Genomic DNA, 72089 nt, shown 5'->3' with positions numbered 1-72089 from the left:
AGAACCGAACACAGACGTAGCCTAAGACCCAAACTGAGACTGGAAATCGGGCTCGAACACGGTCGTGTACCCAGACCGGAACTGTGACCCGGACCTGGACCTAAATCTGGGACCCGATCCCAAACACAAACTTGGACCTAGATAGGGATCCGGATACGAACCTGGACTCGGACAAAGACCCAAACTTGGACCCGCACTCGGGCCCCGAACTTGGACCTGGACTCGAACCTAGACCCACATAGGGGTCCAGACCTGGACACACACCCAAACACAGACTCGGACCCGAACTCAAACACCCACACCTAGAATCAGACCCAAAGCTAGACCCAGACCCGGACCCAAAATCGAACCCAGACCAAGATAAAAACCAAGGACTTTGACACAGAACTGAATCCAGACTCAGATCGGGATTGGAACTTGGGACTCAGACACAACCTAGACAAAGATCTAGGAGGCGAACCCACAGCCGGAGCTTGATATGTACCTAGACTGAAATTCAGACCCGAACCCAAACTAAGACCAGGACTCGAACTCCGACCCGAACTCAACCCCAAACTCGAACTCAGAATCGCAAATGAAACTAGAACCAAACAAAGACTAGGACCAGGACCAGGACATAAACCCAAACACCCAGATCAAAAATCAAACAGAGACCTAATCCAGAACTGAGACTAGGACTCGAACCCGAACCTAGACCGGGACCCAAACCCACACAATAACCGGTACCTGGACCAAGAATCAGGATAGGGACCTTGGAAACAGAACTAGGACCGGGACCTACCCGACCCAGACCCGAACTTGAACATAGAATCCAGCTCGTGACTCGGCACCAGAAATGGAACCAGGCTGGGACCCGAGATTGGGATCCGGATCTGGACCCAGGGATTAGAAAAAACCCGTTGTCGGTGTTTGGGTTTGGGACGCAGCCCTGGACCCGAACCCTGACAAGCACTCGAACCCACACCCGGACTTGAACCCAGTCCAAAACCCAAAAGTGGACCTGAACCCGTAGCCTATGACCCGAAATTGGAACCAAAACTGGAAGTTGACCGGGACAGGAGCTAGGACTTGGATATTGAATCATAACTGAAATTGGACCTAGATCCAGATCCGTAACAAAACCAGGTTCCGGACTCCAAATCTCACCTAGACCCGAATGGGGAGCCGGACCCGAATCCCAACCCAATATTGGACTCGGGACCAAACCCGAACCTGAATTCAAACCCAAACACAGAATCAGACTAGCGACGCAAAACCAGGGTCGGGACAAAGAACCGCACTGCAGTCTCGATCCCGAACCCAAACTCAAACATGGGACCTGGGACCTGAACTAGAACCAGACCGAGACTCGTGACAGTGATCCAGATCTTGACTAGGGATTCGGGTGACGGGGCCGGGAACAAACCTGTAGTAGGTGTCTAGATCTTGGACTCAGACTTGGACCATAACCCAGACGAAGAACCAAACCCGAACCCAGACCAAGACCTGGGACCCAAAATTAGAAACTAAAAAAGAATCGCTGAACCAGGACCCTAGGACAAGACAAGGACCGTGACCAAGACCCGAACCCAGACCTAGAACCGAGCACAGACCTAGCCTCGGCCCAAACTGAGACTAGAACTCTGGCCCAGACACGGTCGTGTACCCAGACCGGAACTGAGACGTGGACCTGGACCTAAATCTGGGAACCGATCCCAAACACAGACTTGGACCTCGATAGGGATCCGGATACGAACCTGTACTCGGGCCAAGACCCAAACTGGGATCGAAATGCTGGACCTAGATCTGGACGTAGATCCTAACCCAGACCCAAACTTGGACCAGCAGTCGTGACTCGAAATTGGACTTGCACCCGAACCTAGACCTCGATCGGGGTGCAGACCTGTACACAAACCCATACACAGACTCGGACCTGAACTCAAACATACACCTAAAATCATCATACCCAAAGCTAGACCCGGACCTAGACGCAAACTCGAACCCAGACAAGGATCAGAAATAAGGACTAAGACCCAGAACTGCATCTAGACACAGATCTGTATTGGAACTTGGGACTCGGACCCAACCTAGACCAAGACCCAGGAGGCGAACCCCCACTCGGTGCCTGTTCTGACCCTAGAGTGAAATCCGGACCCGAACCCAAACTCAGACCAGGACTCGAACTCCGACCCGAACTCAACCCCAAACTAGAACTCAGAATTGCAAATGGAACTAGAACAGAACTAGGACTAGGGCCAGGACAAGGACCTAAACCACAAAACCGAACCCAGACAGAGACCTAAACCACAAAACCGAACCCAGACAGAGACCTAAACCCCAACCGAGACTAGGACTCGAACCCAAACCTAGACCGGAACCCAAACACACACAATAATTAAGACCTGGACCCAGAATCAGGATAGGGACCTGGGAAACAGAACTAGGATCGGGACCTAGTAACCGACCCAAACACGAACTTGACAAAACCCGTAGTCGGTGTCTGGATTTGGGACCCAGCTCAGGACTCGAACCCTTACAACGACCCGAACCCACACCCGGACATGAACCCGTACCCTGTGACCCAAAATTGAAACCAAAACCAGAAGTTAATCTGGACTGGAACTCGGACTTGGACTTGGAATCATAATTGAAATTGGACGTAGATCTAGAATCGTAACCGGACAAGGACCCGGACTCAAAATCCGACCTAGACCGGAATTGGGAGCCCAACCCGGATCCCACCCAAAACCTTGACTCGGGAGCCGACCGAACCTTAGTTCAGACCCAAACATGGAACTAGACTAGGAACACAGAACCAGGGTCGGGACCTAGAATCGTACCCCAGTCTCGATCCCGAACCCAAACTCAGAAATGGGACCTGGGACATGAACAAGAACCAGACAGAGAACCGTGACAGTGATCTAGATCCTAACTCGGGATTCAGGTAACGGGGCCTGGAACAGACCAGTAGTCGGTGTCTAGATCTGGGACTCAGACTAGGACAAGAACCAAGACGAAGAACCAAACACGAACCGAGACCAAGACCTGGGACCCAAAATTAGAACTTGAACAAGAATCGCAGAACCAGGACCCTAGAACAAGACTACGACCATCACCAGGACAAGGACCCAGACCTAGAAGCGAAGATAGAACTAGCTTCAAACCCAAACTGAAACTGGAACTCGGGTCCGGACACGGTCGTGTACCCATTCCGGAACTGAGACCCGGACCTGGACCTAAATCTGGGACCCGATCCCAAACACAGACTTGGAACTAGATAGGGATCGAAATGCTGGACATAGATCTGGACCGAGATCCTGACACAGACCCAAACTTGGACGGGCACTCGGGACCCGAACATGGACCTGGACCCGAATGTTGACCCAGATCGGGGTCCAAACCTGGACACAAACCCGGACATAAACTCGGACCCGAACTCAAACACCCACACCTAGAATCAGACCCAAAGCTAGACCCAGATTCGGACCTAAACTTGAACCTAGACTAAGATCAGAACCAAGGACTTAGACCCAGAACTAAATCCAGACTCAGATCGGGATTGGAACTTGGGACTCTGACACAACCTAGACAAAGATCCAGGAGGCGAACCCACACCCGGAGCTTGATATGGATCTAGACTGAAATCCAGACCCAAACCCAAACTCAGACCAGGACTCGAACTCCAACCGGAACTCAACCCCAAACTCGAATTCAGAATTGCAAATGGAACTAGAACCGAACTAGGACTAGGACAAGGATCAGTACATAAACCCAAACCCGAACCTAGATCAAAACCCAGAAAGAGACCTAAACCCGAACCGAGACTAGGACTCGAACCCGAACAGAGACTAGGACTCGAACCCAAACCTAGACAAGGACCCACACCCACACAATAACTAGGACCTGGACCAAGAATAAGGATAGGGATATGGGAAACAGAACTAGGACCGGGACCTTGTACCCGACCCAGACCCGAACTTGAACCTAGGATCCAGCTCGTGACTCGGCACGAGAAATGGAACTAGACTGGAACCCGAGATTGGGATCCGGATCTCGACCCAGGGCTTGGAAAAAACCCGTTGTCGGTGTCTGGATTTGGGACCCAGCCCTGGACCCGAACCCTGACAAGGACCCGAACCCACACCCGACTACAGGTTTTGTCCAAGCCCTGGGTCTATATTCGTATCCCAATCTCGGGTCCCAGTCTAGTTCCATTTTTGGTGACGGGTCACGAGCTGGGTCCTAGGTTCACGTTCGGGTCTGGGTCGGTTACTAAGTCCCAGTCCTAGTTCTGTTTCCCAGGTTTGTATCCTGATTCGGGGTCCAGGTCCCGGTTATTGTGTGGGTTTGGGTTCGATCTATCTTCAGTTCGAGTACTAGTCTCGGTTCGGGAATAGGTCTCTTCTGGGTTTTTATCTGGGTCCGGGTTTTGGTTTAGGTCCTGGTCTTGGTCATAGTCCTAGTTCGGTTCTAGTTCCATCATTTGCGATTCTGAGTTTGAGTTTGGATTTGAGTTCGGGTCAGAGTTCGAGTCCTGGTCTGAGTTTGGGTTCGGGTCTTGATTTCGCCCAGGTCCGCTTAGGCTCGGTGTGGTTCGCCTCCCGGGCGTTGGTTTAGGTTGGGTCCGAGTCCGTGGTTCCAATCCCGATCCGAGTCCGGATTCGCCCGGGTCTCAGTCCTTGGTTCTGATCTTGGTCTGGGTTCAAGTTTTGGTTTGGGTCTTGGTCTATCTTTGTGTCTGATTCTAGGTGTGCGTGTTTGAGTTCGGGTCCGAGTCTGTGTTCGGGTTTTTGTCCAGGGCCAGGTCTTAGTTCCGACGTACACGACCGTGTCCGGGCCCGAGTTCTAGAATCAGTTTGGGTCTAAGGCTAAGTCTGTGTTCTGTTTTAGGTCTGGGTACAGGTCTTGGTCACGGTCGTCGTCTTGTTCTAGGTCCTGGTTCGACGATTCTTGTTCAGGTTTTAATTTTGGGTCCCAGGTCTAGGTCTGGGTTCGGGTTTGGTTCTTCGTTTGGGTTTTGGTCTTAGTCTGAGTCCCAGATCTAGACATCGACTACTGGTCTGTTCCAGGAACCGTTACTCGAAACCCGAGTTAAGATCAGGATCATTGTCATGGGTCTCGGTCTGGTTCTTGTTCAGGTCCCATGTCCCATTTCTGAGTTTGGGTTCGGGATCGAGACTGGGGTGCGGTTCTAGGTCCGGACCCTAGTTCTGTGTCCCTAGTCTTGTTCCATGTTTGGGCGTGAGTGCAGGTTTGGGTTCGGCTCCCGAGTCCAAGTTTGGGTTGTGATCCGGGTCCAGCTCCCAATGCGGGTCTAGGTCTGATTTTGAGTCCGGGTGCTGGTCCGATTATAGTTTTTGATCTAGGTCCAATTTCAGTTATGATTCTAAGTCCAAGTCCTAGTTCCAGTCCCGGTCAACTTTCGGTTTTGGTTCAAATTTTGGGTCACAGGGTACGAGTTCGGGTCCACTTTTGGGTTTGGGACTAGGTTCATGTCCGGGTGTGGGTTCCGGTCCTTGTCAGACACTGACTACAGGTCCGTAGTCTGGTTCTGGTGTGGGTCGGGTACTAGGTCTCGGTCCTAGTTATGTTTCCCAGGTCCCTATCCTTATTCTGGGTCCCGGTCCCTGTTATTGTATGGGTTTGGGTCCCAGTCTAGGTTTGGGTTCGAGTCCTAGTCTCGGTTTGGGTTTAGGTCTCTGTCTGGGTTTTGATCTGGGTTCGGGTTTCGGTTTAGGTCCTGGTCCTGGTCCTAGTACTAGTTCGGTTCTAGTTCCATTTGCGATTCTGAGTTCGAGTTTGGGTTTGAGTTCGGGTCGGAGTTCAAGTCCTGACTGAGTTTGGGTTCGAGTCCAGATTTCAGTCTAGGTCCAGATCACGCTCCGGGTGTGGGTTCGCCTCCTGTGTCTTCGTCTAGGTTGGGTCCGATTTCCAAGTTTCGATCCCGATTTGAGTCTGGATTCAGCTCTGGGTCTAAGTCCTTGGTTCTGATCCTGGTCTGGGTTCGAGTTTGGGTCCGTGTCTGGGTCTAGCTTTGGGTCTGATTCTAGGTGTGGGTGTTTGAGTTCGGGTCCGAGTCTGTGTTTGGGTTTGTGTCCAGGTTCGGACCCCGATCTGGGTCTAGGTTCAAGTTTGGGTCCCGAGTGTGGGTCCAAGTTTGGGTCTGGGTCAAAATCTCGGTCCAGATCTAGGTCCAGCATTTCGATCCCAGTCTTATTCTTCCTCTGAGTCCAGGTTCGTATCCGGATCCCTATTTAGGTCCAAGTCTGTGTTTGGGATCGGGTCCCAGATTTAGGTCCAGGTACGGGTCTTAGTTCCGGTCTGGGTATACGACCTTGTCCGGGCCCGAGTTCTAGTCTCAGTTTGGGTCTGAGGCTAGGTCTATGTTCGGTTCGATGTCTGGTTCCGGGTCCTAGTCACGGTCCTGGTGTTGTTCTAGGGTCTTGATTCAGCGATTCTTGTTCAGGTTCTAATTTTGGGTCCCAGATCTAGGTCTGGGTTCGGTTTTGGTTCTTCGTCGGGGTTCTGGTCCTAGTTTGAGTCCAGATCTAGACACCGAGTACTGGTTTGTTCTAGGTCAGGATCTCGGTCCAAATCTATCTCCAGCATTTGGATCCCAGTCTGGGTCTTGGTCCGAGTCCAGGTTCGTATCCGGAGCATATCTAGGTCAAAGTCTGTGTTTGGGATCGGGTCCTAGATTTAGGTCCAGGTCCGCGTCTCAGTTCCGGTCTGGGTACACAACCGTGTCGGGGCCCGAGTTGTTGTCTCAGTTTGGGTATGAGGCTAGGTTTGTGTTCGGTTCTAGGTCTGGGTCCGGGTCCGGGTCCTGGTCACGGTCGTAGTCTTGTTCTAGGGTCCTGGTTCGGCGATTCTTGTTCAGGTTAAAATTTTGGGTCCCAGGTCTAGGTCTGGGTTCGGGTTTGGTTCTTCATCTGGGTTCTGGTCCTAGTGTGGGTCCTAGATCTAGACACCGACTACTGGTCTATTCCAGGCGCCGTTACCCGAATCCCGAGTCAAGATCTTGATCACTGTCACGGTTCTCGGTCTGGTTCTAGTTCAGGTCCCTAGTCCCATTTCTGAGTTTTTGTTCAGGATCGAGACTGGGGTGCGGTTCTAGGTCCCGACCCTGGTTCTGTGTCCCTAGTCTGGTTCCATTTTTAGGTCTGAGTACAGGTTCGGGTTCGGGTCCCGAGTCCAGGTTTGGGTTGGAATCCGGGTCCGGTTCCCAATTCGGGTCTAGGTATGATTTGGAGTCAGGGTCCTGGTCCGGTTACGGTTCTTGATCTAGGTCCAATTTCAGTTATGATTCCAAGTCCAAGTCTAGTTCCAGTCTCGGTCAACTTCCGGTTTTGGTTCCAATTTTGGGTCACAGGGTACGGGTTCGGGTACACTTTTGGGTTTGGTACTGGGTTCAGGTTCGGTGTGGGTTCGGGTCCAAGGCTGGGTACCAAATCCAGACACTGACTACGGGTTTTGTCCAAGCCCTGGGTCCAGATCCGGATCCCAATCTCGGGTCCCAGTCTGGATCCATTCCATTCTCAGACAGATGGTCAGTCCGAAAGGACAATTCAGATATTGGAGGACATGTTACGAGCCTGTGTTATGGATTTTGAAGGCTCCTCGAATAAATATCTACCATTGATAGAATTTTCTTACATCAACAGTTATCAGAGTACGATAGGGATGGCTCCCTACGAACTGTTATACTGTAGGAAGTGTAGATCTCCCATCCGCTGGGATGAGACAGGGGAGAGAAAATACTTAGGTCCGGAGTCAGTGCAGCGGACCAATGAGGCAATTGAGAAAATAAAAGCTAGAATGCTTGCCTCACAGAGTAGACAGAAAAGTTATGCAGATCCGAAACGCAGAGATGTTGAGTTCCGAGTAGGGGACCATGTGTTTTTACGGGTATCTCCAATGAAGGGGATCAAACGTTTCGGGAAAAGAGGCAAGTTGTGCTCTAGGTTTACAGGATCTTTCGAGATTCTCGAGAAGATAGGTCAAGTGGCATACCGGTTAGCGTTGCCTCCAGCTTTAGCAGCAGTTCACTACGTATTCCATGTCTCTATGTTAAGAAAATACGTTTCAGATCCCTCTCGTATACTCAGTTATGAGAGCCTTGAATTACAGCCAGATATGTCTTACGAAGAACAGCCAGTGCAGATCCTGGATAGGAAGGATAAAGTCCTTCGGAATAAGACCATAGCTTTGGTCAAGGTACTCTGGAGAAACAGCAAGGTGGAGGAAGTCACCTGGGAGCTAGAAACAGATATGAGAGCTCAATATCCAGAGTTATTCAGGTTAGATTTCGGGGACGAAATCCTTTTAAGAGGGGAATAGTTGTAAAGACCGCTTAGTTTAATTTGGAAATTAGCAGTTAATCATGTTTAATGATGGAAAATTATTTATAGATATTTAAATAATTATTTATGCTGTTATTATTGAATTCTGAAATGCATTTTATGTCATATAGTGATTTTCATAATTTTGCATTTCCGATGCCCGGTAACATGGAACTCGGTGTTTGGCTCAGTAAAATCACAACTTAGTATGTTAGTATATTGGGACGGTTTATTAGACATTGGGAATGTCGGATTTGGCCGGGAATTTAGAATTTCCCAAAAATACCCTTTAGTGCCCTTTGTGTTATTTTAAGTGAGGAGGGGCAAAATGGTCATTTTGCCCCATTTATGTTTTGTCCTTTAGTGGACTTAGTAAGTGGAAAATGGATGTTATATTATGTTTTATTAGCTGATGTGAGTAATTAAAATTCATTATTCTTATTTTTCAAAGTTTCAAGAAAGTTAGAAAAATTGTGAAAAAGCTCTCTCTTTTCCTCTCTATTCGGCCCTCCTTGGGCAGCAAGGAGGTGGATTTTCCTTTGTGATTCAAGTGTTTTCCAGCAAGTTTAAAGTAATTCTAGTAGAGGTAAACCTTGTTCTAGCTTCTTTTCTTTGTTTTCTTGGAATTTTGGAAGAATTTGATGGTTTGCATGCTTAGTTTAGGTTGATTTTGTTGCTGTTTCAGAGGTTTAATCTTGTTATTTTGAGTAGATTAGAGCTAGTTTGATGCATGTTGTTTGCTTTGATTCAAGCTTGGTAGTTTTTAGCTCAAAACTATAGTTTTCGAAGAAAAGTGATGAATTTTATTGCTGTAGTTGTTGCTGCTGTTTAAAGGTGTTTTCTGGAATTTTATTATGTTGAAATAGGTTGAGTTATACTTGTTTTAGTGGCTGTTTGGAGGGTTTGTCAAGTTTTGAGTTTTTGAACTCAATCTTGAACCTCCAATGGTGAAATGAGTTTCTGTGGTTGAAGCTCGATTTTAATGCTTTGGATTTGTTCTTAGGGGTATCTAGAACAGGTCTGGAAGATTTGATATGCTTTGGTTTCGATTTGATTGAGTTATGAATTTTTGAAATTAGTCTGCGAGGAACCGGAATTCCGGATGGGGTTCTGAAATTCCCAGAACCGAAATTTCGGTTGGGCAACGGGTCTGCTGGTTGGGAGATTTTCAAGAACCGTAGATTTTCTCGTTTTTATGTTATTTGGGGTATTGCCATGCTTTTTATCGATAGGGAAACTTTTAGTTTTTTAGTTTAAGTCCCCGGGAAGTGATTTAGCGTATCACTTATCTGTGTTGTGATTGTTATGGTTTAGGAGCCTGTAAACCGTCGTGCAGTTAGTTCCACTCACATTGACCGGCACACATGAATTCGGAATCCAGGTAGTGCAGTTAGTTCCACTCAGGTTGACCGGCACACATGAATTCAAAATCCAGGTAAGATTAGTATAACAGTATGCATATGTATCGTGTGGGACACGGCAGTTAGGGTTATGGTCAGGGGTATGGGCGTCTGATCATATCTCGGAATTTATGTATGATATTTGATTATGCTTTTCTTACTGAGTCTGTCAACTCACAGTGCTATGTTCATGTGTAGGTAAGGGCAAGGCCAAAGCTGTGGAACCGTGAGGACGAGTCTATGAAGATTGTACAAGTCGGGGCGGTTAGGCCTGGAGCGTACGATCCTCGGGACAGCAGCGCTTTTGTAATTAGTCGCTAGGCGACAAGTATTTTATATTAGAGAGTAAACTTTTGCAAAGTGTTTTGTAATCGGGATCCCGAGTATTTTTGTATAAATATTTTATAAGTTTAATTAAAAAGCAAAAATTTTAATTAATCACGATTTCCATAAACCTCGTTGATTAGCAACGAGCTGCACAGCATGTTTAAAAATCACGTAATACGCCTATGCTAGTTAGGGTGTTACACTAGTCCTAGTTCCATTTGCGATTCTCAGTTTGAGTTTGGGTTTGAGTTTGGTTCGGAGTTCGGTACAACACATACATTCATCAAATAACACATAAACCACATGAAGTCATCCAAATCAACACAAACCATCGTTTTAATTCATATTTCATGAAAGTAAATCATTACCATGGCTCTGGTGCCACTTGTTGGAAATATTTTACCAGGATCTAGATTTACTACCGTGTATGTTTCATTAACATCCTAATATGAATTCTAAAACAATGAAATAAACATGTTCCGTTTAGATCTCTAGCCCTTGATTCCTTTCTGTAGCAGAGCATCACCAACATCAGAACCTAGATCTCTTTCTCTCCTTCTTTGATGGTTGGATTCTACACAATCTTCCACACTATGATTGAGATACCACTTGATGTGTGTGGGCACTACTCTATCACTAGGGTATTTCGAAATTGAAGAGATGAAAAGAGAAGAAGAGGGGCGGCTAGGAGGCTTAGGTTTTCTCTGAAAAAGAATAAGATGCGTTGCCTTGTTTCTTGAAGCCATCAAATGCCATCTAGGTTTAGGTTAGAATTGTATGGCATTAAAATAATAAAAAATATAAATGGTAAACCCTATACAGAGTGGCCGACCATATTAGTGGATAATGGGCCTCACTTTGCAATTTTGCCATTTTGTCATTTCTCAATCTCATTTTCTCAAAAATGCCAATTTTCCGACTTAACCATTTAAATGCCAATTCTAATTATTTAATAACTAAAAATTAATTATTAAATAATATTGTCATTTCATATATTTATTAATTAGACATATAAAGTCTCTTAATTAATAAATAAAATCTAGAATCTCTTTTCTTTACGATTTCGTCCTTGCTTAGTGAAAATTCATAAAGTAGACATAGTCTAACTTTAGAATTATAATTGATTAATTAAAATCAATTAACTGAGTCTTACAAGCAGTATGGTCTCAACTAGTATGGGGACCATGGGCCTATATAACCGAGCTTCTAATAAGTCGAACTGAATTTACCAAGTAAATTCCCTAACTTATTAATTCCTTATTGAATCCACACTTAGAACTTGGAATTGCACTCAGTCATATAGAACGCTCTATATGTTCCACAATATATTATCCATTGTTATAATCCTAATTTGATCAATGACCCTCTAATAGTAGATGATCTACATTGAATAGGAACTAAATTACCGTTACACCTTCAATGTATTTTATTCTTAAAACACTTAGCTCCGTATAAATGATATTTTAGCGAAGTGAAATGAGATCTCCACCATTTATCTCTGTTTAGCCAAGCTCAAAGGATATCATCGTTTCCCTTCTAAATTCCTATAGAAGTTATAGACTCTATATTTATGTTAGCGCTCCCACTCAATTATACTGTCATGTTCCCAAATTGTACGTATCACCCTGACCCAAAAGTACGCTTAACTACAAATCAAAGAACATGTATAATACTCTTGAGATAAAACCTAACCATATCAGGATTAAGATCATTTGATCTAGGATCAACAGGTGATATTGAATTAAATAGATATTACTGTAAATTTTAACAAATCTAATCGAAGTTCAATATCGGTCCCTTCCGATGTATACTCCATACATCCGATACTGGTAAACTTTGCTAATGCCCTGGAAAGGACATAACACTTATCCAAGGTGTAAGAATACCAATCGCTGACTATATCATGCCAGTCTAAATCCAGTGAATTGACAAATCCGGGAATAAACTTAGGAAAATATAATTAAGATTATATTCCACTGTGCTAACAACACTATAATCATTAACAAATTCATATGTTCTGGACTTAAATAGAATTCATACATTATATAAATAATCATGAAATAAATCATGTGAACCATGCAACATAAAATGTTATTTCTGATCTTTATTAATAAGTAAATCTGATTATATTGAAATGAGCTTTATTTAGGGCACAAAACCCAACACCAGGTTAAGAACCAAGGACTTAGAACCAGAATTGAATCAAGACTCAGATCGGGATTGGAACTTGGGACTCGGACCAAACCTAGACCAAGACCTAGGACGCGAACCCCCACCCGGAGCCTGATCTGGACGAATACTGAAATCCGAACCCGAACCCAAACTCAGTTCCGGACTCTAACTCCGACCCGAACTCAAACCCAAACTCAAACTCAGAATCGCAAATGGAACTAGAACCGAACTAGAACTAGGACCAGGACAAGGACCTAAACCCAAACGCGAACCCAGATCAAAACCCAGACAGAGACCTAACCCGAACCGAGACTAGGACTCGAACCAGAACCTATATCAGGACCCAAACCCACACAATAACCGGGACCTAAACCCAAAATCAAGATAGGTACCTGGGAAACAGAACTAGGACCGGGACCTAGTACCCGACCCAGACCCGAACTTGAACCTAGGACCCAGCTCGTGACCCGGCCCCAAAAATTGAACCAGACTGGGACCCGATATTGGGATCCAGATCTGGACCCAGTGCTTGGACAAAACCCGTCGTCGGTGTCTATATTTTGGACCCAGCCCTGGAGTGGAACCCTAACAATGACCCGAACCCACACCCGGACCTGAACCCAGTCCCAAACACAAAAGTGGATTCTAACCCGTAACCTGTGACCCAAAATTGGATCCAAAACCGGAAGTTGCTAGGACTGGAACTAGGACTTGGAATAAGAATCATAACTAAAATTTGACCTAGATCCAGAACCGTAACCGGACCAGGACCTGGACTCCAAATTAAACCTAGACCCAAATTGGGAGCCGGACCCGGATCCCAACCCAAACCTGGACTCAGGACCCGAACACGAACCTGAACTCAGACCCAAACATGGAACCAGACTAGGGACACAGAACCAGAGTCGATACCTAGAATTGCACCCCAGTCTCGATCCCGAACCCAAACTTAGAAATGGGACCTTGGACCTGAACTAGAACCAGACAGAGACCCGTGACAGTGATCCAGATCTTGACTCAAGATTCGGGTAACGGGGCCTAGAATAGACAAGTAGTCGGTGTTCAGATCCGGGACCCGCACTAGGACCGCAGCACGGTACGAAGAACCAAACCCGACCTGAGACCTAGACCTCGGACCCAAAATGAGAACCTGAACAAGAATCGGCGAATCAGGACCTTAGAACAAGACTAGGACCGCGACCAGGACCCGGACCGAGACCTAGAACCGAACACAGACCTAGCCACAGACCCAAACTGAGACTGGAACTCAAGCCCTGACACGGTTGTGTACCCACACCGGAACTGAGACCCGTACCTGGACCTAAATCCGGGACCCGATCCCAAACACAGACTTGGACCTAGATAGGGATCAGGATACGAACCTGGACTCGGACCAAGACCCAGACTGGGATCGAAACGCTTGACCTAGGGACCCGAACTTGGACCTGGACCCGAACCTAGACCCAGATCGGGGTCCAGACCTAGACACAAACCCGGACGTAGACTCGGACCCGAACTCAAACCCACACCTAGAATCACACCCAAAGCTAGACCCGGACCCAGACCAAAACTCGAACCAAAACCAGGATCAGAACCAAGGACATAGACATAGAACTGAATCCAAACTCAGATCGGGATTGGAACTTGGGACTCGGGCCCAACCTAGACCAAGACCCAGGACGCGAACCCACACCCGGAGCCTTATTTGGACCTAGACTGAAATACATACTCGAACCCAAACTCAGACCAAGACTCGAACTCCGACCCGAACTCAAACAAAACTCGAACTCAGAATTGCAAATGGAACTAGAACTGAACCAAAACCCGAACCCAGATCAAAACCTAGACATAGACCTAAACCTGAACCGAGAATAGGACTCGAACCCGAACCTAGATCGGGACCCAAACCCACATAATAACTGGGACCTTGACCCAAAATCAGGATAGGGACCTGGGAAATAGAAGTAGGACTTGGACCGTGTACCCGACCAAAACTTGAACTTGAACCTAGGACCCAGCTCGTGACCCGGCACTAGAAATGGAACCAGACTGGGACCCGAGGTTGGGATCCGGATCTGGACCAAGGGCTTGGACTAAACCCATAGTTGGTGTCTAGATTTTGGACCCAACCCTGGTCCCGAACCCTGACAAGGACCCGAACCCACACCCGGACCTGAACCCAATCCCAAACACAAAAGTGGACCCGAACCAGTACCCTTTGACCAAAAATTGGAACCCAAACCGGAAGTTGACCGGGACTGGAACTAGGACTTAGACTTGGAATCATAACTGAAATTGGACCTAGATCCAGAACCGTAACCCGACCAGGACCCGGACTCCAAATCAGACCTAGACCTGAATTGGGAGCCGGAGCCGTATCCCAACCCAAATCTGGACTCGGGACCCGAACCCGAACCTGAACTCAAACCCAAACATGGAACCAGACTATGGACAAAGAACCAGGGTCGGGACCTAGAACCGCACCCCAGTCTCGATCCCGAACCCGAACTCAGAAATGGGACCTGGGACTTGAACCAGAACCAGACTGAGACCCGTGACAGTGATCCAGATCTTGACTCGGGATTCAGGTAACGGGGCCTGGAAGTAATCAGTAGTCGATGTCTAGATCTGGGACTCAGACTAGGACCAGAATCCAAACCCTAACCCAGACCTAGACCTGGAACCCAAAATTAGAACCTGAACAAGAATCGCCGAACCAGGACCCTAGAACAAGAATAGGACCGCGACCAGGACCCGGACCCGGACCTAGAACCGAACACAGACCTAGCCTCAGACCCAAGCTGAGACTTTAACTCGGGCCCGGACACGGTCTTGTACCCAGACCGCAACTGAGACCCGAACCTAGACCTAAATCTGGGACCCGATCCGAAACACAGACTTTGACCTTGATAGGGATCAAGATACGAACCTAGACTCGGACCAAGACCCAGACTGGGATCGAAATGTTGGACCTAGATCTGGACGGAGATCCTGACCTAGACCCAAACTTGGACCCGCACTCGGGACCCGAACTTGGACCTGGACCCGCACCTACCCCCAGATCGGGGGTCCGTACTTGGACACAAACTCGGACGCAGACTCGGACCCGAACTCAAACCCACACATAGAATTAGGCCCAAAGTTATACCCGGACCCGGACCCAAACTCAAACCCTGACAATGATCAGAACTAAGGACTTAGACCCAGAACTAAATCCAAACTCAAATCAGGATTTGAAATTGGCTCTCGGACCCAACCTTGACCAACACCAAGGACGCGAACCCACACCTGGAGCCTGATCAGGACCTAGACTTAAATCCGGACCATAACCCAAACTCAGACTAGGACTCGAACTCCGACTCGAATTCAAACCCAAACTCGAACTCAGAATCGCAAATGGAGCTAGAAACAAACTAGGACTAGGACCAGGACAGGGACCTAAACCCAAACCCTAACCCAGATCCAAACCCAGACAGAGACCTAAACCCGAACTGAGACTAGGACTCGAACCCGAACCCGAACCTAGAGTGGGACCAAAACCCAAACAATAACCGAGACCTGGACCAAGAATCAGGATAGGGACCTTGGAAACAGAACTAGGACTGGGACCTAGAACCCGACCTAGACTCGAACTTGAACCTAGGACCCAACTCCTGACCCGGCTCCAAAAATGGAACCAGAGTGGGACCCAAGATTGGGATCCGAATCCGGACCTAGGGCTTGGACAAAACACGTAGTCGGTGTCTAGATTTTGGACCCAGCCTTGGACCCGAACCCTGACAAGGACCCGAACCCACACCCGGACCTGAACCCAGTCCCAAATGAAAAAGTGGACCCGAACCTGTACCCTATAACCCAAAATTGGAACCAAAACTGGAAGTTGACCGGGACTGGAACTAGGAATTGGAGTTGGAATCATATTTAAAAATTGGACCTAGATCCAGAACCGTAACTGGACCAGGTTCGGGACTCCAAATGAGACCTTGACAAAAATTGGTAGCCGGACTCGGATCCCAAACCAAACTGTGACCCGGACCCGAACCCGAACTCCGAACTCGTACTTAAACATGGACCCATAATAGGGACGCAACTGTGTTCGGGGACCTAGAACCGCACCCAGTCTCGATCCCGAACCGAAACTCAGAAATGGGACCTGGGACATGAACCAGAACCAGACCGAGACCCGTGACAGTGATCCAGATCTTGACTCGGGATTCGGGTAACGGGGCCTAGAACAGACCAGTAGTCGGTGTCTAGATTTGGGACTCAAACTAGGACCAGAACCCAGACGAAGAACCAAAGCCGAACCCAGACCTAGACCTGCGACCCAAAATTAGAACCTGAACAAGAATCGCCGAACCAGGACCCTAGAACAATACTAGGACCGTGACCACGACCCAGACCCAGACCTAGAACCGAACACAGACCTAGCCTTAGACCTAATCTGAGACTGGAACTCGGGCCCGGACACGGTCGTGTACCCAGACCGCAACTGAGACCAAGACTTGGACCTAAATCTGGGACCCGATCCCCAACACAGACTTGGACCTTGATAGGAATTCGGATACGAACCTGGACTCGGACTAAGTCCCAGACTGGGATCGAAATGCTGGACCTAGATTTGGACCGAGATCCTGACCCAGACCCAAACTTGGACTCGCACTCGGGACCCGAACATGGACTTAGACCCGAACCTAGACCAAGATAAGGGTCCGCACCGGACACAAACCCGGACACACACTAGGACTCGAACTCAAACACCCACACCTAGAATAAGACTCAAAGCTAGACCCAGACCCGGACCCAAACTCGAACCCACACCAGGATCAGAACAAAGGACTTAGACCTAGAACTGAATCCAGACTCAGAATGGGATTGGAACTTAGGACTCGGACCCAATCTAGACCAAGACCCAGGACGCGAACCCACTACCGGAGCCTGATCTAGACCTAGACTGAAATTTTGCCCCGAAACTAAACTCAGACCAGGACTCGAACTCCGACCCGAACTAAAACCCAAACTCGAACTCAGAATCGCAAAAGGAACTAGAACCGAACTAGGACTAGGACCAGGACAAGGACCTAAACCCAAACTCGAACCCAAATCAAAGCCCAGAAAGAGACCGGGACCCAAACCCACACAATAATCGGGATCTGAAACAAGAATCAGGATAGGGACACAGGAACCGTAACTGTGACCGGACCTAGTACCCGACCCGCACCCGAACTTGAACCTAAAGTGCGGCTCGTGACCCGCACTTAAATGGAACCAGAATGGGAACTGAGATTGGGATCCAGATCTGGACCCAGGGCTTGGACAAAACTCGTAGTCGGTGTCTGGATTTGGGGCCCAGCCCTGGACCCGAACACTGACAAGGACCCGAACCCACATCCAAACCTGAACCCAGTCCCAAACCCAAATGTGGACCCGAACCCGTAACCTGTGACCAAAAATTGGAACCAAAACTAAAAATTGACCGGGACTGGAACTAGGACATGGAATTGGAATCATAATTGAAATTATACGTAGATCCAGAACCGTAATCGGACAGACCCGACTCCAAATCCGACCTAGACCCGAATTGGGAGCTCGACCCGATCCCAACCCAAACCCGGACTTGGGACCCGAACACAAACTAGAACTCGTACCCGCAGATGGAACCAAACTAGGGACACAGAACTAGGGTCAGGACCTAGAACCACACCCCAATCTCGATCCCGAACCCAAACTCAGAAATGGGACTTGGGACCTGAACCAGATACAGACCGAGACCCGTGAAAGTTATCCAGATTTTGACTTGGGATTTTGGTAACGGGGCCTGGATAAGACCAGTAGTCAGTGTCTAGATCTGGGACTCTGACTAGGACTAGAACCAAGACGAAGAACCAAACCCGAACCCAGACATAGACCATGGACCCAAAATTAGAACCTGAACAACAATCTCCGAACCAGGACCCTAGAACAAGCCTACGACCGTGACCAGACCCGACTCGTACCTAGAACCGAACACGTACCTAGCCTCGGTACCCAAACCGAGACCGGAACTCGGCCCGACACCTGTCGTGTACCCGCACCGAACCGAGACCCGTACCCGGACCTAAATCTGGGACCCGTTCCCAAACACTTACTTGGACATAGATAGGGATCCAGATATGAACCTGGGCTTGGACCAAGACCCAGACTGGAATTGAAATGTTGGACCTAGATGTGGACCGAGATCCTGACCCAGACCCAAACTTGGACCCGCACTCGGGACCCAAACTTGGACCTGCACCCGAACCTAGACACAGATCAGGGTCCAGACCTGGACACAAACCCGGACACAGACTTGGACCCGAACTCAAACACCCACACCTAGAATCAGACTTAAAGCTAGACATGGACCCGGACAAAAACTCGAACCAAGACCAGGATCAGAACCAAGGACTTAGACCCAGAACTAAATCCAGACAGAGATCGGGATTAGAACTTGGGACTCGAACCCAACCTAGACCAAGAGCCAGGACGCGAACCCACACCAGGGGCCTAATGCGGACCTAGACCGAAATCCGACACGAACCCAAACTCGGACCAGACTCGAACACGGACCCGAACTCAAACCCAAACTCGAACTCAAAATCGCAAATGGAACTAGAACCGAAGTAGGACTAGGACCGTGACGTGGACCTAAACCCAAACCCAAACCCAGATCAAAACCCAGACAAAGACCTAAACCCGAACCGAGTCTAGGTATCGAACCTGAACCAAGACCGGGACCCAAACCCACACAATAACCTGGACCTAGACCTAAAATAAGGATAGGGACTTTGGAAATGGAACTAGGAGCGGGACCTAGTACCCGATCCAGACCCGTACTTGAACCAAGGACTAATCACGTGACCCGGCACCAAAAATGGAACTAGACTGGGACCCGAGATCGGGATCAGGATCTGGACCCTGGGCTTGGACAAAACCCGTAGTCAGTGTCTGGATTTGGGAGCAAGCCCTGGACCCGACCCCTGACAAGGACCCGAACCCACACCCGGACCTGAACCCTGTCCCAAACCCAAAAGTGGACCCGAGCCAGTACCCTGTGACCCAAAATCAGAACCAAAACCAGAAGTTGACCGGGACTGGAACTAGGACTTGGACTTGGAATCATAATTGAAATTGGACTTAAATCCAGAACCGTAACCGGATAAGGACCCGGACTCCAAATCGGACCTAGACCGAATTGAGAGCCGAACTCGGATCCCAACCCAAACCTAGACTCGGTACCCGAACCCGAACCTGAACTTAGACCCAAACATGGAACCAGACTAGGGACAAAGAACTAGGGTCGGGACCTAGAACCGCACCCCAATCTCGATCCCGAGCGCAAACTCAGAAATGGGACTTGGGACTTGAACAAGAACCAGATCGAGACTCGTGACAGTGATCCAGATCTTTACTCGGGATTCGGGTAACGGGGCCTGGAATGTACCGCAGGCCGGTGTCAAGATCTGGGACTCAGACTAGGATCAGAACCGAGACAAAAAACCAAACCCGAACCCAGACCTAGACCTGGGACCCAAAATTAGAACCTGAACAAGAATCGCCGAACCAGGACCCTAGAACCAGACTAGGACCGTGACCAGCACCCAGACCCAGACCAAGAACCGAAAACAGACCTAGCCTCAGTCCCAAACTGAGATTGGAACTTGGGCCGGACAGGGTCGTGTACCAAGTTCGGAACTGAGACTCGAACCTAGACCTAAATCTAGGACCCAATCCCAAACACAGACTTCGACCTAGATAGGGATCTAGATACGAACCTGGACTCGGATCAAGACCCAGACTGGGATCAAAATGTTGGACCTAGATCTAGACCGACGATCCTAACCATGATCTGGACCCGCACTCGGGACCCGAACTTGGACCTGGACTCGAACCTAGACACAGATCGGGGTCCAGACATGGACACAGACATTGACACAGACTCAAACCCGAACTCAAACACCCACACCTAGAATCAGACACAAAGCTAGACCCGAACCAGCACCCAAACTCGAACAAAGACTAGGATCAGTACCAAGGTCTTAGACCCAAAACTTAATCCGGACTCAGATCGGGATTGGAACTTGGGACCCAGACCCAACCTAGAGCTAGACATAGGATGCGAACCCACACCCGGAGCCTGATCTGGACCTAGTTAGAAATTTGGAACCGACACCAAACTTAGACCAGGACTCGAACTCTGACCCGAACTGAAACCTAAAATCGAACTCAGAATCGCAAATGGAACTAGAACCGTACTAGCACTAGGACTAGGACCAGGACCTAAACCCAATCCCGAACCCGCATCAAAACCCGACAAAGGACCTAAACCCGAACTGAGACTAGGACTCGAACCCAAACCTAGACCGGGACTCAAACCCACACAATAACCGGACTGGACCCGTAATCAAGATATGGAACTGGGAAACAGAACTAGGACTGGGACCTAGTACCCGACCAAGACCCGAACTTGAACCAAGGCCCCAGCTCATGACGCAAGCACTGTAAATGGAACCAGACGGGGACCCCAGATTGGGATCCAGATCTGGACGCTGGGCTTGGACAAAGCCCGTAGTCAGTGTCTGGATTTTGGACCAAGCCCTGGACCCGAACCCTGACAAGGACCCAAACCACACCAAGACCTGACCCAAGTCCCAAACTCAAAAGTGGACCCGAACCCGTACCCTATGACCCAAAATTGGAACCAAAACCAGAAGTTGACCGGGACTAGAACTAGGACTTGGACTTGGAATCATAACTGAAATTGGACATAGATCAAGAACCGTAACCGGACCAGCACCCGAACTCCAAATCAAACCTACACCCGAATTCGGAGCCGGACCCGGATCCCAACCCAAACCTTGACTCGGGACCCGAACTTGAACCTGAACTCAGACCCAAACATGGAACCGGACTAGGGACACAGAACTGTGGCTCGAACCTAGAACCGCACCCCAATCTCGATCCCGAACCCAAACTAAGAAATGGAACCCGAACTGCAACCGTACCGAGACTCGTGACGGTGATCCGCATTTGACTCGGGTTTCGTGTAACGGGGCTCGGAACGGACCGAGAGTCGGTGTCTAGTTCTGGGACTCAGACTAGGACCAGAACCCAGGCAAAGAACCAAACCCGAACCCAGTCCTAGACCTGGGACCCAAAATTAGAACCTGAACAAGAATCGTCGAACCAGGACAATAGAACAAGACTAGGACCGTGACCAGGGCCCAGACCCAGACCTAGAAACGAACAGAGACCTAGCCTCAAACCAAAACTAAGACTGGAACTCGAGCCCAGACACGGTCGTGTACCCAGACTAGAACTGAGACACGGATCTTGACCTAAATCTAGAACCCGATCCCGAACACAGACTTGGACCTAGATAGGGATCAAGATACGAACTTGGACTCTGACCAAGACCGACACTGGGATGGAAATGCTGGTCCTAGATCTGGACCAAGATCTTGACCCAGACCCAAACTTGGACCCGCACTCGGGACCCAAACTTGGACCTGGACCCGAACCTAGACCCAAATCGGGGTCCTACTACACACAAACCCGGACACAGAGTCGGACTTGAACTCAAACACCCATACCTAAAATCAGACCCAAACCTAGAACCGGACTCGGACCCAAACTCGAACCCGCACTGTGATCAAAGCCAAGGACTTAGACCAAGAACTGAATCCAGACTAAGATTGGGATTGGAACTTGGTACTCGGACCCAACCTAGACCAAGACCCAGGACGCAAACCCACACCCGAAGCCTGATTTGTACCTAGACTCAAATCCGGACCTGAACCCAAACTCAGACCAGGACTCGAACTCCGACCCGAACTTAAACCCAAACTCGAACTCAGGATCGCAAATAGAACTAGAATCGAACTAGGAATAGGACCATGACCAAGACCTAAACCCAAAGCTGAACCCAAATCAAAACCCAAACAGAGACCTCAACCCGAACCGAGACTAGGACTCGAACCCGAACCTAGACCGGGACCCAAACCCACACAATAACCGGACTCGGACCCGTAATCAAGATAGGGACACGGGAAACAGAACTAGGACCGAGACCTAGTACCCGACCCAGACCCAAACTTGAACCAAGGACCCAGCTCGTGACCTGGCACCAGAAATCGAACCCGACTGGTGTTGGAAATTATTTTACCAGGATCTTAGATCTACTCACAAGTATGTTGATTAACACCCTAAATATGAACTTCTAAAACGATTATGAAATAAACATAGATAAAGTATGAGAAACCTTACATTGGGTGCATCAGAATAATATGACTCCTTCCGTTCATATATCTCTAACCCTTGTATCCTTTCTGTCGCAGAGTATTATCAAGATCTGAACATGGATCTCTTTCTCTCCTTCTTTAGTGCTGAAACTCCTTCTTGTTGAAAGTCTTTCTCCACGATCTTCCTCACTATGATTGAGGTATCACTTGCTGTGTGTGGGCACTACTCTAATCACTAAGTGGCTCGAAATCTCAAGGAAGAAGAGAGAGAGAGAAGTGGCGGCTAGGGTTTAGAAAGAGAAGGCTCAGGTTTTTCTCTGAATGAAAAGTAGAAAGTTAAGTATAAATTTCCTGAAGCCTTCACTATCTATTTATAGCATTCCATTAGGGTTAGGTTTGAATTATTTGGCATTAAAATAATGAAAATATCAGATGATAAATGCTATAAAAGTGGCCGGCCCTAGGCAATATGGAATTGGGCCTCACTTTTTGAATTTTGCAGTTTTATCATTTCTGCATCTCATTTTCTCAAAAATGCCAATTTTCAAATTCAACCATTTAAATGCCAATTCTTATTAATTAATAACTATAAATAATTATTAAATAATATTGTCATTTATCATATTTATTAATTGAACCATACAAAGTATCATAATTAACAAATATCCCCCTAAAACTCTTTCTTTACAATTTCGCCCTTACTTTGTGAAAAAATCACAAATAGACATAGTCTAATTTGAGAATTATAATTGATTAATCACAACCAATTATATGAGTCTTACAAGCAATATTATCTCAACTAGTGGGGGGACCATTGGTCTATATAACCGAGCTTCCAATAAGCAGATCAAGAATTTATAACCTAAATTCACTGACTTATTAATTCTTCGTTGAATCCACGCGTAGAACTTAGAATTGCACTCTCAGTATATAGAATGCTCTATATGTTCCACCATATAGACACATCATTAGTTATCCATTGTTATAATCCTAATTTGATCAATGGTCCTCTATATGAATGATCTACACTTTAAAGGGATTAGATTACCGTTACACCCTACAATGTATTTTATCCTTAAAACACTTAGCCCCGTATAAATGATATTTATTTTTGTTTGGTCAAGCTCGAAGGAGATCATCCTTTACTTACTATTCGCCAGATAGAAGCTATAGATTCCATGTTTATGTTAGCGCTCCCACTCAATTGCACTACCGTGTTCCCAAAATGTACGTATCACCCTGACCTAAAAGTAGGCTCAACTAACAAATCAAAGAACACGAATAGCCTCTTGAGATTGAGCCTAATCATAATAGGATTAAGATCATTTGATCTAGGATCAACTAGGCGATATTGACTTGAATAGATATTACGGTAAGTTTAATAAATCTAAGTCAAAGTTCAATATCGGTCCCTTCCGATGCATACTCCATGCACCCAACCTGAGCTTTACTTTAACCAATGCTCTGGAAAGAGCATATCATTTCTCCAAATGCAAGTAAACTCTGTCGTAGATTCTCATATAAGTAAAACGCTATGTCTAATAAATCTAGGAAACTTTATTCACATAGTCATGTTTACTTTCCAAAGTGTTGACAACACAATAAACAGGATCAAGTATCTGAAAAGGGTTTCAGATGAATTTATAAATCAAATAGACAAGCAATTGATAAGGTGAACCAAAACATACACAAATGAATGAAAAATACTTCTGTTTCTTTATTGATGATGAATAAAATGGATTACATTGAAATGGAGTTTTAGTTAGGGCATAAAACCCAACAACTGGGACCCGAGATTGGGATCCGGATTTGGACCCAGGGCTTGGACAAAACCCGTAGTCGGTGTCTGGATTTGGGACCCAACCCTGAACCCGAACCCACACTCGGACCTGAACCTAGTCCCAAACCCAAAAGTTGACCCGAACTAGTACCCTGTGACCAAAAATTGGAACCAAAACCGGAAGTTGACCGGGACTTCAACTAGGACTTGGACTTGGAATCATAACTGAAATTGGACCTCGATCCAGAACCGTAACCAAACCAGGACCCGGACTCTAAGTGAGACCTAGACCCGAATTGGGAGCCGAACCCGGATCCCAACCCAAACCTGGACTCGGGACCCGAACACGAACCTAAACTCAGACCCAGACATGAAGCCAGACTAGGGACACAGAACCAAGGTCGGGACCTAGAACCGCACCCAAGTCTCGATCCTGAACCCAAACTTAAAAATGGGACCTCGGACTTCAACCAGAACCAGACCGAGACCTGTGACAGTGATCCAGATCTTGACTCGGGATTCGGATAACGGGGCCTGGAATAGACCAGTAGTCGGTGTCTAGATCTGGGACTCAAAATTAGAACCTGAACAACAATCGCCGAACCAGGACCCTAGAGTAATACTAAGACCGTGACCAGGACCTGGAACAAGACCTAGAACCGAACACAGACCTAGCCTCAGACCCAAACTGAGACTGGAACTCGGGCCCGGACACGGTCGTGTACCCAATTCGGAACTGAGACCTGGAACTGGACCTAAATTTGGGACCCAATCCCAAACACAGACTTTGATAAATATGTTCGACCTATATCTGGAGCGAGATCCTGACCCAGACCGAAACTTGGTCACGCACTCGAGACCCGAACATGGACATGGACCAGGACCCAAACCTAGACCCAGATAAGGGTCCATACCTTGACACAGACCCGGACACAGACTCGGACCCGAACTCAAACACCCACACCTAGAATTAGACCCTAAGCTAGACCGGGACCCAGACCCATACTCGAACCCAGAATAGGATTAAAACCATGGACTTAGACCCAGAATTGAATCACGACTCAGATCGGGATTGGAACGTGGGACTCGGACCCAACCTAGACCAAGACATAGGACGCGAACCCACACCCGGAGCATGATCTGGACCTAGACTGTAATCCGGACACGAACCCAAAATCAGACCAGGACTCGAACTCCGACCTGAACTCAAACCTAAACTGGAACTCAAAATCGCAAATGGAACGAGAACCATACTAGGACTAGGACTAGGACCAGGACCTAAACCCAAACCTGAACCCAAATCAAAACCCAGACAGAGACCTAAACCCGAACAGAGACTAGGACTCGAACACGAACCTAGAACTAGGACTGGGACCTAGTACCCGACCAAGACCCGAACTTGAACCTAGGCCCCAGCTCGTGATGCGGCACCAGAAATGGAACCAGACTGGGACCCGAGATTGGGATCCGATCTGGACCTGGGCTTGGACAAAACCTGTAGTCGGTGTCTGGATTTGGGACCAAACCCTGGACCCGAACCCTGACAAGGACCCGAAACCACACCCGCATTCGAACCTGGCCCCAAACCCAAAAGTGGACCCGAACCCGTACCCTGTGACCCAAAATTGGAACCAAAACCGAAAGTTGAGCGGGACTGGAACTAGGACTTTGACTTGGAATCATAATTGAAATTGGACATAGATCCAGAACCGTAACCGGACCAGCACCCGAACTCCAAATCAGACATAGACCCAAATTGGGAGCCGGACCCGGATCCCAACCCAAACCTGGACTCGTGACCCGAAGTTGAATCTGAACTCAGACCCAAACATGGAACCAGACTAGGGACACGTAACTGTGGTCGAATCTAGAACCGCACCCCGCCTCGATCCCGAACCAAAACTAAGAAATGGGATTCGGGTAACGGCCCGGAATGTACCGCAGGCTCGGTGTCTAGTTCTAGGACTCAGACTAGGACCAAAACCATGACGAAGAACCAGACTCGAACCCAGACCTAGACCTAGGACCCCAAATTAGAACCTGAACAAGAATCGACAAACCAGGACCGTAGAACAAGACTAGGACCGTGACCAGGACCCAGACCTAGAACAGAACACAGACCTAGCCTCATACCCAAACTGAGACCGGAACTCAGGCCTGGACACTGTCGTGTACCGAGACCAGAACTAAGACCCAGACCTGGACTTAAATCTGGAACCCGATCCCGAAAGCAGACTTGGACATAGATAGGGATCCGGATACGAACCTTGAGTCAGGCAGAGACCCATACTGGGATGGAAATGCTGGACCTAGATCTTGACCGAGATCCTAACCCAGAACCAAACTTGGACCCGCACTGGGGACCCAAACTCGAACCCAGACCAGGATCAGAGCCAAGGACTTAGACCTAGAACTAAATCCAGACTTAGATCTCGATTGGAACTTGGTACTCGGACCAACCTAGACCAAGTCCCAGGATGGAAACCCTCACCCGGAGCCTGATCTGGACCTAGACTCAAATCCGGACCCGAACGCAAACTCAGACTAGGACTCGAACTCCGACCCGAACTCAAACCCATACTCGAACTCAGAATCGCAAATGGAACTAGAACCGAACTTGGAATAGGACTAGGACAAGGACCTAAACCCAAAGCCAAACCCAGATCAAAACCCAAACAGAGACCTAAACCCGAACCGAGACAAGGACTCGAACCCGAACCTAGACCGGGACCCAAACCCACACAATAACCGAGACTTGGACACAGAATCAAGATAGGGACTTGGGAAACAGAACAAGGACCGGGACCTAGTACCCGACCCAGACCCGAAGTCTAACTTAGGACCCAGCTCGTGACCTGGCACCAGAAATGGAACCAGACTGGGACCCGAGATTGGGATCCGGATCTGGACCCAGGACTTGGATAAAACCCGTAGTCGGTGTCTGGATTTGGGACCCAGCCCTGGACCCGAACCGTGACAAGGACCCGAACCCACACTCGGACTTGAACCCAGTCCCAAACCCAAAAGTGGACCCGACAAAGAACAAAACCTGAAACCCTGACCTAGACATGGGACCCAAAATTAGAACCTGAAAAAGAATCGCCGAACTAAGACCCTAGAACAAGACTTGGGCCGTGACGAGGACCCGGACCCAAAACCTAGAATCGAACACAAACCTAGCCTCAGACCCAAACTGAGACTGGAATTCAGGCCCGGACACGGTTGTGTACCCAGACCGAAACTGAGACTCATACTTGGACCTAAATCTGGGAACCGATCCCAAACATAGACTCGGACCTAGATAGGGATCCGGATACGAAATTGGACTCAGACCAAGACCCAGACTGGGAACAAAATTCTGGTCCTAGATCTGGACGGAGATCCTCACCCAGATCCAAACTTGGACCCACACTGGGGACCCGAACTTGGACCTGGAATCGAACCTAGAGCCATATCGAGGTCTAGATCTGGACACAAACCCGAACACAGACTCGGACCCGAACTCAAACACCCAAACCTAGAATCAAACCCAATGATATACTCGGACCCAGACCCAAACTCGAACCCAGACCAAGATCTGAACCAAGGACTTAGACACAGGACTGAATCCAGGCCCAGATCGGGATTGGAAATTGGGACTTGGACCCAACCTAAACCAAGACCCAGGACGCGAACCCATACCCGAAGCCTGATCTGGACCTAGACTGAACTCCGGACCCGAACCCATACACGGAGCCTGATCTGGACCTAGACTGAAATCCGGACACGAACCCAAACTCAGACCAGGACTCGAACTGCGACCCGAACTCAAACCCAAACTCGAACTCAGAATCGCAAATAGAACTAGAATTGAACTGGGACTAGGACAAGGACAAGGACCTAGACCCAAATCAAAACCCAGATCAAAACCCAGACAGAAACCTAACACGAACAGAGACTAGGACTCGAACCCGAACCTAGACCGGGACCCAAACCCACACAATAACTGGGACCTAGACCAAGAATCAGGACAGGGACCTGGGAAACAGAACTAGGACCGGGACCTAGTACCCGACCCAGACCCGAACTTGAACCTAGGACCAAGCTCGTGACGCGACACCAGAAATGGAACCAGACAAGGACCCGAGATTGGGTTCCTGATCTGGACCCATGGCTTGGACAAACCCGTAGTCGGTGTTTGGATTTGGGACCCAGCCGTGGAACCGAACCCTGACAAGGACCCGAACCCACACCGAGACCTGAAACCAGTCCCAAACCCAAAAGTTGACCCAAACCCGTACCCTGTGACTAAAAATTGGAACCAAAACCAAAGTTGAGTGGGACTGGAACTAGGACTTGGACTTGGAATCATAACTGAAATTGGACCTAGATCCAGAACCGTAACCAGAACAGGACCCGGACTCCAAATCAGACCTAGACCCGAATTGTGAGCCGGACCCGGATCCCAACCCAAACATGGACTCGGGACGCGAACCTGAACCTGAACTCAGACACAAACATGGAACTAGACTAGGGACACAGAACAAGGGTCGAGACCTAGAACCGCACCCCAGTCTCGATCCTGAACCCAAACTCAGAAATGGGACATGGGACCTGAACCAGAACCAGACCGATACCCAAGACCGTGATCCAGATCTTGACTCGGGATTCGGGTAACAGGGCCTGGAACAGACCAGTAGTCCGTGTCTAGATCTGGGACTCAGACTACGACCAGAACCCAGACAAAGAACGAAACCCGAACCCAGACCTAGACATGGGACCCAAAATTAGAACCTGAACAAGAATCGTCGAACTAAGACCCTAGAACAAGACTAGGACCGTGACCAGGACCTGGACAAAGACATAGAACTGAACACAGACCTAGCCTCAGACCCAAACTGAGACTAGAACTCGGGCCCGGACACGGTCGTGTACCCAAACCGGAACTTAGATGCGAACCTGGACCCAAATTTGGGACCCGATCCAAAACACAGACTTGGACCTTGATAAGGATCCGGATACGAACCTGGACTCGGACCAAGACCCAGACTGGGATCGAAATGCTGGACCTAGCTCTGGACGGAGACCCTGACCCAGACCAAAACTTGGACCCACACTCGAGACCTAAACTTGGACGTGGACCCGAACCTAAACCTAGACCTGGCTCCAGACCTAACACAAACTTGGACTCAGACTCGGACCTGAACTCAAACCCACACCTAGAATTAGACCCAAAGCTAGACCCGGACCCGAACCCGGCACTGTGATCAGAACGAACTACTTAGACCCAGAACTCAATCCAGACTCAGATCGATATTGGAACTTGGGACTTGGACCGAACCTAGACCAAGACCCAGGAGGCGAACCCACACCCGGAGCTTGATCTGGACCTAGACTAAAATCCGGACCCGAACAAAAAGTAAGACCAGGACTCGAACTCCGACCCGAACTCAAACCCAAACTCGAACTCAGAATCGCAAAGGGAACTAGAACCGAACAAGGACTAGGACAAGGAGCAGGACCTAAACCCAAACCCGAACCTTGATCTCAACCCAGATAGAGACCTAAACCCGAACCGAGACTATGACTCGAACCCAAACCTAGAACGAGACCCAAATCCACACAATAACCGGGACCTGGACCCAGAATCAAGATAGGGACCTGGGAAACAGAATTAGGGCCGGGAACTAGTACCCGACCTAGACCTGAACTTGAACCTAGAACCCTGCTCGTGACTCGGCACCAAAAATGGAACCAAACTAGGACCCGAGATTGGGATCCGGATCTAGACCTAGGGCTTGGACAAAACCCGTAGTCGGTGTCTGGATTTCGGACCCAGCCCTGGACCCGAACCCTGAAAAAAGACCCGAAACCACACCCGGACCTGAACCCAGTCCCAAACCCAAAAGTGGACCCGAACCCGTACCCTGTGACCCAAAATTGGAATCAAAACCTGAAGTTGACTGGGACTGGAACTAGGACTTGAACTTGGAATCATAACTGAAATTGCACCTAGATCCAGAACCTTAATCGGACAAGGACCCGTAGTCCAAATCACACCTAGACCAGAATTGGGAGCCGGGCCCGGATCCCAATCCAAACCTTGACTCAGGACCCGAACCCGACCCTGAACTCAGACCCAAACATGGAATTAGACTATGGACAAAGAACTAGGGTCGGGACCTAGAACTGCACCCCAGTCTCGATCCCGAACCCAAACTCAGAAATGGGACCTGAGACCTTAACCAGAACAAGACCGAGACCCGTGACAGTGATCCAGATCTTGACTCGGGATTCGGGTAACTAGGCCTGGAACAGACCAGTAGTCGGTGTCTAGAAATGGGACTAAATCTAGGACCAGAACCCAGACGAAGAACCAAACCCGAACCCAGACCTAGACCATGGACCCAAAATTAGAACCTGAACAAGAATCGCCGAACCAGGACCGTAGAACAGTACTAGGACCGTGACAAGGACCTGGACCCAGTCCTAGAACCGAACACAGACGTAGCCTCAGACCCAAACGGAGACTGGAAATCGGGCTCGAACACGGTCGTGTACCCAGACCGGAACAGTGACCCGGACCTGGACCTAAATCTGGGACCTGATCCCAAACACAAACTTGGACCTAGATAGGGATCTAGATACGAACCTGGACTCGGACAAAGACCCAAACTTGGACCCGCACTCGGGCCCCGAAGTTGGACCTGGAATCGAACCTAGACCCACATAGGGGTCCAGACCTGGACACACACCCAAACACAGACTCGGACCCGAACTCAAACACCCACACCTAGAATCAGACCCAAAGCTAGACCCGGACCCGGACCCAAAATCGAACCCAGACCAGGATAGAAACCAAGGACTTTGACCCGGGCGAATCCGGACTCGGACGGATTGGAACTTGGGACTCAGACACAACCTAGACCAAGATGTAGGAGGCGAACCCACAGCCGGAGCTTGATATGTACCTAGACTGAAATTCAGACCCGAACCCAAACTAAGACCAGGACTCGAACTCCGACCCGAACTCAACCCCAAACTCGAACTCAGAATCGCCAAAGAAACTAGAACCAAACAAGGACTAGGACCAGGACCAGGACATAAACCCAAACCCAAACCCAGATCAAAAACCAAACAGAGACCTAATCCCGAACTGAGACTAGGACTCGAACCCGAACCTAGACTGGGACCCAAACCCACACAATAATCGGTACCTGGACCAAGAATCAGGATAGGGACCTTGGAAACAGAACTAGGACAGGAACCTACCCGACCCAGACCCGAACTTGAACATAGAACCCAGCTCGTGACTCGGCACCAGAAATGGAACTGTGCCGGGACCCGAGATCGGGATCCGGATCCGGACCCGGGGATTAGAAAACCCGTTGTCGGTGTCTGGGTTAGGGACACAGCCCTGGACCCGAACCCTGACAAGCACTCGAACCCACACCCGGACTTGAACCCAGTCCAAAACCCAAAAGTGGACCTGAACCCGTACCCTGTGACCCGAAATTGGAACCAAAACTGGAAGTTGACCGGGACAGGAACCAGGACTTGGATATTGAATCATAACTCAAATTTGACCTAGATCCAGATCCGTAACAAAACCAGGTTCCGGACTCCAAATCTCACCTAGACCCGAATGGGGAGCTGGACCCGAATCCCAACCCAAACTTGGACTCGGGACCAAACCCGAACCTAAATTCAAACCCAAACATAGAATCAGACTAGGGACGCAAAACCAGGGTCGGGACAAAGAACCGCACCGCGATCTCGATCCCGAACCCAAACTCAAACATGGGACCCGGGACCCGAACCGAGAACTGTACCGAGACTCGTGACAGTGATCCAGATCTTGACTAGGGATTCGGGTGACGGGGCCTGGAACAAGCCAGTAGTAGGTGTCTAGATCTTGGACTCAGACTAGGACCATAACCCAAACGAAGAACCAAACCCGAACCCAGACCAAGACCTGGGACCCAAAATTAGAAACTGAAAAAGAATCGCTGAACCAGGACCCTAGGACAAGAAAAGGACCGTGACCAAGACCCGGACCCAGACCTAGAACCGAGCACAGACCTAGCCTCGGCCCAAACTGAGACTAGAACTCGGGCCTAGACACGGTCGTGTACCCAGACCGGAACTGAGACGTGGAGCTGGACCTAAATCTGGGAACCGATCCCAAACACAGACTTGGACCTCGATAGGGATCCGGATACGAACCTGCACTCGGGCCAAGACCCAAACTGGGATCGAAATGCTGGACCTAGATCTGGACGTAGATCCTAACCAAGACCCAAACTTGGACCAGCACTCGTGACCCGAAATTGGACCTGCACCCGAACCTAGACCTCGATCGGGGTGCAGACCTGTACACAAACCCATACACAGACTCGGACCTGAACTCAAACATACACCTAGAATCATCATACCGAAAGCTAGACCAAGACCTAGACGCAAACTCGAACCCAGACAAGGATCAGAAACAAGGACTAAGACCCAGAACTGCATCTAGACACAGATCGGTATTGGAACTTGGGACTCGGACCCAACCTAGACCAAGACCCAGGAGGCGAACCCACACTCGGTGCCTGTTCTGACCCTAGAGTGAAATCCGGACCCGAACCCAAACTAAGACCAGGACTCGAACTCCGACCCGAACTCAAACCCAAACTCGAACTCAGAATTGCAAATGGAACTAGAACAGAACTAGGACTAGGGTCAGGACCAAGACCTAAACCACAAAACCGAACCCAGATCGAAACCCAGACAGAGTCCTAAACCCCAACCGAGACTAGGACTCGAACCCGAACCTAGACCGGAACCCAAACCCACACAATAATTAGGACCTGGACCCAGAATCAGGATAGGGACCTGGGAAACAGAACTAGGATCAGGACCTAGTAACCGACCCAGACGCGAACTTGACAAAACCCGTTGTTGGTGTCTGGATTTGGGACCCAGCTCAGGACTCGAACCCTTACAACGACCCGAACCCACACCCGGTCATGAACCCGTACCCTGTGACCCAAAATTGAAACCAAAACCAGAAGTTAATCTGGACTGGAACTCGGACTTGGACTTGGAATCATAACTGAAATTGGACGTAGATCTAGAACCGTAACCGGACAAGGACCCGGACTCAAAATCCGACCTAGACCGGAATTGGGAGCCGAACCCAGATCCCACCCAAAACCTTGACTCGGGAGCCGACCGAACCTTAATTCAGACCCAAACATGGAACTAGATTAGGGACACAGAACCTGGGTCGGGACCTAGAATCGTACCCCAGTCTCGATCCCGAACCCAAACTCAGAAATGGGACCTGGGACATGAACTAGAACCATACCGAGAACCGTGACAGTGATCTAGATCCTAACTCGGGATTCAGGTAACGGGGCTGGAACAGACCAGTAGTCGGTGTCTAGATCTGGGACTCAGACTAGGACAAGAACCAAGACGAAGAACCAAAATTAGAACTTGAACAAGAATCGCAGAACCAGGACCCTAGAACAAGACTACGACCATGACCAGGACACGGACCTAGACCTAGAACCGAAGACAGAACTAGCTTCAAACCCAAACTGAAACTGGAACTCGGGTCCGGACACGGTCGTGTACCCATTCCGGAACTGAGACCCGGACCTGGACCTAAATCTGGGACCCGATCCCAAACACAGACTTGGAACTAGATAGGGATCGAAATGCTGGACATAGATCTAGACCGAGATCCTGACACAGACCCAAACTTGGACAGGCACTCGGGACCCGAACATGGACCTGGACCCGAACATTGACCCAGATCGGGGTCCAAACCTGGACACAAACCCGGACATAAACTCGGACCCGAACTCAAACACCCACACCTAGAATCAGACCCAAAGCTAGACCCGGATTCGGACCTAAACTCGAACCTAGACTAAGATCAGAACCAAGGACTTAGACCCAGAACTGAATCCAGACTCAGATCGGGATTGGAACATGGGACTCGGACACAACCTAGACAAAGATCCAGGAGGCGAACCCACACCCGGAGCTTGATATGGATCTAGACTGAAATCCAGACCCGAACCCAAACTCAGACCAGGACTCGAACTCCAACCCGAACTCAACCCCAAACTCGAACTCAGAATTGCAAATGGAACTAGAACCGAACTAGGACTAGGACAAGGATCAGTACATAAACCCAAACCCGAACCTAGATCAAAACCCAGAAAGAGACCTAAACCCGAACCGAGACTAGGACTCGAACCCGAACCGAGACTAGGACTCGAACCCAAACCTAGACAAGGACCCAAACCCACACAATAACTAGGACCTGGACCAAGAATAAGGATAGGGATATGGGAAACAGAACTAGGACCGGGACCTTGTACCCGACCGAGACCCGAACTTGAACCTAGGATCCAGCTCGTGACTCGGCACCAGAAATGGAACTAGACTGGAACCCGAGATTGGGATCCGGATCTCGACCCAGGGCTTGGAAAAAACCCGTTGTCGGTGTCTAGATTTGGGAACCAGCCCTGGACCCGAACCCTGACAAGGAACCGAACCCACACCCGGACCTGAACCAAATCCCAAACCCAAAAGTTGACCCGAACCCGTACCCTGTGACCCAAAATTTGAACCAAAACTGGAATTTGACCAAGACTGGAATTAGGACTTGGACAATGAATCATAACTGAAATTGGACCTAGATCCAGAACCGTAACCGGACCGGGACCCGGACTCCAAGTCTGAACTAGACCCGAATTGGGAGCCGAACCCGGATCCCAACCCAAACCTGGACTCGGGACCCAAACTCGAACCTTAATTCAGACCCAAACATGGAACCAGACTAGGGACACAGAACTAGTGTCGGGACCTAGAATCGCACCCCGCCTCGATCCCGAACCCAAAGTCAGAAATGGGACCTAGGACATGAACCAGAACCAGACCAAGACCCGTGACAGTGATCCAGATCTTGACTCGGGATTCGGGTAACCCAGACGAAGAACAAAACCCAAACCCAGACCAAGACCTGGGACCCAAAATTAGAACCTGAAAAAGAATCGCCGAACAAGGACCCTAAAACGAGACAAGAACCTTGACCAGGACCCGGACCCAGATCTAGAACTGAGCACAGACCTAGCCTCAAACCCAAACCGAGACTGGAACTCTGGCCCGGACACGGTCGTGTACCCAGACAGGAACTGAGACCCAGACCTGGACCTAAAACTGGTACCCGATCGCAAACACAGACTTGGACCTCGATACAGATCCGGATACGAACCTGGACTCGGGCCAAGACCCGAGGCAGGATAGAAATGCTGGACCTAGATCTTGACCGAGATCTTGACCCAGACCCAAACTTGGATCGGCACTTGTGACTGTAACTTGCACCTGGACCCGAACCTAGACCTCGATCGGGGTGCTGACCTGTACACAAACCCGGACATAGACTCGGACACGAACTCAAACATACACCTAGAATCAGAACCAAAGCTAGACCCGGACCCGAACCCAAACTCGAACCCATACCAGGATCAGAACCAAGGACTTTGACCCAGAACTGAATCCAGACTCAGATCGGAATTCGAACTTGGGGCTCGGACCCAACCTAGACCAAGACCCAGGAGGTGAACCCCCACCCGGAGCCTGATCTGACCCTAGACTAAAATCCGGACCCGAACCCAAACTCAGACCAGGACTAGAACTCCTACCCGAACTTAACCCCAAACTTGAACTCAGAATCGCAAATGGAACTAGAACCGAACTAGGACTAGGATCAGGACCAGGACCTAAACCCGAACCCGAATCCAGATAAAACCCAGACAGAGACCTAAACCCGAACCGAGACTAGGACTCGAACACGAACCTAGACCAAGACCCAAAAACACACAATAATTGGGACCTGGACCCAGAATCAGGATAGGGACCTGGGAAACAGAACTAGGATCGGGACCTAGTACCGGACCCAGACGCGAACTTGAACCTAGGACCAACCTCGTGACCCGGCACAAGAAATGGAACCAGATCGGGACCCGAGATTGGGATTCGGATCTGGACCCAGGGCTTGGACAAAACCCGTAGTCGGTGTCTAGATTTGGGACCCAGCCCAGCACCCAAACCCTGACAATGACCCGAACGCACAACCGGACCTTAACCCAGTCCCAAACCCAAAAGTGGACCCGAACCCGTACCCTGTGACCAAAAATTGGAACCAAAATCGGAAGTTGATCAGGAGTGGAACTAGGACTTGGACTTGGAATCATAACTGGACCAGGAACCGGACTCCCAATCATACCTAGACCCGAATTGGGAGACGGACCCGGATCCCAACCCAAACCTAGAATCAGGACCCGAACAAAACCTGAACTCATACCCAACCATGGAACCAGACTAGGGACACAGAACAAGGGTCGGGACCTAGAACCACACCCCAGTCTCCATCCCGAACCCAAACTCACAAATGGGACCTCGCACCTGAACTAGAACCAGACCGAGACCCGTGATAGTGATCCAGATCTTGATTCGGGATTCGGGTAACGGGGCCTAGAACACAACAGTAGTCGGTGTCTAGATTTGGGACTCAGACTAGGACCAGAACCTAGACGAAGAACCAAGCCCGAACCCAGACCTAGACCTGGGACCCCAAATTAGAACGTGAACAAGAATCGCCGAACAAGGACCCTAGAACAAGACTAGGATCATGACCAGGACCCGGACCCAGACCTAGAACTGAACACAGACCTAGCCTCGAACCCAAACTGAGACTGGAACTCGGGCCCAGACACGGTCGTGCACCCGGACCGGAACTGAGACCCGGACTTGGACCTAAATCAGGGACCCGATCCCAAAGACAAACTTGGACCTAGATAGGGATCTTGATACGAACCTGGCCTCCGACCAAGACCTAGACTGGGATCGAAATGCTGGACCTAGATCTGGACCGAGATCCTGACCCAGACCCTAACTTGGACTCGCACTCACGACCCGAACTTCGACCTGGACCAAAATCTAGACCCAGATCGGGGTCCAGACCTAGACACAAACCCGGACAAAGACTCGAACCCGAACTATAACTCCCACACCTAGAATCTGACCAAAAGCTAGACAAGGACCCGGACCCAAACTCGAACCCAGATTGGAACTTGGGACTCGGACCCAACCTAGACCAAGACCCAGGACGCGAACCCACACCCAGAGCCTGATCAAGACCTAGACTGAAATCCGGACCTGATGAGGACATCAAGGACCAAGTATCAAGTCCAATTCCAGTGGGTCCAGTGACTAGGGCACGAGCTAAGAGATTCAAGGAAGAGCTTAACAGCCTAGTACACAAAGTCTTAAATCAAGAAGAGACCGTGGTCAACACGGAAGGAGAACAAAGATTGGTCATACTCATCAAAGTGGACTGAATTTTGAAGCTTCATTATATGTGTCACGTTTTATTTAATTTTATGTGTCACGTTTTTATCATATGGTCATAGTTGTCACATTTATATGTATCAAGTTCTTTTGTGTGGGAGTTACAAGAGTGGAGTTAAAAGGTCTTCATTATGGAGCTTTCATTATGAAGACCAAGAGTCTTATTTAGTATGCTTTTATTGGAAAGACCAAAGGTCTTAGGTGTGTTAATGTTGAAGTCCAAAGGTCTTGTAGGTGTCATTTTCGTCCTATAAAAGGGACTACCTTTCCATTGTAAAAACCAGATTATCATATATGCAAATTGTGAGTTTTATCTTCTAGAGTTCTTGAAGAAACTTGTGAACTTATCAAGGAGGTATCCTTGTGGCGTTCAACTTGACTTATCAAACGGATTTCCATCCCCGTTTGTGGCGTCTTCCTTATACCAAGGTTCGTGCTTCGCTAAGCATTGGGTCGAGGTTCCATTCCAACATCGTTTGTTCTTGGTGGCTGTTCCATATTTGGTGTCGGGTTTCATCACAAGTTGGTGTGGTTCGTATCAGTTGGTATCAGAGCAAAGGTTCATCCGGTTTGGCTTATCCTTTTTATTCTTTTAGTGTCTCAATATTTCAAAAAAAAAAAAAAAACTCTATTCGTGTTCCTTGTTGTTAGTCTTGTTCTTGTTCTCTTTCTTAAAATCCGTAACCATTGTTGTTAATTTCTTTGTCACACTCGTTTCCTTGTTCAATCTTTTCCTTATTCCTTGAAATTCGAATCTGTTTGATATTGCTAAGTCCTAATCTGTCTTCATTTCAACTCATTTGTTTTCCCTTGTTCCCATTGTTTACTCTAGTGTCAAAGAGTTTTGGAAGCATTGTTATTGAAGCATTTTGGTATTAATTCGTACTTGAATTCAGGTTGGCTTTTGGTTTTCAAAAAAAAAAAAAAAAAAAAAAAGAATCACCAAAAAAAAAAAAAAAAAAATCACCACTTTTGCCTAAACCCATATTAATTTTTTTTTTTGTTATATTCTTGTTCCTTACAGTCTAAAGGCCCTTTTACCTAAACCGCACTCTAGTGTTCCAAAATCACCAACAAAAAAAAAAATCACCACTTTTCGCCACTTTTTCATCGGTTTTCGTTTGCTTTATTGGGTAGAATTGACTGCTTGAACCTCCATTTCACTAGTTTTCAAAGAGCTTAAAGAAGATAAAGAGTGGAAAAAGGCAGAGGTGTGAGCTTATTTAAGGGTAAAAGCCATTATTGAGTGAAACACGAGTGACTTTGAGTGACCACTTTTCTTTGAGTGAAACACGTGAGGGAGTGTAGTGAGGTCCTTTCTATACTTGTCTAACTTTATTGTTTTGCAGAATTTTTAATCATGTCACAAAACTCGGGTGATAACAATCCACAACCTACAGTTCCAAATCTACAACTTCAAGCCATTATGGGGGAGATGAGGAGATTGTTGAGGGAGGAGTGTGAGCAAATACATGAGCGGTTGAATAGGGTGGAAGAAGGAGCACAACGGAGACCAAGGGGGAGAAGAGTACACCAAAGGGGGAATGAAAATGAAGGAGATTTCGAAGGAGTAGTTTCTGATGAAGAGGTTGATAGGATGTCGACGGGTACCAATAGGAGGTATGGTGGGAATAGAGAAGATAGGAACCAAGTAGACAATTATTTGGGGAATATAAAGATGAGAATCCCAGCCTTTCAAGGGAAGAGTGATCCTGAAGCATACCTAGAGTGGGAGAAGAAAATGGAGTTAGTCTTTGATTGTCACAACTATTCAGACATGAAGAAGGTAAAACTTGCTGCCATTGAGTTTACTGATTATGCTATTGTTTGGTGGGACTCGGTTGTGCACTACCAGGAGACGGAGTGGAGATCGCCCTATTGAAACATGGGAGGCAATGAAGAGGGTAATGAGGCGACGGTTTGTACCACCTCATTATTATCGTGATCTCTATCTTAAGTTGCAAGGCCTTCGTCAAGGCTACAGAAGTGTTGATGAGTATTACAAGGAGATGGAGATGGCTATGATTAGAGCCAATGTTGAAGAGGATCGGGAGGCAACAATGGCGAGGTTTTTAAATGGATTGAACCGAGAGATTGCTGACCCAATCGAGCTACACCATTATGTGGAGTTAGAAGATTTGGTTCACATGGCAATCAAAGTTGAGAGACAGCTCAAGAAGGGTAGTTCAAGTTCGAGATCAAGGCCGAGCACACACAAGCCAAGTACAACACCTTGGAGATCGAACTATCCAAAGAAGGATGACCAACCCAGTTCATCATCTACACCAAAACCATCCACTACAGCCACGCCACCTCAAGGTAAAACAACTCAAACTAAGTCTCATTCTAGTGAGATAAGGTGTTTCAAATGCCGTGGCGGGGACATATAGCCAGCCAGTGTCCAAACCAAAGAGTTATGGTGATTCGGGAAAGTGGAGAAATAGATTCTGAAGGTGAAGATGATCTTGCTGACATGCCACCATTGGAAGATGCTTCTGACAATGAATATGGCCCAGAATCTGGAGAGATGCTTGCACTAGTTACAAGGCGAGTCCTGAATTTGCAAGCAAAAGAAGAGTGCGTAAGAAGTGCAGCGGGAGAACATCTTTCACACTCGATGTCATGTGAGGGACAAGGTATGTAGTGTCATTATTGATGGAGGTAGTTGTACTAACGTTGCAAGTGCTTCTATGGTTGACAAGCTTGGGCTTACAACGCTTAAGCATCCTTGTCCATACAAGTTGCAATGGTTGAATGATAGTGGTGAAGTGAAGGTTACAAAACAAGTACTTGTTTCATTTCGCATTGGCAAGTATGAAGATGAGGTCTGTGTGACGTCGTTCCAATGCAAGCGGGACACCTCCTTCTAGGAAGGCATTGGCAATTTGATCGACGAGTACAACATGATGGCTTCACCAACAAGTACTCATTTACTTTCCGTCACGGCAATCACTCTAGTGCCTTTGACACCAAAACAAGTGTATGAAGATCAAGCGAGGTTGCAAAAATTGAGTGACAAAAAGAAACTGAGTGAGCAAAAAGAGAGTGGAAAGATGAGTGAGAGGAAACAAAATGAGAGAAAAAGAGAGAAAAGTGTGGAATCAAGTGAGAGAAAACAACACTTTTATGCAAACAAAAGTGAGATTAAGAGAGCATTGTGCACAAAACAGCCCATGATTTTACTAGTGTATAAGGAGGCTCTTTTAAATGCTAACCAACTTGATTCTTCGCTGCCAAGTACCATTGTGTCTCTTTTGCAGGAATTCGATGATGTATTTCCCGAGCAGTACCACATGGGTTACCACCTATTAGAGGAATAGAACATCAAATTGATTTTGTTCCAGTGCTTCCATCCCAAACCGACCAGCCTACGAAGCAATCCCGATGAAACAAAGGAATTGCAAAGGCAAATTGAAGAATTGATGGAGAAAGGACATGTGAGAGAAAGCATGAGTCCTTGCGCTCGTTCCATTGATTCTAGTTCCAAAGAAGGATGGAACATGGAGGATGTGTGTTGACTGTCGAGCCATCAACAATATAACGGTAAAGTATCGACATCCCATTCCTCGTTTAGATGACATGCTAGATGAATTGCATGGTTCTTGTGTGTTTTCAAAAATTGATCTCAAAAGTGGGTATCATCAGATACGTATGAAAGAAGGGGATGAATGGAAAACTGCTTTTAAAACTAAACATGGTTTGTATGAGTGGTTAGTCATGCCTTTTGGATTAACTAATGCACCTAGTACTTTCATGCGCTTAATGAATCATGTATTGCGTGCTTTCATTGGCAAATTTGTGGTTGTGTATTTTGATGATATTCTTATTTACAGTAAGAATTTGCATGACCATGTGTTGCATTTGCAATCTGTTTTGGAAGTCCTTAGGAAACAAAGTTTATACGCTAACCTTAGCAAGTGTACATTCTGCACCGATAAGCTTGTATTCCTAGGTTTTGTTGTAAGTGCTACAGGTATTCAGGTGGATGACGAAAAGATCAAAGCCATCCAAGAGTGGCCGACCCCTACATCGATAGGTAATGTTAGAAGTTTTCATGGACTTGCTAGCTTCTACAGGAGGTTTGTGCAAAATTTTAGCACAATTGCCGCTCCACTTACAGAAGTAATAAAAAGAAATGTGTCATTCAAATGGGGTGAAGCTCAAGAGGAGGCATTTCACTGCTGAAATACAAGCTTACGCATGCTCCTTTACTTGCTTTGCCTAACTTTTCTAACACTTTTGAAATTGAATGTGATGCTTCGGGCTTGGTATTGGCGCCGTTCTTATGCGGTGATGGGAGACCGCTTGCATACTTTAGTGAAAAGCTAAGTGGGGCTGCCCTCAATTACCCCACTTATGACAAAGAATTGTATGCACTAGTGCGTGCCTTAGAAACATGGCAGCACTATTTGTGGCCAAAGGAGTTTGTGATTCGCATGGATCATGAATCCTTGAAACATTTGAAAAGCCAACACAAACTCAACAAGAGACATGCACGATGGGTTGAGTTCATTGAGACCTTTCCTTATGTCATTCGGTATAAACAAGGTAAGGAGAATGTGGTTGCTGATGCCCTTTCTCGCAGGTATGCTCTAATCTCTACTCTTGATGCTAAATTGCTTGGGTTTGAACATATAAAAGAGTTGTATTCTGCTGACCATGATTTTGGGGAAATTTATGCTCTTTGTGAAAAGACTGCAGAAGGAAAGTTTTATAGGCATGAGGATTTTCTATTTAGGGAACATAGATTGTGTGTGCCTAATTGTTCTGTGAGAGATTTGCTTGTTAGAGAGTCCCACGCGGGAGGGTTGATGGGACATTTTGGAGTTGCTAAAACTCTAGCTATGTTGCAAGAGCATTTCTTTTGGCCCCATATGAAACGGGACGTTGAGCGAATTTGTGGTAGGTGTGTCACTTGTAGGCAAGCTAAATCCGCAGTACGGCCAAATGGCCTTTACACACCCCTACCTATCCCTAGTTCACCATGGGTTGACATTTCTATGGATTTTGTGTTAGGTCTACCAAGAAGTAAGCGTGGGAGGGATTCAATCTTTGTGGTAGTAGACCGATTTTCTAAAATGGCTCATTTTATCCCTTGTCATAAAACCGATGATGCATCTAATGTTGCAGATTTGTTCTTTAGGGAAATTGTGAGATTACATGGTATGCCTAGAACAATTGTATCAGATAGGGATGCTAAGTTCCTAAGTTACTTTTGGAAAACATTGTGGGGAAAACTTGGGACAAAATTGTTATTTTCTACTACTTGTCACCCTCAAACAGATGGTCAAACAGAAGTAGTTAATAGGACCCTATCCACCTTGTTAAGGGCAATCATAAGTAAAAACATTAAGACTTGGGAAGATTGTTTGCCACATGTTGAGTTTGCCTATAATCGTGCAATGCATTCTGCTACTAAATTTTCACCATTTGAAATTGTGTATGGTTTTAATCCTCTAACTCCTTTGGATTTATCACCTTTACCTGTTTCTGAGCATTTGAATTTAGATGGCGAGAAGAAGGCAGAATTTGTGAAGAAATTCCATGAGAGGGCCCGACTCAACATAGAAAGGAGGACTGAACAATACCTTAAGCAGGCTAACAAGGGTCGTCACAAGCAGGTTTTTGAACCAGGTGATTGGGTATGGTTACACATGAGGAAAGAGAGATTTCCAACACAAAGGCGTTCTAAATTGCTGCCTCGCGGAGATGGTCCATTTCAAGTACTTGAACGGATCAATGACAATGCCTACAAACTCGATTTGCCAGGTGAATATAATGTTAGTGCTACATTTAATGTTTCTGATTTAAGTCCATTTGATACAGGTGAAGATTTGAGGACAAATCCTTCTAAAGAAGGGGGGAATGATGAGGACATCAAGGACCAAGTATCAAGTCCAATTCCAGTGGGTCCAGTGACTAGGGCACGAGCTAAGAGATTCAAGGAAGAGCTTAACAGCCTAGTACACAAAGTCTTAAATCAAGAAGAGACCGTGGTCAACACGGAAGGAGAAAAAAGATTGGTCATACTCATCAAAGTGGACTGAATTTTGAAGCTTCATTATATGTGTCACGTTTTATTTAATTTTATGTGTCACGTTTTTATCATATGGTCATAGTTGTCACATTTATATGTATCAAGTTCTTTTGTGTGGGAGTTACAAGAGTGGAGTTAAAAGGTCTTCATTATGGAGCTTTCATTATGAAGACCAAGAGTCTTATTTAGTATGCTTTTATTGGAAAGACCAAAGGTCTTAGGTGTGTTAATGTTGAAGTCCAAAGGTCTTGTAGGTGTCATTTTCGTCCTATAAAAGGGACTACCTTTCCATTGTAAAAACCAGATTATCATATATGCAAATTGTGAGTTTTATCTTCTAGAGTTCTTGAAGAAACTTGTGAACTTATCAAGGAGGTATCCTTGTGGCGTTCAACTTGACTTATCAAACGGATTTCCATCCCCGTTTGTGGCGTCTTCCTTATACCAAGGTTCGTGCTTCGCTAAGCATTGGGTCGAGGTTCCATTCCAACATCGTTTGTTCTTGGTGGCTGTTCCATATTTGGTGTCGGGTTTCATCACAAGTTGGTGTGGTTCGTATCAGGACCCGAACCCAAACTCAGACAAGGACGTGAACTCCGACCAGAACTCAAACCCAAACTCAAACTCAGAATCGCTAATGGAACTAGAACCGAACTAGGACTAGGACCAGGACTAGGACCTAAACCCAAACCTGAACCCAGATCAAAACCCAGATAGAGACCTAAACTCGAATCGAGACTAGGACTCGAACCTGAACATAGACCGGGACCCAAACCCAACCCTGACCTGGGAAACAGAACTAGGACCGGGATCTAGATCCAGAATTAGGATATTGACCTGGGAAACAGAACTAGGATCGGGAGCTAGTACCCAGCCCTAACCCGAACTTTAACCTAGGACCCAGCTCGTGATGCGCCACCAGAAATGGAACCAGACTGGGACCCGAGATTGGGATCCAGATCTGGACCCAGGGCTTGGACAAAACCCGTAATCGGTGTTTGGATTTGGGACCCAGCGCTCGACCCAAACCCTGACAAGGACGCGAACCCACACCCAGACCTGAAACAAGTCCCAAACCAAAAAGTGGACCCGAACCCGTACCCTGTGACCCAAAATTGGAAACAAAACCGAAATTGACTAGGATTGGAACTAGGACTTGGACTTGGAATCATAACTGAAATTGGACCTAGATCCAGAACCGTAACCGGACCAGGACCCGGACTCCAAATCAGACCTAGACCCGAATTGGGAGCCGAACCCGGATCCCAACCCAAACCTAGACTAGGGACCCAAACCCGAACCTGAACTCAGGCCCAAACATGGAACCAGACTAGCGACACAAAACCAGCAAGGGGACCTAGAACCGCACCCCAGCCTCGATCCCGAACCCAAACTCATAAATGGGACCTGGGCCTTGAACCAGAACCAGACCGAGACCCGTGACAGTGATCCAGATCTTGACTCGGGATTCGGGTAACTTGGCCTAGAACAGACCAGTAGTCAGTGTCTAGATTTGGGACTCAGACTAAGACAAGAACCCAGACGAAGAACCAAACCCGAACCCAGACCTAGACTTGGAACCCAAAATTAGAAGCTGAACAAGAATCACCGAACCAGGACCCTAGAACAAGACTAGGACCGTGACGAGGACCCGGACCCAGACCTAGCACCGAACACAGACCTAGCCTCAGACCCAAACTGAGACTGTAAATCGGGCCCGAACACGGTCGTGTACCCAGACCGGAACTGAGACCCGGACCTGGACCTAAATCTAAGACCCGATCCCAAACACAAACTTGGACCTAGATAGGGATCCAGATACGAACCTAGACTCGGACAAAGACCCAAACTTGGACCCGTACTCGGGACCCGAACTTGGACGTAGACCCGAATATAGTCCCAGATAGGGGTCCAGACCTTAACACAAAACCAGACACGGAGTCGGACCCGAACTCAAACCCACACCTAGAATCAGACCCAAAGCTAGACCCGAACCCGGACCCAAACTCGAACCCAGACCAGGATCAGAACAAAGGACTTAGACCAAGAACTGAATCCAAACTCCGATCGGGATTGGAACTTGGGACTCGGACCCAACCTAGACCAAGACCCAGGACGCTAACCCACACCCAGAGCCTGATCTGGACATACACTGAAATCCGGACCCGAACCCAAACTCAGACCAGAACTCGAATTCCGACCCGAGCTCAAACCCAAACTCGAACTTAGAATAGCAAATGGAACTAGAACTGAACTAGGACTAGGACCAGGACCAGGACCTAAATCCAAACTCGAACCCAGATCAAAACCCAAACAAAGACCTAAACCCGAACCGAGACTAGGACTCGTACTCGAACTTAGACCGAGACCCAAACCCACACAATAACCAGGACCTGGACCGAGAATCAGGATAGGAACCTGGGAAACAGAACTAGGATCGGGACCTAGTACCCGACCCAAACCCGGCACCAGAAATGGAACCTGACTGGGACCCGAGATTGGGATCCGGATCTTGACCCAGGGCTTGGACAAAACCCATAATCGGTGTCTGTATTTGGGACCCAGCCCTGGACTCGAACCTTGACAAGTACAAGAACCCACACCCAGACGTGAACCATGTCCCAAACCCAAAAGTGGACCTAAATCCATACCCTGTGACCCAAAATTGGAACCAAAACTCGAAGTTGACCGGGACTGGAACTATGACTCGGACTTGGAATCATAACTGAAATTGGACATAGATTACTGTAACCGGACCAGGACCCGGACCCGGATCCCAACCTAATCCTAGACTCGGGACCCTAACCTGAACTTGAACTCAGACAAAAACATGGAACCAAACAAACACAGATCCTAGACCTAGACCTGCGACCCAAAATTAGAACCTGAACAAGAATCGCCAAACCCAAACCCTAGAAAAAGACTAGGACCGAGACCTGGACCCGGACCCAGACCTAAACCGAACACACACCTTGCCTCAAACTCAAACTGAGACTAGAACTCGGTCCAGGACACGGTCGTGTACCCAGACCGGAATTGAGACCCGGACCTGGACCTAAATGTGAGACCCGATCCCAAACACAGACTTGGACCTAGATAGGGATCCGGATACGAACCTGGACTCGGTCCAACTCCCAAACTGGGATCGAAATGCTGGACCTAGATCTGGACCGAGATCTTGACCCAGACCCAAACTTGGACCGGCACTCGTGACCCGAACTTGGACCAGGACCCGCACGTAGACCTCGATCGGGGTGCAGACCTGTACACAAACCCAGACACAGACTCGGACCCGAAGTCAAACATACACCTAGAATCAGACCCAAAGATAGACCCGGACAAAGACCCAAACTCGAACCGAGACCAGGATCAGAACCAAGGACTTAGACCAAGAACTGAATCCAAACTCCGATCGGGATTGGAACTTCGGACTCGGACCCAACCTAGACCAAGACCCAGGACGCTAACCCACACCCAGAGCCTGATCTAGACATACACTGAAATCCGGACCCGAACCCAAACTCAGACCAGGACTCGAACTCCGACCCGAGCTCAAACCCAAACTCGAACTTAGAATAGCAAATGGAACTAGAACTGAACTAGGACTAGGACCAGGACCAGGACCTAAATCCAAACCCGAACCCAGATCAAAACCCAAACAGAGACCTAAACCCGAACCGAGACTAGGACTCGTACTCGAAATTAGACCGAGACCCAAACCCACACAATAACCAGGACCTGGACCGAGAATCACGATAGGAACCTGGGAAACAGAACTAGGATCGGGACCTAGTACCCGACCCAAACCCGGCACCAGAAATGGAACCTGACTGGGACCCGAGATTGGGATCCGGATCTTGACCCAGGGCTTGGACAAAACCCATAATCGGTGTCTGTATTTGGGACCCAGCCCTGGACTCGAACCTTGACAAGTACAAGAACCCACACCCAGACGTGAACCATGTCCCAAACCCAAAAGTGGACCCAAATCCATACCCTGTGACCCAAAATTGGAACCAAAACTCGAAGTTGACCGGGACTGGAACTATGACTCGGACTTGGAATCATAACTGAAATTGGACATAGATTTAAAATCGTAACCGGACCAGGACCCGAACCCGGATCCCAACCCAATCCTAGACTCGGGACCCTAACCTGAACTTGAACTCAGACAAAAACATGGAACCAAACTAACACAGATCCTAGACCTAGACCTGCGACCAAAAATTAGAACCTGAACAAGAATCGCCAAACCCAAACCCTAGAAAAAGACTAGGACAGAGACCTGGACCCGGACCCAGACCTAAACCGAACACACACCTTGCCTCAAACTCAAACTGAGACTAGAACTCGGTCCAGGACACGGTCGTGTACCCAGACCGGAATTGAGACCGGGACCTGGACCTAAATGTGATACCCGATACCAAACACAGACTTGGACCTAGATAGGGATCCGGATACGAACCTTGACTCGGTCCAACTCCCAAACTGGGATCGAAATGCTGGACCTAGATCTGGACCGAGATCTTGACCCAGACCCAAACTTGGACCGGCACTCGTGACCCGAACTTGGACCAGGACCCGCACTTAGACCTCGATCGGGGTGCAGACCTGTACACAAACCCAGACACAGACTCGGACCTGAAGTCCAACATACACCTAGAATCAGACCCAAAGATAGACCCGGACACAGACCCAAACTCAAACCGAGACCAGGATCAGAACCAAGGACTTAGACCCAGAACTGAATCCAGACACAGATCGGTATTGGAACTTGGGACACGGATCCAACCTAGACAAGGACCCAGGAGGCGAACCCACACCCGGAGCCTGATCTGACCCTAGACTGAAATCCAGACCCAAACCCAAACTCAGACAAGGACTCGAACTCCGACCTGGACTCAACACCAAACTCGAACTCATAATCGTAAATGGAACTAGAACCGAACTAGGACTAGGACCAGGACCACGACCTAAACCCAAACTCGAACCCAGAACAAAACCTAGACAGAGACCTAAACCCGAACCCAGACTAGGACTCGAACCCGAACATAGACCGAGACCCAAACCCACACATTAATTGGGACCTGGACCCAGAATAAGGATAGGGACCTGGGAAACAGAACTAGGATCGGGACCTAGTAACCGACCCAGGCGCGAACTTGGACCTAGGACCCAGCTCGTGACCCGGCACCAGAAATGGAACTAGACTGGGACCCGAGATTGGGATCCGGATCTAGATTAAGGGCTGGGACAAAACCCGTAATCGGTGCCTGGATTTGAGACCCAGACAAGGACTCGAACACTAACAACGACCCGAACCCACACCCGAACTTGAACCCAATCCCAAAATTGGAAACAAAACCGGAAGTTAATCGGGACTAGAACAAGGATTTGGACTTGGAATCATAATTGAAATTTGACGTAGATCTAGAACCGTAACCAGACCTGGACCCGTACTCCAAATCTAGCCTAGACCTGAATTAGGAGCCGAACCCGGATCCCAACCCAAACTTGGACTCGGGACCTGACCCGAACCTGAATTCAGACCCAAACATGGAACCAGACTAGGGACATAGAACCAGGGTCGGGACCTAGAACCGCACCCAGTCTCGATCCTGAATCCAAACTCAGAAATGGGACCTGATACATGAACTAGAACTAGACGGAAACCCGTGACAGTGATCCACATCGGGGTCCAGATCTGGACACAAACTTGGAAACAAACTCGGACCCGAACTCAAACAACCACACCTAGAATAAGACCCAAAGCTAGACCCGGACTCGGACCTAAACTCGAACCCAGATTAGGATCAGAACCAAGGACTTAACCCAGAATTGAATCCAGACTCAGATCGGGATTGGAACTGGGGACTCAGACATAGCCTAGACTAAGATCCAGGAGGCGAACCCACACCCGGAGCTTGATATGGACCTAGACTGAAATCCAGACCCGAACCCAAACTCAGACCAGGACTCGAAATCTAACCCGAACTCAACCCCAAACTCGAACTCAGAATTGCAAATGAAACTAGAACCGAACTAGGACTAAGACAGGGATCAGGACATAAACCCAAACCCGAACCCAGATAAAAACCCAGACAGAGACCTAAACCCGAACCGAGACTTGGACTCGAACCCGAACCTAGACCGAGACCCAAACCCACACAATAACCGGGTGCTGGACCAAGAATCAAGATAATGATCTGAGAAACAGAACTAGGACCAAGACCTAGTACCCGACCGTGACCCGAACTTTAACCTAGGACCCAGCTTGTGACTCGGCACCAGAAATGGAACCAGATTGGGACTCGAGATTGGGATCCGGATCTGGACCCAGGGCTTGGAAAACAACCGTTGTCGGTGTCTGCATTTGGGACCCAGCCCTGACCCGAACCCTGACAAGGACCCAAACCCACACCCGGACCTTAACCCAGTCCCAAACCCAAAAGTTGACCCGAACCCGTATCCTGTGACACAAAATTTGAACAAAAACTGGAAGTTGACCGGGACTGGAACTAGGACTTGGACATGGAATCATAACTGAAATTAGACCTAGATCCAGAAGCGTAAGCGAACTAGGACCCGGACTCCAAATCCGACCTAGACCCGAATTGGGAGCCGGACCCAGATCCCAACCCAAACCTGGACTCGGGACTCAAACTCGAAACTAAATTAAGACCCAAATATGGAACCAGACTAGGGACACAGAACTAGGGTCGGGACCTAGAACCGCACCCCACTCTCGATCCGGAACCCAAACTCAGAAATGGGACCTAGGACCTGAACCAGAACAAGACCGAGACCCGTGACAGTGATCCAGAACATGACTCGGGATTCGGGTAACGTGGCCTGGAACAGACCAGTAGTCGGTGTCTAGGTCTGGGACTCAGACTTGGACCATAACCCAGACGAAGAAACAAACCCGAACCCAGGCCAAGACATGGGACCCAAAATTTGAACCTGACAAAGAATCGTCGAACTAGGACCCTAGAACAAGAAAAGGACCTTGACCAGGACCGAAACCTAGACCTAGAACCGAGCACAGACCTAGCCTCAGACCCAAACCGAGACTGGAACTCTGGCCTGTACACGGTCGTGTACCCAGACCAGAACTGAGCCTCGGACCTGGACCTAAATCTGGGACACGATCCCAAACACAAACTTGGACCTCGATAGGGATCTGGATACGAACTTGGACTCGGGCCAAGACCCAAATTCGGATCGAAATGTTGGACCTAGATCTGGACCGTGATCCTGACCCAGACCCAAACTTGGACCGGCACTCGTGACCCGAACTTGGACCTGGACCCAAACCTAGACCCAGATTAGGGTCCAGACCTGGACATAAACCCGGACACAGACTCGGACCTGAACTCAAACATACAGCTAGAATAAGACCCAAAGTTAGACCCAGACCCGGACCCAAAGTTGAACTTAGAACTGAATCCAAACTCAGATCGGTATTGGAACTTGGGACTCGGACACAACCTAGACCAAGACCCAGGAGGCGAACCCACACTCGGAGCCTCATCTGACCCTAGACTGAAATCCAAATCCGAACCAAAACTCAGACCAGGCTCGAACTCCGACCCGAACTCAACTCCAAACTCGAACTTAGAATCGCAAATGGAACTAGAACCGAACAAGGACTAGGACTAGGACCAAGACCTAAACCCAAACCCGAACCCAAATCAAATGCTAGACAGAGACCTAAACCCGAAGCTAGACTAGGACTCGAACCCAAACCTAGACCGGGACCCAAACCCACACAATAACCGATACCTGGACCCAGAATAAGGATAGGCACTTGGGAAACAGAACTAGGAACGAGACGTAGTTCTCGATCCAGACTCGAACTTTAACGTAGGACCCAGCTCGTGACCCGACACCAGACAAGTAACCAGATTAAGACCCGAGATTGGTATCCGAATCTTGACCCAGGGCTTGGACAAAACCCATAGTCGGTTTCTGGATTTAGGACCCAGCCCAGCACCCAAGCCTTGCAAACGACCCGAACCCACACCCGGACCTTAACCAAGTCTCAAACCCAAAAGTGGACCACAACCCGTACCCTGTGACCAAAAATTGGAACCAAACCGGAAGTTGATCGGGACTGGAACTAGGACTTGGACTTGGAATCATAATTGAAATTGGACCTATATTCAATACGGTAACCGGACCAGGACCCGGACTCCTAATTAGACTTAGACCGGAATTGGGAGCCGGACCCGGAATACAACCCAAACCTAGACTCAGGACCCGAACCAAACCTGAACTCATAACCAATCATGGAACCAGACTAGGGACACAGAACCAGTGTCAGGACCTAGAACCGCAGCCCAGTCTCGATCCCGAACTCGAACTCAGAAATAGGACTTGGGATACCGAGACCCGTGAGAGTGATCCAGATCTTCACTCAGGATTCGGGTAAAGGGCCCTCGAACAGCCCAGTAGTCGGTTCCTAGATTTGGGACTCAGACTAGGACAAGAACCAAGACGAAGAACCAAACCCGAACCCAGACCTAGACCTGGGACCCAAAATTAGAACCTAACAAAAATCACCGAATTAGGACCCTAGAACAAGACTACGACCGTGACCAGGACCCGGACCCAAACCTAGAACGGAACACAGACCTAGCCTCAGACCCAAACTAAGACTAGAACTCAGGCCCAGACACGGTCGTGTACCCAGACCGGAACTGAGACCCGGACCTTGACCTAAATTTGGGACCCGTTCTCAAACACAGAATTGGACCTAGATAGCGATCCGGATATGAACCTAGAGTCGGACCAAGACCAAGACTGGGATCGAAATGCTGGACCTAGATCTGGACCGAGATGCTGACCCAAACCCAAACTTGGACCCGCACTCGGGACCCGAACTTGGACCTAGACCCGAACCTAGACACAGATTGGGGTCCAGACCAGGACACAAACCCGGACACAGACTCGGACCCGAACTCAAACCCACACCTAGAATCAGAGCCAAAGCTAGACCCGGACACGGACCCAAACTCGAACCCAGACAAAAATCAGAACAAAGGACTTAGACCGAGAACAGAATCCAGACTCAGATCGGTATTGGAACTTGGGACTCGGACCCACCCTAGTACAAGACCCAGAAGGCGAACCCACACCCGGAGCCTAATCTGGACCTAGACTGAAATCCGGACCCGAACCCAAAACTTAGACCAGGACTTGAACTCCGACCCGAACTCAAACCCAAACTCGAACTCAGAATAGCAAATGGAACTAGAACCGAAGTAGGACGAGGACCAAAACCAAAACCCGAACCCAAATAAAAACCCAAACAGAGACCTAAACCCGAACCGAGACAAGGACACGAACCAAAACCTAAACCGGGACCCAAACCCACACAATAACCTAGACCTGGACCAAGAATCAAGATAGGGACCTGGGAAAAAGAACTAGGAACGGGACATAGTACCCGACCCATACCCGAACTTGAACCTAGGAACCAGCTCGTTACCCTGCACCAGAAATTGAACCAGACTGGGACCCGAGATTTGGATCCGAATCGGGACCTAGGGCTTGGACGAAACCCATAGTCGGTGTCTGGATTTGGGACCCAGCCCTGGACTCGAACCCTAACAAGCACCAGAACCCACACCCGAACTTGAACCCAGTCCCAAACAAAAAAGTGGACCCGAACCCGTACCCTGGGATCCAAAATTGGAACCAAAACCAGAAGTTGATTGGGATTGGAACTAAGACTTTGACTTGGAATCATAACTGAAATTGTACCTAGATCCAGAACCGTAACCGGACCAGGACCCGGACTCCAAATCAGACCTAGACCCAAATTGGGAGCCGTACACGGATCCCAACCCAAACCTGGACCGGGGACCCGAACCCGAACCTGAACTCAGACCAAAACATGGAAACAGACTAGGGACACAGAACAAGGGTCGAGACCTAGAACCACACCCCGTCTCCATCCCGAACCCAAACTCACAAATCGGACCTCGGACCTGAAATAGAACCAGACCGAGACCCGTGATAGTGATACAGATCGGGGCCTGGAACAGACCAGTAGTCGGTGTCTAGATTTGGGACTCAGACTAGGACCAGAACCCAGACGAAGAACCAAACCCGAACCCAGACCTAGACCTGGGACCCAAAATGTTTGGGTTGGGATACTGTCCGGCTCCCAATTCGGGTCTACGTCTGATTTGGAGTCCGGGTCCTTGACAAGGTGACAAGGTGAGCTTTGTTCCTATCTAGTTCCTCGAAGAGCCTAGCATCACTGGCATGGAAGAAATCGAAATGATTGGTACATCCCCAAACTGGATGATACCAATAGCAGCCTACCTCGAGTTTGGGAAACACCCATATAATCGAAATGAAGCTTGAAAATGAGAAGGAAAGTTGCACGGTATATCATAGTAGAGGGAATTATGTACAGAAGAGGATTCTGAATGCCATTGCTCAGATGTGTTACTCAAGAAGAAGCGGCACGACCCCTATCTGAGGTGCACGACGGATTCTGTGGAAATCATGCCGCCGGGCAAAGCTTATCTAAGAAAATTCTAAGGCAAGGTTACTTCTGGCCAACGCTGATTGAAGATTCAAAAGCCTATGTTAAGAAGTGTGACAAATGCCAGGGATTTTCAAAGATACCTCGAGCTCCACCTAATGAGTTAACTCAAATGTAGAGTACGTGGACCTTTGCCATTTGGGGAATTGACTTGATCGGACAATTACCCAAAGGTAAAGGAGGAGTGCAATATGCAGTGGTAGCAGTTGATTACACTACTAAGTGGATGGAAGCCAAAACACTCGCAACCATTACATCAAAGAAAGTTCAAGACTTTATTGTGAAGAACATAATCTACCGGTTCGGAATGCCGTACAAAATAGTTTCAGATAATGGCAAGCAGTTTGACAGCCAATCCTTCACTGACTTTTGTGCGAACCATCGTATCATCAAAAGTTTCCTTGCAGTGTCGCATCCTCAAGCCAATGGTCAAGTTGAAGCAGTCAACAAGAGCTTGAAGGATACACTAAAGAAAAAACTCAAAGATGCCAAAGGAAATTGGCCAAAAGAGCTTCCTGAAGCAGTCAACTAAGAAAACAGCAACCGGACAGACACCATTCGCTATGGCGTACGGATATGAAGCTATGCTACCTGTAGAACTCGAGCCACCTTCCCACAGAAGATTGATGTACAATCAAGATACCAATAACGTACTCCTGGCAGAATCACTTGATGAAATCGAAGAAAGACGAGCCATTCCAAACTTGAAGTTGATGGCCCATCAACAAAAGTTAGCTCGATATTTCATGTTTGGGTATGAGTTTAGGTTCGGGTTCGGGTCCCGAGTCCAGGTTTGGGTTGGGATCCGGGTCCGGCTCCCAATTGGGGTCTAGGTCTGATTTGGAGTCTGGGTCTTGGTCCGGTTACGATTCTGGATCTAGGTCCAATTTCTGTTCTGATTCCAAGTCCAAGTCCTAGTTCCAGGCCCCAAAGAACTTCAAATTTGGGTTCCAATTTTGGGTCACAGGGTAAGAGTTTGGGTCCACTTTTGGGTTTGGGACTGGGTTCAGGTCCGGGTGTGGGTTCGGGTCCTTGTCAGGGTTCGGGTCCAAGGCTGGGTCCCAAATCCAGAAACCGACTACGGGTTTTGTCCAAGCCCTGGGTCCAGATCCGGATTCCAATCTCGGGTCCCAATCTAGTTCCATTTCTGCTGCCTGGTCAAAAGCTGGGTCCTAGGTTCAATTTCGGGTCTGGGTCGAGTACTAGGTCCCGGTCCTAGTTCTGGGATTCAGTCTAGGTCCAGATCAGGCTCCAGTGTGGGTTCGCGTCTTGGGTCTAGGTCTAGGTTGGGTCCGAGTTCCAAGTTCCAATCCCGATCTGAGTCTCGATTCAGTTCTGGGTCTAAGTCCTTGGTTCTGATCCTGGTCTGGGTTCGAGTTTGGGTCCGGGTTCGGGTCTAGCTTTGGGTCTGATTCTAGGTGTGGGTGTTTGAGTTCGGGTCCGAGTCTGTGTCAGGGTTTGTGTCCAGGATTGGACCCCGATCTGGGTCTAGGTTCGGGTCCAAGTCCAAGTTCGGGTCCCTAGTGCCGGTCCAAGTTTGGGTCTGGGTCAGGATCTCCGTCAAGATCTAAGTCCAGCATTTCGATCCCAGTCTGGGTTCGCGTTTGGTTCTTCGTCTAAGTTCTGGTCCTAGTCTGAGTCCCAGATCTAGACACCGACTACTGGTCTGTTCCAAACACCGTTACCCGAAACCCGAGTCAAGATCAGGATCATTGTCACGGGTCTCGGTCTGGTTCTTGTTCAGGTCCAAGGTCCCATTTCTGAGTTTGGGTTCCGGATCGAGACTGGGGTGCAGTTCTAGGTCCTGACCCTAGTTCTGTGTCCCTATTCTGGTTACATTTTTGGGTCTAGGTTCAGGTTTCGGTTCGGGTCAGAAGTCCAAGTTTGGGTTGGGATTCGGGTCCGACTCCCAATTCGGGTCTAGGTCTGATTTGGAGTCCGGGTCCTAGTCCGGTTACGGTTCTGGATCTAGCTAGGTCCAATTTCAGTTATGATTCCAAGTCCAAGTCCTTGTTCCAGTCCCGGTCAATTTTCGGTTTTGGTTCCAATTTTGGTTCACAGGGTACGGGTTCGGATCCACTTTTGAGATTGGGACTTGTGGGTTCAGGTCCAGGTGTGGGTTCGGGTCTTTGTCAGGGTTCGGGTCTAGGGGCGGAGTCCCACATCTAGACATTGACTACGGGTTTTGTCAAAGCCCTTGGTCTAGATCCGGATCTCGCTTTCGGTTCCAAGTCTTGTTCCATTTCTGGTGCCGGGTCACGAGCTGGGTTCTATGTTCAAGTTCGAGTATGGGCGGGTACTAGTTCCCGGTCCTAGTTCTGTTTCCCAGGTCCCTATCCTGATTCTGGGTCCAGGTCCTGGTTATTGTGTGGGTTTGGGTCCCGGTCTAGGTTCGGGTTCGAGTCCTAGCCCCGGTTCCAGTTTAGGTCTTTGTCTGGGTTTTGATTTGGGATTGGGTTTGGGTTTAGGTCCTGTTCCTGGTCGTAGATCTAGTTCGGTTCTAGTTCCATTTGCGATTATGAGTTCGGGTTGGAGTTCAAGTCCTGGTCTAAGTTTGGGTTCGGGTCCAGATTTCAGTCTAGGTCTAGATCAGGTTCCGGCTGTGGGTTCGCGTCCTGAGTCTTGGTCTAGGTTGCCTCTGAGTCCCATGTTCCAATCCCGATCTGAGTCTGGATTCAGTTCTGGGTCTAAGTCCTTGGTTCTAATCCTGGTCTGGGTTCTAGTATGGGTCCGGGTCAAGTCTAGCTTTGGGTCTGATTCTAGGTGTGGGTTTTTGAGTTCGGGTCCCGAGTGCGGTTCCAAGTTTGGGTCTGGGTCAGGATCTCGGTCCAGATCTAGGTCCAACATTTCGATCCCAGTCTTGGTCTTCGTCCGAGTCCAGGTTCGTATCTGGATCCCTATCTAGGTCCAAGTCTGTCTTTGGGATCGGATCCCAGATTTAGGTCTAGGTCCGGGCCTCAGTTCCGGTATCGGTACACGACCGTGTCCGGGCCCGAGTTCTAGTCTCAGTTTGGGTCTGAGGCTAGGTCTGTGTTCGGTTCTAGGTCTGGGTCCAGGTTTGGTCACAGTCCTAGTCTTGTTCTAGGGTCCTGGTTCGGCGATTCTTGTTCAGGTTCTAATTTTTTGTCCCAGAGTCCTAGTCTCGGTTCGGGTTTAGGTCTTTATCTGTGTTTTGATCTGGGTTCGGGTTTGGGTTTAGGTCCTGGTCCTGGTCCTAGTCCTAGTTCGGTTCTAGTTCCATTTGCGATTATGAGTTTGGGTTTGTCTTTGGGGTTGAGTTTGAGTCCTGGTCTGAGTTTGGGTTCGGGTCCGACTTTCTGTCTTGGTCCAAATTAGCCTCCGGGTGTGGGTTCGCGTCCTGGGTCTAGGTCTGGGTTTGGTCCGAGTCCCAAGTTCTAGTCCCGATCTGAGTCTGGATGCAATTCTGCGTCTAAGTCCTTTGTTTTGATCCTGGTCTGGGTTCGAGTTTTGGTCCGGGTCCTGGTCTAGCTTTGGGTCTTATTCTAGGTGTGGGTGTTTGAGTTCGGGTCCGAGTCTGTGTCCGGGTTAGTGTCCATGTCTGGACCCCATTCTGGGTCTAGGTTCGGGTCCAGGTCCAAGTTCGGGTCTCGAGTGCGCGTCCAAGTTTGGGTCTGGGTCAGGATCTCGGTCCACATCTAAGTCCAGCATTTCGATTCCAGTCAGGGTATTGGTCCGAGTCCAAGTTCGACTCCGGATCCCTATCTAGGTCCAAGTCTGTGTTTGGGAACGGGTCCCAAATTTAGGTCCAGGTCCGGGTCTCATTTCTGGTCTGGGTACACGACCGTGTCCGGGCCCGAGTTCCAGTCTTAGTTTGGGTCTGAGGCTAGGTCTGTGTTCGGTTCTAGGTCTAGGGCCGGGTCCTGGTCCTGGTCCTAGTCTTTTTCTAGGGTCTTGGTTCGGCGATTCTTTATGAGGTTCTAATTTTGGGTTCTAGGTCTAGGTCTGGGTTCGGGTTTGGTTCCTCGTCTTGGTTCTGGTCCTAGTTTTTGTCCCACATCAAGACGCCGACTAGTGGTCTGTTCCAGGCCCCGTTACCCGAATCCCGAGTCAAGATCTGGATCACAGCCACTGGTCTCGGTCTTATTCTGGTTCAGGTTCCAGGTCCCATTTCTGAGTTTGGGTTCGGGATCGAGATTGAGGTGCGGTTCTAGGTCCTGACCCTGGTTCTTTGTCCCTAGTCTGGTTCTATGTTTAGGTCTGAGTTCAGGTTCCGGTTGGGGTCCCGAGTCCAGGTTTGGGTTGGGATCCGGGTCCGGCTCCCAATTCGGGTCTAGGTCCGATTTGGATTTCGGGTCCTGGTCCGGTTACGGTTTTGGATCTAGGTCCAATTTCAGTTATGATTCCAAGTCCAAGTCCTAGTTCCAGTCCCGGTCAACTTCCAGTTTTGGTTCAAATTTTAAGTCACAGGGGACGGGTTCGGGTCCACTTTTGGGTTTGGCACAGTGTCAACTGCGGGTGTGGGTTCGCGTCCTTGTTAGGGTTCGGGTCCAGGGCTAGGTCCCAAATCAACACACCAACTACAGGTTTCATCCAAGCCCTGGGTCCAAATCTGGATCCCAATCTCTCGTCCCAGTCTGGTTCCCTTTCTAGTGCAGAGTCACGAGCTGGGTCCTAGGTTCAAGTTCGGGTCTGGGTCGGGTACTAGGTCCCAGTCCTAGTTCTGTTTCCCAGGTCCGTATGCTGATTCTAGGTCCATGTCCCGGTTATTGTGCGGGTTTGGGTCCGAATCTATGTTCAGGTTTGAGTCCTAGTCTCGGTTCGGGAATAGGTCTCTGTCTGGGTTTTGATTTGGGTTCGGGTGTGGGTTTAGGTCCTTGTCCTAGTCCTAGTTCGGTTCTAGTTCCATTTGCGATTCTGAGTTCGAGTTTCGATTTGAGTTCGGGTCAGAGTTTGAGTCTTGGTCTGAGTTTGGGTTTGGGTCCGGATTTTAGTCTAGGTCTAGATTAGGCTATGGGTGTGGTTCGCCTCCTGGGTCTTGGTTTAGGTTAGGTCCGAGTCCAGGGTTCCAATCTTGATCTGAGTCTGGATTCAGTTCTGGGTCTAAGTCCTTGGTTCTGATCCTGGTCTGGGTTCGAGTTTGGGTTTGGGTCTTGGTCTATCTTTGGGTCTGAATCTAGGTGTGGGTGTTTGAGTTCGGGTCCGAGTGTCTATCCGGGTTTGTGTCCAGGTCTGACCCCGATCTCGGTCTAGGTTCGGGTCCATGTCCAAGTTTGGGTCTGGGTCTTGGTCCGAGTCCAGGTTCGTATCAGGATCCCTATCTAGGTCCAAGTGTTTGTTTGTGATCGGGTTCCAGATTTAGGTCCAGGTTCGGGTCTTAGTTCCGGTGAACGTGCACGACCGTGTCCGGGCCCTAGTTCCAGTATCAGTTTGGGTCTAAGGCTAGGTCTATGTTCAGTTTTAGGTCTGGGTCCGGGACCTGGTCACGGTCCTAGTCTTGTTCTAGGGTCCTGGTTCGGCAATTCTTGTTCAGGTTCTAATTTTGGGTCCCTCGTCTAGGTTTGGGTTCGGGTTTGGTTCTTCGTCTGGGTTTTGGTCCTGGTCTAAGTCCTAGATCTAGACATCGACTACTGGTTCCAGGCACCGTTACCCGAAACCCGAGTCAGGATTCTGATCATTGTCATGGGTCTTTGTCTGGTTCTTGTTCAGGTTCCAGGTCCCATTTCTGAGTTTGGGTTCGGGATCGAGACTGGGGTGCAGTTCTAGGTCCCAACCCTGGTTCTGTGTCCCTAGTCTGGTTCCATGTTTAGGTCTGAGTTAAGGTTTGGGTTCGGGTCCCGAGTCTAAGTTTGGGTTGGGATTCGGGTCCGGCTACCAATTTGGGTCTGTGTCTGATTTTGAGTCCGGGTCTTGGTCCAATTACGGTTCTGGATCTAGGTCCAATTTCTGTTATGATTCCAAGTCCAAGTCCTAGTTCCAATCCCGGTCAACTTTCGGTTTTGGTTCTACTTTTGGGTCACAGGGTACGGGTTGGGGTCCACTTTTGGGTTTGGGACTTGGTTCAGGTCCGGGTGTGGGTTCGGGTCCTTGTTAGGGTTTGGGTCCAAGGCTGGGTCCAAAATCTAGACACTGACTACGGGTTTTGTCCAAGCCCTGGGTTTGGATCCGGATCCCACTTTCGGGTCCGTAGTCTGGTTCCATTTTTGGTGCCGGGTCACGAGTTGGGTCCTATGTTCAAGTTTAAGTTCGAGTCCCGCGTGCGGGTATAAGTTTGGGAGTGGGTCAGGATCTCGGTCCAGATCTAGGTCTAGCATTTCGAACCCAGTCTGGGTCTTTGTCTGAGTCCAGGTTCGTATCGGGATCCCTATCTAGGTCCAAGTCTGTGTTTGGGATCGGGTCCAAGATTTAGGTCCAGGTCCGCATCTCAGTTCCGGTCTGTGTACACGACCGTGTCCAATCCCGAGTTCCAGTCTCAGTTTGGGTCTGAGGCTACGTCTGTGTTCGGTTCTAAGTCTGGGTCCGGGTCCTTGTCACGGTCCTAGTCTTGTTCTAGGGTTCTAGTTTGGCGATTCTTATTCAGGTTCAAATTTTTGCTCCCAAGTCTAGGTCTGGTTTCGGGTTTGGTTCTTTGTCTGGGTTCTAGTCCTAGTCTGAGTCCCAGATCTAGACACCGACTATTGGTCTTTTCCAGGCCCCGTTACCCGAATCCTGAGTCAAGATATGGATCACTGTCACGGGTCTCGTTCTGGTTCTGGTTCAGGTCCCAGGTCCAATTTCTTAGTTTGGGTTCGAGATCGAGACTGGGGTGCGCTTCTAGGTCCCGACCCTGGTTCTGTGTCCATAGTCTTGTGCCGTGTTTGGGTCTGAGTTCAGGTTCGGGTCCCGATTCCAGGTTTGGGTGGGGATGCGGGTCCGGCTACAAATACGGGTCCAGGTCGGATTTGGAGTCCGGGTCCTAGTCGGTTACGGTTCTGAATCTACGTCCAATTTCAGTTATGATTCCAAGTCCAAGTCCTAGTTCCAGTCCCGGTCAATTTCTTATTTTGGTTCAAATTTCTGGTCACCGGGTACGGGTTCGGGTCCAGTTTTGGGTTTGGGACTGGGTTCAGGTCCGGGTGTGTGTTCGTGTCCTTGTTAGGGTTCGGGTCCAATGGTGGGTCCCAAATCCAGACACCGACAACAGGTTTTGTCCAAGCCCTGGGTCCAGATCCGGATCCCAATCTCGAGTCCCAGTCTGGTTCCATTTTTGGTGCCGGGTCACGAGCTGGGTCCTAGGTTCCAGTTCAGGTCTAGGTCGGGTACTAGGTCCCGGTCCAAGTTCTGTTTCCCAGGTCCCTATCCTGATTCTGGGTCCAGGTCCCGGTTATTGTGTGGGTTTGGGACGTGGTCTATGTTCGGATTCGAGTCCTAGTCTCGGTTCGGGTTTAGGCCTCTGTCTGGGTTTTGATCTGGGTTCGGGCTTGGCTTTAGTTCCTTGTCCTGGTCCTAGTCCTAGTTCGGTTCTAGTTCCTTTTGGGATTCTGACTTCGAGTATGGGTTTGAGTTCGGGTCGGAGTTCGAGTCCTGGTCTGAGTTTTGGTTCGGGTCCGGATTTCAGTCTAGGTCCAGATCAGGCTCTGGGTGTGGGTTTGCGTCCTAGTTCTTGGTCTAGGTTGGGTTCGAGTCCCAAGTTCCAAACCCAATCTGAGTCTGGATTCAGGTCTTGGTCTAAGTCCTTGGTTCTGGTCGTTGTATGGGTTCGAGTTTGGGTCCGGGTCCGAGTCTTGCTTTTGGTCTGATTCTAGGTAGTGTGGGTGTTTGAGTTCGGGTCCGAGTTTGTGTCCAGATTTGTGTATAGGTCTAGACCCCGATCTGGGTCTAGGTTCGGGTTCCGCGTGCGGTTCCAAGTTTGGGTGTGGGTCAGGATCTCGGTCCAGATCTAGGTCCAGCATTTCGATCCCAGTCTGGGTCTTTGTTCGAGTCCAGGTTCGTATCCGGATCCCTATCTAGGTCAAAGTCTGTGTTTGGGATCAGGTCAAAGATTAAGGTCCAGGTCCGCATCTCAGTTCCGGTCTGGGTACACGACCGTGTCTGGCCTGAGTTCCAGTCTTAGTTTGTGTCAGAGGCTAGGTCTGTGTTCGGTTCTAGGTTTGGGTCCTGGTCCTGGTCACGGTCCTAGTCTTGTTCTAGGGTCCTGGTTCGGCGATTCTTATTCAGGTTCCAATTTTGGCTCCCAGGTCTAGGTCTAGGTTCGGGTTTGGTTCTTCGTCTGGGTTCTGGTCCTAGTCTCAGTCCCAGATCTAGACGCCGACTACTGGTCTGTTCCAGGCCCCATTACCCGAATCCCGAGTCAAGATCTGGATCACTATCACGGGTCTCAGTCTGGTTCTAGTTCAGGTCCCAGGTCCAATTTCTGAGTTTGGGTTCGAGATCGAGACTGGGGTGCGGTTCTAGGTCCCGACCCTGGTTTTGTGTCCCAAGTCTGGTTCTGTGTTTGGGTCTGACTTCAGGTTCGGGTTCGGGTGCCGAGTCCAGGTTTTGGTTGGGATCCGGGTCTGGTTCCCAATTCGGGTCTAGGTCTGATTTGGAGTCCGGGTCCTTGTCCTGTTACGGTTCTGGATCTACGTCCAATTTCAGTTATGATTCTAAGTCCAAGTCCTAGTTCCAGTCCAGGTCAACTTCCGGTTTTGGTTCCAATTTTGGGTCACAGGGTACGAGTTTGGGTCCACTTTTGGGTTTGGGACTAGGTTCAGGTCCGGGTGTGGGTGTTTGTGTTCGGGTCCAAGTCAGTGTCCAGGTCTAAACCCTGATCTGGGTCTTGGTTCGGGTCCAGGTCCAAGTTCGGGTCCCGCGTGCGTGTATAAGTTTGGGTGTGGGTCAGGATCTCGGTCCAGATCTAGGTCAAGCATTTCGAACCCAGTCTGGGTCTTTTTCCTAGTCCTGGTTCGTATCGGGATCCCTATCTAGGTCCAAGTCTATGTTTGGGATCGGGTCCAAGATTTAGGTCCAGGTCCGCATATCAGTTCCGGTCTGGGTACACGACCGTGTCCGTGCCCGAGTTCCAGTCTCAGTTTGGGTCTGAGGCTACGTTTGTGTTTGGTTCTAGGTCTGGGTCTAGGTCCTTGTCACGGTCCTAGTCTTGTTCTAGGGTCCTGGTTCGGCGATTCTTATTCAGGTTCAAATTTTGGCTCCCAAGTCAAGGTCTGGGTTCGGGTTTGGTTCTTCGTCTGGTTTCTAGTCCTAGTCTCAGTCCAAGATCTAGACACCGTCTACTGGTCTGTTCCAGGCCCTGTTACCCGAATCCTGAGTCAAGATCTGGATCACTGTCACGGGTCTCGTTCGGTTCCGGTTCGTGTCCTGTGTCCAATTTCTGAGTTTGGGTTCGGGATCGAGACTGGGGTGCGGTTCTAGGTACCGACCCTGGTTCTCTGTCCATATTTTGGTGCCATGTTTGGGTCTGAGTTCAGGTTCGGGTTCGGGTCCTGAGTCCAGGTTTGGGTGGGAATCCGGTCCGCCGCCAATTCGGGTCTAGGTCAGATTTGGAGTCCGGGTCCTTGTCCGGTTACGGTTCTGGATCTACGTCGAATTTCCGTTATGATTCCAAGTCCAAGTCCTAGTTCCTGTCCTAGTCAACTTCCGGTTTTGGTTCCAATTTTGGGTCACAGGGTACGGGTTCGGGTCCACTTTTGGGTTTGGGACTGGGTTCAGGTCCGGGTGTGGGTTTGGGTCCTTGTCAGGGTTCGGGTCCAGGGCTGGGTCCCAAATCTAGACACCGACAACAGGTTTTGTCCAAGCCCTAGGTCCAGATCTGGATCCCAATCTCGAGTCCCAGTCTGGTTCCATTTCTCGTTCTGGGTCACGAGCTGGGTCCTAGGTTAAAGTTTGGGTCAGGGTCAGGTACTAGGTCCCGGTCCTAGTTCTGTTTCCAAGGTCCCTATCCTGATTCTGGGTCCAGGTCACGGTTATTCTGTGGGTTTGGGACCTGGTCTAGGTTCAGGTTCAAGTCCTAGTCTCGGTTCGGGTTTAGGCCTCTGTCTGGGTTTTGATTTGGGTTCGGGCTTGGCTTTAGTTCCTTGTCCTAGTCCTAGTCCTAGTTCGGTTCTAGTTCCTTTTGCGATTCTGAGTTCGAGTATGGGTTTGAGTTCTGGTCGGAGTTCGAGTCCTGGTCTGAGTTTGGGTTCGGGTCCGGATTTCAGTCTAGGTCCAGATCAAGCTTCGGGTGTGGATTCGCGTCCTGGTTCTTGGTCTAGGTTGGGTCCGAGTCCCAAGTTCCAAACCCGATCTGAGTCTAGATTCAGTTCTTGGTCTAAGTCCTTGGTTCTGCTCGTGGTCTGGGTTCGAGTTTGGGTCGGGGTCCGAGTCTAGCTTTTGGTCTGATTCTAGGTAGTGTGGGTGTTTGAGTTGGGGTCCGAGTCTGTGTCCAGGTTTGTGAATAGGTCTAGACCCCGATCTGGGTCTAGGTTCGGGTCCAGGTCCAAGTTCGGGTCACGCGTGCGGGTCCAAGTTTTTGTCCGGCTCAGGATCTCGGTCCAGGTCCGCGTCTCAATTCCGGTGTGGGTACACGACCGTGTCCGTGCCCGAGTTCCAGTCTCAGTTTGGGTCTGAGGCTACGTCTATGTTCGGTTCTAAGTCTGGGTTCGGGTCCTTGTCACGGTCCTAGTCTTGTTCTAGGGTCCTGGTTCGGCGATTCTTATTCAGGTTCAAGTTTTTGCTCCCAGGTCTAGGTCTGGGTTCGGGTTTGGTTCTTTGTCTAGGTTGTAGTCCTAGTCTGAGTACCAGATCTAGAAAACGACTACTAGTCTATTCCAGGCCCCGTTACCCGAATCCTACGTCAAGATCTGGATCACTGTCACGGGTCTCGTTCTGGTTCTGGTTCAGGTCCCAGGTCCAATTTCTGAGTTTGGGTTCGGGATCGAGACTGGGGTGCGGTTCGAGGTCCCGACCCTGGTTCTGTGTCCGTAGTCTGGTGCCATGTTTGGGTCTGAGTTCAGGATCAGGTTCTGGTCCCGGTTCCAGGTTTGGGTGGGGATCCGGGTCCGGCTCCCAATTCGGGTCTAGGTCGGATTTGGAGTCTGGGTCCTGGTCCGGTTACGGTTCTGGATCTACGTCCAATTTCAGTTATGATTCCAAGTCCAAGTCCTAGTTCCAGTCCCCGTCAATTTCTGGTTTTGGTTCCAATTTTTGGTCACAGGGTACGGGTTCGGGTCAACTTTTGGGTTTGGGACTGGGTTCAGGTCCGGGTGTGGGTTCGTGTCCTTGTCAGGGTTCGGGTCCAGGGCTGGGTCCTAAATCCAAACACCAACAACGGCTTTTGTCCAAGCCCTGGGTCCAGATCCGGATCCCAATCTCGTGTCCTAGTCTGGTTCCATTTCTGGTGCTAGGTCACGAGCTGGGTCCTAGGTTCAAGTTCGGGTCTGGGTCGGGTACTAGGTCCCGGTCCTAGTTCTGTTTCCCAGGTCCCTATCCTGATTCTGGGTCCAGGTCCCGGTTATTGTGTGGGTTTGGGACCTGGTCTAGGTTCGGGTTCGAGTCCTAGTCTCGGTTTGGGTTTAGGTCTCTGTCTGGGTTTTTATCTGGGTTCGGGCTTGGCTTTAGTTCCTTGTCTAGTCCTAGTCCTAGTTCGGTTCTAGTTCCTTTTGCAATTTTGAGTTCGAGTTTGGGTTTGAGTTCGGGTCGGAGTTCGAGTCCTGGTCTGAGTTTGGGTTCGGGTCCGGATTTCAGTCTAGGTCCAGATCAAGCTCCGGGTGTGGGTTCGCGTCCTCGTTCTTGGTCTAGGTTTGATCCGAGTGCCAAGTTCCAAACCCGATCTGAGTCTGGATTCAGTTCTTGGTTTAAGTCCTTGGTTCTGGTCGTGGTCTGGGTTCGAGTTTGGGTCCGGGTCTGAGTCTAGCGTTTGGTCTTATTCTAGGTAGTGTGGGTGTTTGAGTTCGGGTCTGAGTTTGTGTCCAGGTTTGTGTATAGGTCTAGACCCTGATCTGGGTCTAGGTTCTGGTCCAGGTCCAAGTTCGGGTCCCGCGTGCGGGTCCAAGTTTGGGTCTGGGTCAGGATCTCGATCCAGATCTAGGTCCAGCATTTCGATCCCAGTCTGGGTCTTTGTCCGAGTCCAGGTTCGTATCCGGATCCCTATCTAGGTCCAAGTCTGTGTTTGGGATCGGGTCCAAGATTTACGTCCACGTCCGCGTCTCAGTTCTGGTCTGGGTACGTGTTCGGTTCTAGGTCTGGGTCCGGGTCCTGGTCACGGTCCTAGTCTTGCTCCCAGGTCTAGGTCTGGGTTCGGGTTTGGTTCTTTGTCTGGGTTCTAGTCCTAGTCTGAGTCCCAGATCTAGAAACCGACTACTGGTCTGTTCCAGGCCCCGTTACCCGAATCTTGAGTCAAGATATGGATTACTGTCACGGGTCTCGTTCTGGTTCTGGTTCAGGTCCCAGGTCCAATTTCTTAGTTTGGGTTCGGGATCGAGACTGGGGTGCGGTTCTAGGTCCCGACCCTAGTTCTGTGTCCCTAGTTTGGTTCCATGTTTGGGTTTGAGTTCATGTTCGGGTTCGGGTCCCGAGTCCAGGTTTGGGTTGGTATCCGAGTCCAGCTCCCAATTCGGGTCTAGGTCTGGTTTAGAGTCCGGGTCCTGGTCCGGGTACAGTTCTGGATCTAGGTCCAATTTCAGTTATGATTCCAAGTCCAAGTCCTAGTTTCAGTCCCGGTCAACTTCCGGTTTTGGTTCCAATTTTGGGTCACATAGTACGGGTTCGGGTCCACTTTTCGGTTTGGGACTGGGTTCAGGTCCGGGTGTTGGTTCGGGTCCTTTCATGGTTTGGGTCCAGGGCTGGATCCCAAATCCAGACACCGACTACGGGTTTTGTCCAAGCCCTGTGTCCAAATCCGGATCCCAATCTTGAGTCCCAGTCTCGTTCCATTTCTGGTGCCGGGTCACGAGCTGGGTCCTAGGTTCAATATCGGGTCTTGGTCGGGTACTAGGTCCCGGTCCTAGTTCTTTTTCCAAGGTCCTTATCCTGATTCTGGGTCCATGTCCCAGTTATTGTGTGGGTTTGGGTCCCGTTCTAGGTTGGGGTTCGACTCCTAGTCTAGGTTCGGGTTTAGGTCTCTGTCTGGGTTTTGATCTGGGTTTTGGTTTGGCTTTAGGTCCTTGTCCTGGTCCTAGTCCTAGTTCGGCTTTGCGATTCTGAGTTCGACTTTGGGTTTGAGTTTGGGTCAGAGTTCGAGTCCCGGTCTGAGTTTGGGTTCGCGTACAGATTTCAGTCAAGGTCCTGAGTAGGCTCTGGTAGGGGTGTTCATCTTATCCAATCCGCACTTTTTCGGTCAAACAACATCCAATCCTCACTAAGTGCAGATTTCATATTTTAGATCCAATCCGATTCCGCATAAGAGTTTAAATCCAATCCAATCCAATCCGCAATAGTGCGGATTGGATCGGTTAGTTTGGATCTAAGCTTTTTAATAATAAATTATTTAATATTTCATAGAAAAAAAATTAAAAAAAGACTATTGTTTCTTAATCTCCAATAATAATCCATTTCCATCTCTATTTATATACAAATCAAACTAATATATATATATGTACTTATCTTTAGATTTACACTAAAATATATATATTACTAAAATAAATAAACTAGTATATATATATTTAAATTTATGTATATGTATCTTTTATAAAATAAATAAAATACACCAACTCAATATATTATTAAAAAAAATTAAGAAATGGGAAGTTTGTGTCGTTTTTTAATTAATATATATTATATATTATAATTTTTTAAAAATATATAGAAATAAGTGCGGATTGGATTGGATCGATTACTTTTTGAGGTCAAACAACATCCAATCCGCACAAGTGTGCGGATTTTAGATTTTTCAATCCAATCCAATCCGCACAAGTGCAGATATCCGCATTTTGCGGATTGGATTGGATTGGATCGAATACTTTGTGAACACCCTTAGGCTCTGGGTGTGGGTTCGCATCCTCGGTCTTGGTCTAGGTTGGGTCCGAGTCCATGGTTCCAATCCCGACCTAAGTATGGATTCAGTTCTGGGTTCTAGGTTCAGGTTTGGGTCTGGGTCGGGTACTAGGTCCCGGTCCTAGTTCTGTTTCCAAGGTCCCTATCCTAATTCTGGGTCCACTTCCCAGTTATTGTGTGGGTTTGGGTCCCGTTGTAGGTTGGGGTTTGAGTCCTAGTCTCGGTTCGGGTTTAGGTCTCTGTCTAGGTTTTGATCTGGGATCGGGTTTGCCTTTAGGTCCTTATCCTGGCCTTAGTCTTAGTTCGGTTCTAGTTCCATTTGCGATTTTAAGTTCGAGTTTGGGTTTGAGTTCGGGTCGGAGTTCGAGTCCTGGTCTGAGTTTGTGTTCGGGTCCGGATTTCGCCCAGGTCCGCATCAGGCTCCGGGTGTGGGTTCGCGTCCTGGGTCTTGGTCTAGGTTGGGTCCGAGTCCTAAGTTCCAATCCTGATCTGAGTCGGGATTCAGTTCTGGGTCTAAGTCCTTGGTTCTGATCCTTGTCTAGGTTCAAGTTTTGGTCTTGGTCCGGGTCTAGCTTTGGGTCTGATTCTAGGTGTGGGTTTGAGTTCGGGTCCGAGTTTGTGTTTGGGTTTGTGTCAAGGTCGGGACCCCGATCTGGGTGTAGGTTCTGGTTCAGGTCATAGTTCGGGTCCCGAGTGCATGTGCAAGTTTTGGTCTGGGTGAGGATCTCTGTCCAGATCTAGGTCCAGCATTTTGATCCTAGTCTGGTTCTTGGTCCGTGTCAAGGTTCGTATCCGGATCCCTATCTAGGTCCAAGTCTGTGTTTGGGGTCGGGTCCCAGATTTAGGTCCAGGTCCGGGTCTCAGTTCCGGTCTATGTACACGATCGTGTCCGCGCCTGAGTTCCAGTCTCCGTTTTTGGGTTTGAGGCTAGGTCTGTGTTCGGTTTCAGGTCTGGGTCCGGGTCCTGGTCACGGTCACGGTCCTAGTCTTGTTCTAGGGTCCTGGTTCGGCGATTCTTGTTCAGGTCTAGGTCTGGGTTCGAGTTTGGTTCTTCTTCTGGGTTCTGTTCGTACTCTGAGTCCCAGATCTAGCCACCGACTACTGGTCTGTTCTAGGCACCGTTACTCGAAACTCGAGTGAGGATTTGGATTTTTGTCACGGGTCTCAATCTGGTCCTTGTTCAGGTCCCAGGTCCCATTTCTGAGTTTGGGTTCAGGATCGAGACTGGGGTGCGGTTCTAGGTCACGACCCTGGTTCTTTGTCCCTCGTCTGGTTCCATTTTTGGGTCTGAGTTCAGGTTTGGGTTCGGGTCCCGAGTCCAAGTTTGGGTTAGTCTCGGTTCGGGAATAGGTCTCTGTCTGGGTTTTGATCTGGGTCCGGGTTTGGGTTTAGGTCCTGGTCGAGGTCCTAGTCCTAGTTCGGTTCTAATTCCATTTGCGATTCTGAGTTCGAGTTTTTATTTGAGTTCGGGTCAGAGTTCGAGTCCTGGTCTAAGTTTGGGTTCGGGTTTTAATTTCAGTCTAGGTCCAGTTCAGGCTCCGGGTGTGGTTCGCCTCCAGGGTCTTGGTTTAGGTTGGGTCCGAGTCCAGGGTTCCAATCCCAATCTGAGTCTGGATTTAGTTCTGGGTCTAAGTCCTTGGTTCTGATCTTGGTCTGGGTTCGAGTTTGGGTTTGGGTCTTGGTCTATCTTTGGGTCTGATTCTAGGTGTGCGTGTTTGAGTTCGGGTCTGAGTCTGTGTCCGGGTTTGTGTCCAGGTCTGGACCCCGATCTGGGTCTAGGTTCGGGTCCAAGTCCAAGTTTGGGTCTGGGTCAGGATCTCGGTCTAGATCTAGGTTCAGCATTTCCATCCCAGTCTGGGTCTTGGTCCGAGTCCAGGTTCGTATCTGGATCCCTATCTAGGTCTAAGTCTGTGTTTTTGGATCGGGTTCCAATTTAGGTCCAGGTCCGGGTCTTAGTCCTGACGTACACGACCGTGTCCGGGCCGAGTTCCAGTATCAGTTTGGGTCTAAGGCTAGGTCTGTGTTCGGTTTTAGGTCTGGGTGCAGGTCCTGGTCACGGTCCTCGTCTTGTTCTAGGTCCTTGTTCGGCGATTCTTGTTCAGGTTCTAATTTTGCGTCCAAGGTCTAGGTCTGGGTTCGGGTTTGGTTCTTCGTTTGGGTTTTGGTCTTAGTCTGAGTCCCAGATCTAGACATCGACTACTGGTCTGTTCCAGGAACTGTTACCCGAAACCCGAGTCAAGATCAGGATCATTGTCACGGGTCTCGGTCTGGTTCTTGTTCAGGTCCCAGGTCCCATTTCTGAGTTTGGGTTCGGGATCGAGACTGGGGTGCAGTTCTAGGTCCCGACCCTAGTTCTGTGTCCCTAGTCTAGTTCCATGTTTGGGTTTGAGTTCAGGTTTGCTCTCGAGTCCAAGTTTGGGTTGGGATTTGGGTCCGGCTCCCAATTCGGGTCTAGGTCTGATTTTGAGTCCGGGTGCTGGTCCGATTACGGTTCTGGATCTAGGTCCAATTTCAGTTATGATTCCAAGTCCAAGTCCAAGTCCTAGTTCCAGTCCCGGTCAACGTCCGGTTTTGGTTCAAATTTTAGGTCATAGGGGACGGGTTCGGGTCCACTTTTGGGTTTGGGACTAGGTTCAGGTCCGGGTGTGGGTTTCGGTCCTTGTCAGGGTTTGGGTCCAAGGCTGGGTCCCAAATGCAGACACTGACTACAGCTTTTGTCCAAGCGCTGGGTCCGGATCCGGATACCACTTTCGGGTTCGTAGTCTGGTTCCGGTCTGGATCGGGTACTAGGTCCCGGTCCTAGTTTTGTTTCCCAGGTCCCTATCCTTATTCTGGGTCCTGGTCCCGGTTATTGTGTGGGTTTGGGTCCCCGTCTAGGTTCGGGTTCGAGTCCTAGTCTCGGTTTGGGTTTAGGTCTCTGTCTGGGTTTTGATCTAGGTTCGGGTTTTGGTTTAGGTCCTGGTCCTTGTCCTATTCCTAGTTCGGTTCTAGTTCCATTTGCGATTCTGAGTTCGGGTCGTAGTTCAAGTCCGGACTGAGTTCGGGTTCGAGTCCAGATTTCAATCTAGGTCCAGATCACGCTCCGGGTGTGGGTTCGCCTCCTGGGTCTTCGTCTAGGTTGGGTTCGAGTTCCAAGTTCCGATCCCGATCTGAGTCTGGATTCAGTTCTGGGTCTAAGTCCTTGGTTCTAATCCTGGTTTGGGTTTGAGTTTGGGTCCGGGTCTGGGTCTAGCTTTGGGTCTGATTCTAGGTGTGGGTGTTTGAGTTCAGGTCTGAGTCTGTGTTTGGGTTTGTGTCCAGGTCTGGACCCCGATCTTGGTCTAGGTTCAAGTTCAAGTCACGAGTGTGGGTCCAAGTTTGGGTCTGGGTCAGGATCTCGGTCCAAATCTAGGTCCAGCATTTCGATCCCTGTCTTGTTCTTCCTCCGAGTCCAGGTTCATATCCGGATCCCTATTTAGGTCCAAGTCTGTGTTTGGGATCGGGTCCCAGATTTAGGTCCAGGTACGGGTCTTTGTTCCGGTCTGGGTGTAATAACATGAATGTATGAATCAAGTTCCGTAAAAACATAAATTGCTTAATTTTTCATAAGAAATCCAAATAAAATATTTTTTAAAACAGAAAAAATATTTTTTTATGGAAAAAGGTTCGGTACAACACATACATTCATCAAATAACACATAAACCACATGAAGCCATCCAAATCAACACAAACCATCGTTTTAATTCATATTTCATGAAAGTAAATCATTACCATGGCTCTGGTGCCACTTGTTGGAAATATTTTACCAGGATCTAGATTTACTACCATGTATGTTTCATTAACATCCTAATATGAGTTCTAAAACAATGAAATAAACATGTTCCGTTGAGATCTCTAGCCCTTGATTCCTTTCTGTAGCAGAGCATCACCAACATCTGAACCTAGATCTCTTTCT

General features: G+C 49.0%; 1 pseudogene; it reads left to right on the top strand.

The window, feature by feature from the left end:
* Positions 1-38906: 38906 nt before the first annotated feature.
* LOC133039814 (uncharacterized) lies at positions 38907-43698 on the top strand (annotated as a pseudogene).
* The last annotated feature ends 28391 nt before the right edge of the window (positions 43699-72089 follow it).

This window comes from Cannabis sativa, chromosome 7 (genome assembly GCF_029168945.1).
Source record: "Cannabis sativa cultivar Pink pepper isolate KNU-18-1 chromosome 7, ASM2916894v1, whole genome shotgun sequence".
In the NCBI taxonomy this organism is placed as follows: Eukaryota; Viridiplantae; Streptophyta; class Magnoliopsida; order Rosales; family Cannabaceae; genus Cannabis; species Cannabis sativa.
Note: the sequence above shows the minus strand (reverse complement) of the source record. Positions and strands in the feature narration are given on the sequence as shown.